Source organism: Triticum dicoccoides, chromosome 4A, assembly GCF_002162155.2.
Source record: "Triticum dicoccoides isolate Atlit2015 ecotype Zavitan chromosome 4A, WEW_v2.0, whole genome shotgun sequence".
Lineage (NCBI taxonomy): Eukaryota > Viridiplantae > Streptophyta > Magnoliopsida > Poales > Poaceae > Triticum > Triticum dicoccoides.
The window spans coordinates 9003364-9075452 of record NC_041386.1 but is presented as its reverse complement, the minus strand read 5'-3'; positions in this window follow the sequence as shown (position 1 = coordinate 9075452).

The window sequence follows — 72089 nt, the reverse complement described above, 5'->3', positions numbered from 1 at the left end:
CATGCTTGCTCTATACAAGCAGCATAACAACTCGAGGCAGCGGAACAACTACTGGCAGCAGAACAACGACAACGATGATGGACTCCAATCCGCAGGGACTCTGGCTGGAACGTTTATCCTAGCTTGCGAACACAGGAACAACACCAAACAAGCAAGCCATCCAGGCACGACCTGCAAACTGGCATGACACGCTAGGTTAGTACATTGAATGTACTTGCAAGCTCACAATAACCAGAAGCATTCAAGACAAACAACAGCATGGCAATTACAGGTAAAGTAGGAATTATCATGAGATCATCAAGATACATGGCATGAACAACATGAACATAATATTGCTAGAACAATATGAGCATGGCATGTACATATAAACATGATGACACTATCATGCAACAAGATAACACTATGTGCACCACTTATTCCGTTCGGGTTACATCGTAACCATCACATGCATCACTTACCCACCTCAGACATTACATGATCATCTCAGGATCAAATCAAACTTGGTATAAAAAATACCATAGTAATCATTAAATGACCATAAGGAGCTTGATATTTACACACGATTCTCGCACAACATCATGAATATCCAACAACTCGGTATCCTCGATACCACGGTGATCTTTCCGGCGATCATAACCATGACCAACACTTGGTCTCAAACGGTGATCTTTCCGGCGATCACAACCATGACCAACACTTGGTCTCAAATGGTGATCTTTCCGGCGATCACAACCAACTTATCTCATCAACGAACTGGGGTTGTTATTAAACACATTATTATTATTATTACTGTTGACTCACAGTGCGACTGACACGAACTGGGCCCTTATCCGCAGGTACGACTATCGATAGATTTAATATACACTCTGCAGAGGTTAGTACACTTTACCCACACCACGGAACCCATGGCCTCGCACTCCCATTCGGGTGGACCAACGGCGTTCCGACAAAACCGTCCTATTGCCATGACACTCTCCCGGCCACTCCGACCAACTTCCCTCTGGGCTAGGTCATGGGTGGCCCCGTGCCTACCAAAGGCACCGATGGCCACCGTCGTGGCAAAACGGTCCCAAACAGGGACAATCCGGATATAACAACAATGAGCACACAAGGTTATGTCTGCTTACTAGGCTAGGGTACCGCATGCCCATAACCTTCCCTCGTTGGAGGCACCGGCGAGAGCCACGGCAATAGACCCAGTTAGGACCTTCCCATAAAGGTAAGCGTGGTTGCACTGGTCAGCTCGATATGGTGGCACCATGACTCAGCCAATAGTTGTTCAAATTCAATTTAATCCGGTTAAACTTGAATGCAATATGATGAGCCATGATAAAATAACATGATGAATTACAATGCATGGGCATGATATCAACATAATCATGAGGGTACAACATAACTATCCACCATATCAACAATGAATCATATCCAACTGAGCATGGCATACTGACTAGCATGAACATCACAAGTACATACTTGTCAGAAACATAGCATGACCACTAGCATCAACAATAAATATCATGCAAGAACATATCAACAATGCCATCATGAAAGCATTTAACCAACTGGATGCAATGGAACATGCATAACAATGGTACTCGGGACAGACGACAATCATGCACCGAAGACCATCACCAACGTCAACATGTACTACTAGCAAGCATAAGCATATGAAAGGAATACTAGAAACTAGCAGGGCATGATAAGGTGCATAACAACATAGCAAGAAAGTAAGCACTAACCAAGAATCATTACCGAACAACGATAACCATATTTGAAACAAGTAAACAGTTAATAAATATTCAAGTTGAAAACCATGGCTACTGCATGACTATCATGCAAGTGGGTTTTGTGGCTTGCCTGGGGATCAAGAATGCTCCGGGGAGCAGTGCGGTGAAGCCGCGGAAAGACTCGCCGGAAAAGGTTCTCTCTCGGAGGGACTGATTTGGGGCAAGGAAAAAATGTCATTTTCACAGTGTCAAACCATAATTAAAATGGTTCCTACAGAATGGGCTCGACAAGACGAAGATGTGGGCATTGGATTCACCTCAATCGGAGTCTCGAGCAAAAAGTTATAGCCCAACGAAGTTCAGGGACCAATCTATAAAAAGATTTCTACAAACAGGCCCCTGGAGGACAAAATAGAAAACGTATTTCAGTGAATGCGCTTTCAGAACTGAGGAAGCGCATTTTAACCTGAAGTAGATGAAAATGCGCTTTCCTAAAAGGAAAACATATTCAAAGGAATACATGTCCACTTACTCCACGTCGGCAGAGTGCGGGGCCGGCCTCTGGGTCGCTGACGAGTGGGGGCCATGTCATCTCTTCTCTCTCCTCCCGCCTCCATCGTCCTCCTCATGACGGCGCGATAGAAAGGCGAGGCCGGGCACAGAACAGAGGGAGGGGACACTACAAAAAAAATACACTTGCGTGATGATACGTATTTGTCACAGTAGGTCGCTTATTTTGTCATGCATGTACATCCATGACAAATTTATGACAGAATCAAGATAGTCATACGTGTGCTGTCGTAGAAGTGTTCCATGACATTACCAAAATTATCATCACGGAAGTGTCCACTTCTATGACGATAAATCGCGCGTCACAGAAGTGCTTTCGTCAAGGGTGACCGACACGTGGCATCCACCGTAACGGAATGCCGTTAAGCTATCGGGTCGGGTTTTGGATCCGATAACCCGTTAACTGCCCCGACCAATGGGAAATTTCCACGTGTAAAATTCTTATTGGCCGAACGAAACACGTGTCAGCTCGTCAGTGGGTCAGATAGGCGCCTATGATACGTCGACACGTGGCATGGCCCAACAGGGGCCCATTCCTATGAAAAGGCCGGCCCGTTTGACTTGGTCAAAAGGTGGCGGGCCGGCCCATGGAAAGCCTGTTAACGGCCTGTTCGCATATAGCCCATTTACAGCCCGGTAACCCAAGGCCTGTTACGCCCTATCCGAATTAGGCCCAGTAGCGTCATCTGGGCCATCCAATATGATTCCAGCCCGTTTTCTCTTTTGGCCCGTGTATGGCCCATGACGTCTTTCGGCCCATATGAGGCCCTATGTAACTCTTGGCCTATTAACGGCCCGTGGTGAAACTGGCCCGTAATGAACAGTGTATCACTTTATACCCATTAACGGCCCGTTATTCCGTTGGGCCGTATCCAGCCCATGTTATCTTTCGGCCTTCTCAGAGCCCATTTATTCTTGGGCTCATTTCTAGCATTCGTTTACTTACGGCCCGTTACTGTTATTTTCTCCTTGTGGGCCAAATTCAGCCCGTGGTTATAGTCGGCCTGTTTCTGGTCCGTTAGTACGTTGGGCCGTTTTCATAGCATCATCAAATACGACCTATTAACGATGGCCCGTTACGGTCGGCCCATGAACGGACGATTCCAACTCTAGCCCGTTTACGGCCATAATGCGGCCTGTTATTGGCCCATGTTTGGCCAATCAATCATATGGCCCGTATAAGGCCCATTGAGGATACTGACCGTAGAAGGCCCATTGTTTCTACGGCACGTAGAAGGCCTACTGTCGGTGTCAAAACTGGCGGATCTCGGGTAGGGGGTCCCGAACTGTGCGTCTAGGCCGGATGGTAACAGGAGGCAAGGGTCACGAAGTTTTACCCAGGTTCGGGCCCTCTTGATGGAGGTAAAACCCTACGTCCTGCTTGATTAATATTGAAGATATGAGTGTTACAAGAGTAGATCTACCACGAGATCAGAGAGGCTAAACCCTAGAAGCTAGCCTACGGTATGATTGTATGTTGTGATTCTTGCCCTACGGACTAAAACCCTTCGGTTTATATAGACACCGGAGAGGGTTAGGGTTACACAAGGTCGGTTACAAAGGAGGAGATATCCATATACGTATTGCCTAGCCTTCCACGCAAAGTAGAGTCCCATCCGGACACGAGACGAAGTCTTCAATCTTGTATCTTCATAGTCTAATAGTCCGGCCAATGGAGATAGTCCAGCTGTCCGGAGACCCCCTAATCCAGGACTCCCATAGTAGCCCCTGAACCAGGCTTCAATGACAATGAGTCCGGCGTGCAGTTGTCTTCGACATTAAAAGGCGGGTTCCTTCTCCGAACACATTACAGAAGAAGTTGAATACGAGGATAGTGTCCGACCCTGCAAAATAAGTCCCACATTTCACCGTAGAGAGAATAATGTTTTTTCGCAGATCTAATTTGCTAGCTTGTTTTGGCAACATGACGTTACGTCATGGCCCGGTGATTATTCGAACCGTTTCTTTTAACCAGCCCCGCACATAACGTGAGGCAGTTTTTCGACACGTCTTGTCAAAGCAGAGATCGTGTCCCCTTATTACGGGATTCTCATCAATACGAGCGTGGGTAACCCAACCGCGCCATCAATTGCGGCGCTTGGGGGATAAGCGAGTTTTACTAGGCAAGTGGGGACGTTTAATTTTGTCCGCCCATATAAAGGGATAAGGATTCACCTTTCTATCCACGCCTTCTTCCTCCTCTGCTCATCCGCTCCTGCATACTCGAGCTGTAGCACCCAAGCCCTCACTTCCATCTCAACCTTCTCCAACCATGTCAGGAGCGGGAGGCAAGTGGATGGTCTTCTCCGTCACGGAGGGAGACATCAAGAAACCGACGAGAGCCGGATACCTGCATGACGATATCGCGCACCGGCTCCCAGATGAGGGACATCTCATCCCCACCCCAGAGCCCCATGAGAGGGTGGTATTCCTCACCCATTTCCTCCGCGGACTGGGATCCCCTCTCCATCCCTTCGTCCAAGGACTCATGTTTTATTACGGCCTGGATTTCCACGATCTGGCCCCGAACTTCATCCTCAACATCTCGGCGTTCATCGTCGAGTGCGAGGCCTTCCTCCGCATCAAGCCCCACTTCGGCTTATGGCTGAAGACCTTCAATGTCAAGCCGAAGGTAGTGAGCGGCTGCCAGGCGGAATGCGGAGGCGCCATGGTGGGCAAGATGCCCAACATCACATGGCTCGAGGGCACCTTCGTGGACACCATAAAGGGGTGGCAATCGGGGTGGTTCTATATCATCGAGCCGCGCGACCCCGCATGGGTAGCGGCCCCCGAGTTTCGATCTGGCATCCCCATGCGGCTCACCTCCTGGAAAGAGAAGGGCCTATCCTGGGGTAATTGAAAAGAGTTGACCGGACTCCAGTCATGTATTCAGAACATGGTGGATAAGAAGCTCAAGCTTGTCAACATAGTCCAGGTTATGCTCGTTCGCCGGATACTCCCGTGCCAACAACGGGAGTTTACCTTGTGGGAGTTCAATCCGGCGCAGCACCGAACTCTGAACAGGCTCTTCGACACGACTCATGAAGATGCCTGGAGGGTGCTGTTCAAGGGCGCCGCGGTCCCTCCCCCCATTACTGAGGATCGCGGATTCAGCGCGAAGCGCCACGCCAGTGCGGTAAGTTGTTTTGCCTTTCACAGGATACTTGTTTTCTATATAGATTGGCTCTGTGCGGGATCTAAACTCCTGTGCCATTAACAGGACTGGCAGAAGATGGCCGGACAGATCGACTGTCCGGCTCCCTTGCCCGAAGGCCCCGTAGACGCTCTTCTGACGAAGATGCTGACTCTGGCCCCTTATAAGGTGCCGGAGAAGACCAAGAAGGCCAAGTGAGCTCAAAAGAGTTCCCGACTCCAGGCGTCATCGGACTCATCGTCCGATGACTCTGCGGCGCACTCTTCCCCCGAAGATGAGGAAGAGGAAGAAGAGGCTCCCCCATCGATAGGGGGAGACAAGAAAAGGAAGGCCGCTCCAACTGGGGAGGCCGAAGGGTCCAAGAAGGGAAGGACGCTCCTTCCGGATAGCTCTACCGCCGCCAACGAAAGTGAAGACGAGTGGTTGCCCAGGGGCAAGCCCCAGGGGAGATCATAAGTGTTCGAATACCAAAGTAACCCATAGGATTCCTTTGTCGCGTTGCTTTCCCTAACGCCGAACTCAATTGTGCAGGCCGCCCCGAGCCAATATCGAGGTATTCTCGGACGGCTCCCTGGGTGCGTCGGACATGGATAGCGATCCAGTCCCGACGGCCACTTCCCCTCATCTAGCCGATGACATTGAGGTGTTGTCTCAAGAGGCACCGGATCAAGAGGGGACAGTCCCGGAGGCGCTGCAAGGCGACCTTCCGGACTTCGTGAGCCAAGGGGACGGGCTCCCCGAGAGCTCCGAGTTCGGCCCTCGGCCGAACACCGCGCCGGACCCTCCAACGGCTCCGAGCTCGGGTAGGCGGTCCCCTTCTAAGGAGGGTGAGACGCCTGTGCCGGTGATCTCTGTCCATCCAGAGCCGCCGGACACTATGTTGGAAGCGCTTCGCAGCGCTTCCATCGAGGAGGAGCACCGCACTATCATGAGTGCGGTGATCCAGAAGGTTCAGTCCGCCAAGAGCGGATTGACTGAAGCATGTACTAGCCTTCTAACAGGCTTCGAGGTAAGTGTTTTAAAATGTAGTAGAAATATTACCGCATAGACAGTAGCCCCTGATGCTGCGTTCGGTGTTCACAAAGAAAAGCCGAACAGAGGATCAAATAACATCGTAGGAGTCTAATATAAGTATGTCAATATGCATATGCAGGCTTCACTGCTGGCGTCCGCCGCACTGACTGCGGAGGTCGCCGTACTGAAGGAGGCCCTCGAGGGGTCCCCAAAAGAGCTCGGCCTTGCTAAGAGGCAGCTCGAGGAGAACAAGGGTAAGTAATACCCCGTCTATAGATGAGAAAAAGGACGCGATTGCTAAATGACAGGATCATTGTATGTTTGCCAGGGGCCACGACCGAGGTGGCGAACCTGAAGCAAGCGCTGTCCCAGGCCGAAGAGAAGGCGGCCCAGGAGCGCACCAAGCGAGAGAGGCACGAGGCTCGGGTGGGCGAGGTGCAGCAAGAGCTCCAGGCTCTCGTGAGAAGCACGAGGTGTTGGAGCTTGACTTGAAGACGCGAGAGTCTGAGCTTGCCGCGGCCCGTGAGAGCGTGAAGAGTGCCAAGGCCGAGGCCCAAAAGGCCTGTCAGGATATCGACGCGATGAAGAAGATAGCGGCGGGTAAGGCTTTCTATATGCAAAGCAAGCATGTAAAAGTAATTTACCGATTACTTACCCGAATCCGGAGCTCTTCAGGAGCATTCATAGATTTGCCCCGCAGTGTGTCCGATGCCACACAATTTTATCAGGCCGAGGATGGAAGCTCGACGGAGATGCTGTTTTGGTCTCAGTATGCTGAGGCCGAACATCCGGTGCCGATGAGTGACCAGCTGAAGCAGATGGCCGAGCTACATAAGGCAGCCGATCAGGCCATGAAGGGCTTCATAGTCCGGTTGTGGCCTGGCGATGCCCTTCCGAACAGCTTCTTTGGCCTGGTGAGGCGGCTTGTGGATGCCTGCCCATAGCTGGAGGTCGTCAAGCGATCCGTCTGCATTGAAGGTGCATGCGGGGCCTTCGCCCGTGTAAAAACGCAGTGGGTCAAGCTAGACATTGTGAAGCTGATCAAGCAGGGGCCGCCGGAGGCCAAGGAGCACCACCACCCCAAGATGTACTACGAGGGTGTTCTACCGGGCGCCCGTCTTATCGCGGATGAGTGTTCGCAAAATGTAATATTTGAATGAGACTTGCTTGTTTTGTCCTATATGTATGAAAACTTGTATAGTTTTCTCTATGCAACGCTTGTGTGAATTTAAAATATTACCTTCTGTTTGGCTGTTTATCCAATCTGAGAGATGGCTAGTCCTCGGCTTATGCCCCCATGCCACGAGTGCCGGGGTGTTTGGGATAAACCTGAGCACTCCTGTTCCCATGTTTGGGTCCTTCGAGGGAGGTGCTCAGCACAACGAACAAGGCAACCGGACTAATAATGCTTTATCACTCTCACTTAGCCGTAGAATTCTATAATTTTAAATTTCGGCGAAGCCCCTGGTATTTGGAAGGCCGAATTCGGGGCGCAATACACGCTTGTAAGCCGGACGGAGCCGGCCCCTCGCCCTAAGTGGCATAAGTCTTTAGGGACTCGAAAAACCTCGCCGGACAGCGACCAGTCTCTCGCCTTATCATGACAGTCAGTTTTAGCTTTCTCTACTGAGGTGCTCGGCCCGGCAGAATCGGGGCACAATCGCAGTAGTTCTCCTAGCGCTACCTTAGCCAATAGAGCGGAATGTAAGGTACCAAAACATAGGAGCCGGGCAAACCCAACATTTGACCAAAGACATGATTCGGAGCTGATGCATATAATGCTATAAGTTCGGGGTGCCGCACTTGTGAAAGTGTCTGGACTTTTCACACCATATTGTGGGTACGTAAGCCCCTGGTGCATTGGCCGTACCAGAGTGTACGGTTGCTAGGCGTCATTAATGAACACATAGATATGTATACATATAACAAAAATGTGATAATAATCATAATGTCATGCATTGTATATTAAAAAATTGCATTAAAGCAGAGTGATACAGATAGTGTAATGAGCAAAAGAGTAGGACTATGTCCCTTCCAAGGGCGAGCTGAGGAATTATGTGAAATCTGTAATCCACCTGGGAATTCCGTAGTCGTCGGCCTCCTTGGTTGCTGTATCATGTGTTCGGCAATAGAGCTGCCGGACAGTGTTTCCAGAGATTGAAGTCCTGAAAGAAAAAGAAAAATAACCAAACGGGAAGCCCCTGGTGTGGTTTAGGCCGCGTTTTGAGACGTGCCGTAGTTGTGCCTCCCCCTCCCCATCTGTGCCCATGGTATTTTTAATGCGTAATGATGTACGTGTGGCACGAACAACATCGTTGGGCTGGGATTGGGGTGGCCGTCGTATTGCTATGCGAGCTCAGATCGCGCCAGGCGGTCTATTTGTCGATTGCCCCGAGCATGCTTGAAGGTGTCCGGGCTTTGAAACGCCGAACTGGTAGATTGCCTTGAGAGGCTGCTTTGCGCTTCTGCTGCGAGGGCCACGGTGTGCTCCTCTGTTCGAAGAGAGCGCTCTGTGTTTCCATTGACTGTAATAACTCCGTGACGTCCTGGCATCTTGAGCTTGAGGTATGCATAATGTGGTACCACATTGAATCTAGCGAATGCGGTTCGTCCGAGCAGTGCGTGATAACCACTGCGGAACAGGACTATATCGAAGATTAACTCTTCGCTTCGGAAGTTATCCGGAGATCCGAAGACCACTTCCAGTGTAATTGAGCCTGCAGTGGGCCTCTACGCCTGGAATGATGTCTTTAAAGGTCGTCTTTGTGGGTTTGATCCTTGAGGGGTCTATACCCATTTTGCGCACTGTGTCCTGATAAAGAAGGTTCAAGCTGCCGCCGCCGTCCATGAGGACTCGAGTGAGGTGAAATCCGTCGATGATTGGGTCTAGGACCAGTGCGGCGAATCCGCCATGACGGATACTAGTGGGGTGGTCCCTGCGATCAAAGGTGATCGGACAGGAGGACCAAGGGTTGAACTTCGGGGCGACTGGCTCCAGTGCATATACATCCCTAAGCGCACGCTTCCGCTCCCTCTTGGGGATGTGGGTTGCGTATATCATGTTCACCGTCCACACTTGCGGGGGAAACCTCTTCTGTCCTCCAGTGTGCGGCTGCCGGGGTTCTTCCTCGTCATCGCTATGTGGCCCCTTGTCCTTGGTTTCGGCGATTAACTTGCCGGCCTGCTTGAACACCCAACAATCCTTGTTGGTGTGATTGGCTGGCTTGTCTGGGGTGCCGTGTATTTGACACGAGCGATCGAGTATACGGTCCAAGCTGGACGGACCCGGCGTACTTTGTTTGAATGGCTTTTTCCGCTGACCGGGTTTAGAGCCTTTGAATCCGGCATTGACTGCCGTATCCTTAGTACTTTCGCTGTTAATGCGGCGCTTATGCTTGTTGCGACATGACCTGCTGTTGCCGTCCTTGATATCTGAGGTGCCATGGTTCTTTGATATATTGTTACTGCGAGCCAACCAGCTGTCTTCTCCCGCACAAAAGCGGGTCATGAGCGTCGTGAGGGCTGCCATAGATTTCGGCTTTTCCTGACCAAGGTGCCGGGCTAGCCACTCGTCTCGGATGTTGTGCTTGAAAGCCGCTAAGGCCTCCACATCCGGACAATTGACGATTTGGTTTTTCTTTGTAAGGAACCGAGTCCAGAATTATCTGGCCGACTCTTCTGGCTACTGAATTATGTGGCTCAAGTCATCGGCGTCTGGTGGTCGCACATAAGTGCCCTGAAAGTTGTCGAGGAATGCGGCTTCCAGATCTTCCCAATAGCTAATGGAGTCTGCTGGCAAGCTATTAAGCCAATGTCGTGCTGGTCCTTTGAGTTTTAGTGGGAGGTACTTGATGGCATGTAAGTCATCACCGTGGGCCATGTGGATGTGGAGGAGGAAGTCCTCAATCCATACCGCGGGATCTGTTGTGTCGTCGTATGATTCAATGTTTACAGGTTTGAAACCTTCTGGGAATTGATGTTCCATTACTTCGTCTGTGAAGCATAAGGGGTGTGCGGCGCCTCTGTATTGGGCTATACGCAGCTCGTATGGGTCCTGCCCGCTGTGTTCAGCCCATGCGGATTTGCTTTTACTGTATCCGGCGTGACATTTACCGTATCGTGGAGTGGTGCGCCCTCGTGATCCGTAGATCGATCTTGAGTACTTTGCTTTGTCCTCCAATATGTCTCGCAGGTCTGGCGTATCTCCCCATGCATTTTTATTTGGATGGCGTTGGGGTGGAGGCTGAGCTTTCGGCAGGAATGCCTCTTATCGCGGCCACGAGGTGGCCGGTCAGCCATATCATACGCTTCTTCCTCCAGTCGGGGTAGTAACCTGCGCCTTGGGTAACTCTTGGAGGGACGCTCGAGTTTATATTCCTCGGCTGCGAGGACTTCAGTCCATTTGTCAGCTAGCAGATCTTGATCAGCTTGAAGCTGCTGCTACTTTTTCTTCAGGCTATTTGCAGTGGCCATAAGCCTGCGCTTGAAGCGCTCTTGTTCGACGGGATCCTCTGGTACGGCGAATTCATCGTCGCCGAGGCTTGCCTCGTCTTCGGAGGGGGGCATGTAATTGTCATCCTCCTCCTCTCTGCCAGCCGCTCTCTCAGGAGAGCTGGCTCCTTCATCCTCCTGATCTAACTCTTGCTGGAGGGGGTTTTCGTTGTCTTCGATGCTATCTGGAGTGTTATTATCTCCTGTGCCGGTATCACCACTTTTGCTTTGGCGGGACTTAGAGTGGCGCCGCTGACGTCGGCACTTGGGTTGCTTCTTGGAGGGGTCATCCTCCGCTATCTCGTCACCATTGCCTTCATTGGGTGTATCCACCATGTATATGTCATACGACGAGGTGGATTTCCAGTGCCTTATAGGTGCTGGTTCATGTTCGTCTCTTACATCGTCATCCATACCGTCGATTTCTTCGGAGTCGAAGTCGAGCATGTCGGTTAAATCATCGACAGTGGCTACAAAGTGGGTGGTGGGTGGGCGTCGAATTTCTTCGTCGTCCGCATCCCAGTCCTGTTGGCCATAATCCGGCTAGGGCTCTCCTGACAAAGAGAGAGACCTTAGTGAATTCAGAATGTCGCCAAAGGGTGAGTGCTGAAAGATATCCGCATCGGTGAATTCCATGATCGGCACCCACTCGGATTCGATTGGCAGGGGCGTGGATGGTTCGGGGTCCGGAAGAGAGTCCGGCACCTTGGAGTCACGGGTTGCGTAGAGGATTATGCTGGTGTTTGGCTCGATCGCCGTTGAGACTGCAGCCCCTGAGGCGGTGTCTAGCCACCCGTCCTCGATTGTCGCAGTTGGCTCCGAGCTAAGGGTTGAAGCTGGTGTGGGCACGGCCTCTAGAGTACCGTCCGGTGGTAGATCTAGGTCATGCCCATCGAGACAGTGCGGCGCGCCCGGCTGTGGCTCGAATCCGTCGAAGATCAAGTCTCCACGGATGTCGGCCGTGTAGTTCAAACTTCCAAATCTGACCTGATGGACAGGGGCGTAGCTTTCAATCTTCTCCAGATGGCCAAGCGAATTAGCCCGCGGTGCAAAGCCGCCAAATACGAAGATCTGTCCAGGGAGAAAAGTCTCACCCTGGACCGCATCGCTACCGATGATAGTAGGAGCCATCAAGCCTAACGGCGACGACACAGAGGAACTCTCAATGAAAGCACCAATGTCGGTGTCAAAACCGGTGGATCTCAGGTAGGGGGTCCCGAACTGTGCGTCTAGGCCGGATGGTAATAGGAGGCAAGGGACACGAAGTTTTACCCAGGTTAGGGCCCTCTTGATGGAGGCAAAACCCTACGCCCTGCTTGATTAATATTGGAGATATGGGTGTTACAAGAGTAGATCTACCATGATATCTGAGAGGCTAAACCCTAGAAGCTAGCCTACGGTATGATTGTATGTTGTGATTCTTGTCCTACAGACTAAAACCCTCCGGTTTATATAGACACCGGAGAGGGTTAGGGCCACAAGGTCGGTTACAAAGGATGAGATATCCATATACGTATTGCCTAGCTTGCCTTCCACGCCAAGTAGAGTCCCATCCAGACACGAGACGAAGTCTTCAATCTTGTATCTTCATAGTTTAACAGTCCGGCCAATGGAGATAGTCCGCCTGTCCTGAGACCCCCTAATCCAGGACTCCCACACCTACTGTTTCTATGGCCCGTAGAAGGCCCACTATTTCTACGGCCCATAGGAGGCCCAGTGTCACTACAGTAAATATTAGCCCATGGTTATTGTGGCCTAGTTTTAAAAAATAGGTTATTGTAGCCACTAGTTAACCGTGGAAAAAGAACTACAATGACTACAAGCAAACAAATAAACAAGACAACAAGGAAATAAATAAGCAAGCAACTAACGCTAGGCTATCACGGCTATTACACATATTACATCCACTGGGCATCAAAGTTCGCCACCAGTGCAAATATAGGGAACAAAGCAGCATATCATATACACTGGCCGTCAAAATTGGCCACCAGTGCAAATAAACGCGGCAGCAAAACAAGAGCATAACTGAAACAACTTCAGAAGAGCTCAAGAAATGTTATCCTGGGTATCCACCATGCTGGCAATAAGCTTAGCAAGCTGATTAACTTTGTCCTGTTTGGCGCTAAAATCCTCCAACGCTTGCTGTTGCACCAGAAAGTATGCATCTGAATGCTCCAGGGACTTCCGCAGTCCTTCCGCTTCTTTTTTTGCAGCACAACTGAATGATGTCTTTCAGCTTGTAGTTCAGACTCAAGAAACCGAACTGATTCAGACAGTGAGTTTGAATAGCTTGTGCAAGCGGTAGTGGCCAGTAACTCCAACACTAAACCAAGACAGGATGTGTCACTATCCTGAACCATATCTACATTACTTCCTTTACTATTGCTTAATAAGGCACTCTTCCCCAATATTCTGTCAGCATTCTAAAAGAAGAAACAAGTAGACACATAACAAGTTTAGCATGTACTAGTATATGAAACTCATTTTGGTGAACCAGTTCATTAGTAAGGTGGACAGGATTAAACTACCAAGTCTTCTATTGCCAAGTACTAGTACATAATAAAAGCATCAAACAAACATATATCTATGTCCTATGGTAGCAATGGAATCTTAAATTAGAACAGTTGTTCTTCAGGTTTAGGCACTTGTTCTACATGAACAGAGTACAGTAAGACGCAAGAATATAATACTTAAAATAGAAAATGAGCTCATAGACCTTACCACATTCTTGGTTCGGGACCAGTGCAGAACAAGGCGTTCCCAGTCATCGTCCAGTAAATGTGTCTCAGGAGAACGTAAGGGAATTTGATAAGTTTCTTTGCCGGTGAAGTACGTTTTCTTCAGGTAATTCCGATACTGCCACCAAGCATTCTTGAAGATAGCAGAGGTATTAGCACAGGTTACCTCATCCTGAGTTTCCAAATCGGTCCTTCTCTATAGAGAAAAATGGGAAAATTTTCTGTATTATAACCATCATGGAGGTAGGATGTATGGGACGAAGGAAAGTAATTGCCATGAATAACATTACTTACACATAACTCCTGGACAAACACCTGCAACTGGCATTTTTCCTTCATCTTCAGTATAATATTTCCAAGATGGGAAGATACACACATACAATTTAACAACATCAAATGCGATAGATGCTAAACTATGACTAGCTGGTTGAGCTTCCTCCACAAGAATAGGCGTACTAACTGGTGGAGTTGGGGTTCGCCGTAATAGTACTGGCCCTTTGGGCACTGGAGTTGCCTTACTAACTGCTCTTGTTTGGGAGCTCTATGGTGGAGATGGTGATGTGTCAACGGGAACTGGGTTACTATCGGCTGGGGTTGGGGTTAGATTGGGTGAAGTTGGTTCTCTGTCCATCACAGTAGGGGTACAATCTGCGAGAGTTTGGGTTATGTGTGGTAGGGCTGGTTCTTGTGCATGTACAACTGGGGTGCTATCTCCACCAAGAGGTAGCACTGTTTTATTTGAAGACCGTGTTTTTAGTCTGCTAGATACTGGCATCACCCGCTCCAATTCAAATGGCTGATAAACAGGACACATAGTTAAATGTACAGACATTGTATGAGAGACAGATGCAATAGATAGTGTGGAAAAAACAGGGCATGAAATAGTTGACATGTATATTGTTTAACTAAAACGGATAGCATGACATAATTTCACATATATGATGTCTATTTAAACTGGATAGCATAGCATAACATAATTCAAAGATATGATGAATAACTAAACAGGATCGCATGACATAATTCACCTACATGTTATCTAAGTAATAAGGATCGCATCATTTAATTCACATATGTGATTTATATGCTAAACAGAGGGCATTCGATATGATGTCTGAACTAAGAACATGGTGTTGAATATTGTGTATATGACGTCTAAACTATGCAATGCAAGACACCATATGCATGATATGAGTAGTATAACCGTGCCAAGTTAGAGCATACACCTCAGTGGGGGAATAGGACTGGTCATCTATCTCTGAATCCATCTCTGAGGAGCTATCGGGACCCAACAAGAGATCTGCTTCGACATGTAGCATTGTTTGCTCTGAAGGCCTTGTTTTCACTCCAGATTTTTCCATCTCCCACCCAAATGGCTGATTCACAGGAAGAGTAGTTTAATGTACAAACATTGTCGACAAATGGAAATGTAATGAAGAAACGGATGGGCAAGATATCATTCAAATATATGATGCCTGGTTAAACTGGATGGCATTGCACATTTCACATATATTATGGCTGGCTAAAAGACATGAGACTGCATAATTCCCATATATGATATAGAAACTAAACGTGTGGTATTACAGAACATGTCTAAACTAAGCAGATGACATATATGATGTCAAAAGTAGGCACTGCAAGGCAACATATGCATGATATGACTAACATCATCATGCCAAGGTAGAGCAAACACCTTGGGGGATAAATAGGAGTGGTCAGCGGCGTCCGAATCCGCCTCAGAACAGATATCTTCCTCTGGATTACAATCTGGAGAGGGGTGGGGAGGGTTTGCCATTGAACCCACCATGGAGCGATGTCTGCATGACATTGTATTGCCGCGCAAAACTCTTCTCTTTTTCTCTACATGTTCAGCATGACTGTGTACAATATCTGACATGCATACGAAAAAAATATGGTGAGATTATGTAAGGAGAGCATGCAGAAATTTAGAGTGATGGTAACAACCAGTGGATCAATGTTTTTCCGTTGAACCAAAATAGCCCTAATGGATCGAGGTGAATGTATAGTAATAAGTGATGCAACAAGTGTACAACCTCTTTGCCGTAGCTATGTCGACCTCAGCATCATTGGGTTGGTCGCTGAAGCAGTTGAGGCAGAGGTGGCTGTCGGAGGTGTGGAGGAAGATCTGAGGAATCTGTAGACGGTGTCCAGGGCACTGCTCTGTTGTGATGGATCATTATGTCGTTGGAGCAGCTTCGGTGAGCCGTAAGACGTCAAGGCTGAAGCAGCACAAGACAGACATTGTCAATCTCAAGTGGGATTCTAATAGCATCTCCAACAGATGATGTAAAATGGATGTAAAATTAACACCACCAAAAACCACCTGATTAAAACAGATGAGGTAAAAACTGTTGACTCTGAACTTAACTGTCGAAACTGAAATTTACTATGGAATCTGAATGCTACTGTCGAAACTGAACGCAATGGTAGCAGAGAGGCACTTGACATGTAGTTTAGGAAGGGCATGCAGTTCATCTTCAACCTGCACCCCCCTGAGCCGCCAGCCACCACCGGCCGAACCGCCGGCCCCAGCGCCACCTCGCCGCCCCGAAACAACTCGCCACCGCTGCCCCGGCCAGCCCTCTAGGCCCCCACCCTGAACCCTAAGATAGATAGTGGGGTACCTCTCCGGCGAGCCCCCGTCCCCGTTGCGGGTGGTTCTTCCTTAACTCCGGCGAGCCCCCCCAACTCCTAAAAATCGACTGACCCAAAAGTCGATTCAGTCGACTGAAGTGTGGCTTAATCGGAGCAGAGCAGCAGCACGAGCGAGGGGGAGAGCAGCAGTAGCAGCAGCTGGGCGAGCGAGGGATCGAGTGAGAGCCGGAGCAGCAGCAGCAGATCCGGCTGGTATGGCCGCTGCCGCTGAAGGGGCCTCGCACTGGGGGAGAGCCGTCGTGGAGATGTCGCCCGCGGCGCCGGCTTCAAGGTAGCCGCTCCATGGGGGTGTGGGATGGAGCACCGTCGGTGCCGGGAGGTTGAGTTAAGGAGAAGGTGTGATGCGATGAGTGTAGAACCTCTTTGGTGGTGCCGAGTAGGCCTCGGCTTCGTCCGAGGAGTCGGTGAGGATGTTGCGGTTCCGGTGGAGTAGGTTAAGGCGGCGCTGTGGGGATGGAGTAGCCGCGATAGACGAGGTGGTCGTTGGAGCAGCTCCTTGGAGGTGGAGGGCGGGGCGGCTGAACCGGCGGGACGGGGAGATGGATGACGGATCCTCATCCGGGGAGGTGGACGAGGGACGTTGAGCTGTTGCGGTGGACGACGTCATCGGGGAAGAGGCTCTGGCTGGGCAGCGGTGACGTGGCGGACGGAGGAGGGTGGGGTTTCATGGTTGGAGCGGAGAGGTTATGGCGGCCTGGGATTTCGAATGGCGAAAAGGGGGCGCTGGGAGGGGGTGAAGCATGACTTAGGAACGCACTTGTCCAAAATGTAGGGTGTGTTACAAAAGTACGCCCCACCGATTTGAACTAGCGGCCCTTTCGGCTCAGGGTTAGAAGGGGGATTTCACGTGTCGGGATTTGGCAGCTGGAGGGAGTTTTCGCGCGCGTTGTAATTTCGGGATAGCAAGGCGCGGGTTGTGAAGGCGCCAGTTTTGGGAGCACGATATCCGAATTTTCGGGATATAACAAGACGCGTGTTGAATTTTAGGGACAAGCCTAATGTGTAGTAATATTGTACTTGTACGGACCAAATCTATTCGCACTTCCCTCAACCAAAAAGAAAACGAAAAAAATAAAACTATTCACACCACACAAAGAGAGAGTCTTGCCCCGTTTTACTATACAAATGCTATTCAAAGCTACTCCCTCCTTCCATCTATATAGGGCCTAATGCGTTTTTCGATGCTAACTTTGACCAAATATTAGAGCAATGATATATGACATGCAACTTATAGAAAGCACACTGTTAAATTCGTCTGTGAAAGGTTCTTTCAATGATATAATTTTCACATTGTGCATGTCATGTACTATTAATCTTGTCAATAGTCAAAGGCGGTCTTAGAAATCTCATTACGCCATATATAGATGGAAGGAGGGAGTATGAATCCATGTTATGTCCGATTAAATTTTTTCGCTTGCTGTATAATGCATGTAACCTACTCATACCAACATTTTAGTGCATTCCAAATGTCTATACTACCGCTGCAATTTGAACTAAATTTGAATTCGTTTCTCTATTTCAATAAGAATCTACAATCATGATTGTTGCCAACTTCAACCATCATAGTTTCCTTGCTATCCGCCAGATATAAATCAGACGGCCTATAATGCAGGATGGCAGGCACACCATCATCAACAACTCCGTTTTTATAAGAGTAGAGATAAAATATATTAAATGTAGTATACCATGTTCATAACCACACCATGTGTATCAAAGTTATATATATTCACACATCCGTCGGTTTGAAACACTATGATAAATTCTTCAAATATCCGAATTCGCTTTTTATAATGAAGTATATATGATCTTTATTCGTATTTTACATGCACACAACCCTCTTATCTTTGTAGCTAGCGCTAACTTTCTCTTGTGCATGCACACGCCCGCATCCCTCTTACCCTCCCTCAGCATTCTCTAGCTCCATCGCGCAAATTCGTCTTTTCACTTTAGGTCGTTCACCCACGGTATGTGTAGGCCCCCCCAGCTCCTTCTTTACGGCACACATCGATCGATATGCCTCTCTAGCCAGGTGTGCCTAGCACAAACACAAGCTTCCCCTCTTCTCTTGTCACCGTCCATGCCTCACTCCCACCACTCTTTTCATCGTTCTCGTACTCGCACACTCCTCCCCCTCCATATAGTATGCCTCTCGTACCACCTCCTACATGCATCCCTCTCTCTCTATCCTTCTCCTTGTGCCTCATTTGCTTCTAACACACACATGCATGTATACCGATCGATCTCCCAACATATACCTAAATTGACTTTAACTACCCCCCATCGATCGACGTACCTCACAAGTTATGTATCTCCTTTCTCTTACAAAGGGCGATTGATATTCCTATGTAGTTATGTCTGCTTACCACAGCCACATCGTCCCCCCTCATCATTCGTGCATGCCTCCTGACCCGTCTCTCACACGCACGTGCATAGACAACAAGCATCCATCTCCTCTCTTATTGATATTGCGGGCGTGCCCTCCATTTGTCTAGCAAGCCTATCCCACCATTTGTTAGAAGCAACTCCACTACCACCCCCTCCAACACTCTAGCTCTATCTCTCTCCCAACCTTATTCATCTCCTGCACATATGCATGGATGCCGATCGATCTCCCTTAATACATGAGGCAGATCGACCTCCTTAATACATGAGGTAGGCCTCTCTCCTCCTCCACACATATACCAGCCATTGTACCTCTATAGTTAATTGGGCCTCCCTCTTCCCCCACTACACACCAATAGTCGAGCGCTGCAGGAAGGTATCCATGCCACAGAGACAAACTGCACATGTCCCATCTCACGTTCCAGTTGGCCAGCCACTCTATATCTTTGACGTGGGCACACACAAATTCGATGGCACTCTTTATCGATCGCGCGCGCGCACACACACACACATCATCCCTCTCTTTGATTCTATGGACACCTCAAGCCGATGATACCTCCACTCTCTTCTCGTGGATCGCCCCCTCTATGTATATATGTTATATCCAGGACTCTATTTCACACACATTGCATATGTTAAATATTTTGATTGACCCCGCCCCCACAAAAAAAACTCTCAAGAACCCACACACTACATCTCTCTAGGTTTGTATCTCTCTCACACAACCCCACGTAGGTGGTGTACGTATACAAGAAGAGAATAGGTGCACCGTGCACGTAGTCACGCTTCGTGCCCAGCCACACCCGCGCGGGTACATGGTGGAGATCATTTCTCCGCAGAAGCTGAATTTGTTTTTGAAACATCAAGTGTCCAGAGACTCGAAAACTTATTTGCCCATTAGTGACTTGTCAGGGCGGTGGATTTTAGTTTGTACGATAATGCTGCATCCACCTAAAGTAACGAAAGTTCTTACGTAAACTTCCTAGTAATTCCCTCTTCGTAGGTGCAGCATTACTCCTAACATTTGTAATATCAGTTTGAAACTTGTAATATTGCCGTGTCCTATTCCTGCGTTTTCGAAATCCTGCGAATCAAATAGGTCCTGAGTTGGTGATGATGTTGTGCCTCCCATCTTTCACCAATAGCCGTCGGATCTAGATCTGACGCATACAAACCAAGCTTCTCCATTTTTGCAAAAAGATGCCCACACTTGTTCCCTATTTACAAACAACTCGTCTCTCACAATCAGCCTCATCTCCTCCCCACCACATCTAGGAGTAGAAGGCTGTGGAAAAATATGGCGCGATGGCCGCTGCCGGAGCCGTCCACCCCCAATCTTGGTGCTCCGTGCAATGCACGGGCATCTACGCACGGGAAATTATGTCGAACAGGGCTAATTGTAAGCAGGCTAGCTCTACAACCATGATGATAGTGACTGTAGACGGTGAGGCAGACTATGGTATGCCGAACACGGCGCCTATACTCAGGTGTCATCTCCGGCGCAGGGTCTTGTCACTTCACTGTGAGGAGCAGCATGTAATAATTTGACCAACGGGTAGTACAGTGCCAGTACTCCTACTACTACATTGGTAGTACTACTACTTGTACTAGTAGCACCACCGTCTGGATTTAGGAGTACTACCACGTCCATCTGGATTTTATTATTTGACTAGCAATATCTAGTAATGCATGTCACCAAAAATGTACTACTCCCTCTGTAAATAAATACATGGTGTTTTATTCCTATCGGCGAGAGAACTTAATGTTTTTTTGCTACTCCTAACTAGAGTACTAATAGGATTACATGCAATGAACTAAACACTTCATGTCATGTTTGGTAGTCTCAAGTCACTGAAAGCATGCACGGCCCACATCTCTCATTGGTTGATATGTCACGAAATAAGAAACAAGGAGGGAGTTAATGCATCGTGCCTAAGTATTTTGGGATTATTTGGTTTTCGTAAGGTGACTTACACAACATTTTTGTTTACATGCATTAACATTTTATTAGTTAAATCAAAGGTCAAAACTTGGCGCAAAATGCAAAGGGGGCCAATAAACCAGTAAACATCAAACTTCTCTCGTTTGGCCCCAACTAGAGGTCCGGTGAGATGACTATACTGCACCGGCACGGAGGGGGACGCAGCTTCATTGACTTATGGCAACTGCCTTTGGGTGAATGACACATGGCCCCGGGGGGTGGCTGGCCCACCTATCATACAACCAAAGGTAGGTGCAGTAGAGAGCCGAGGAGTAGTACGAAATCCTATGCACCTACACACGCTAACCAAGGGCTGAGTGATCACTCGAATCGCAAGATCAGTTGACTAGAAGCTATGCTAGACCCATGGAGGCGATGAGCGCGAGCATCAGCCGGCTGTGCCAGATGGTCCACGACGCCGACCTATGACCCGGCACCGAGGAACGTCTCTAGGTAGTATTGCTTGAGGCCGCCAGGGCGAGGGGCCGCTTGGACGATAGCTTCGTCTCCTTGTTCAACAAGGTCCTCATCGGTTTCCTCAACAAGTTCACCATCATCAAGAAGCTTGCGAACGACTTTGACGTAAGCCTCCAGCCGACGCGCCCAGGCTCTGCGATGCCCACCACCCTCGATGGCCACTATGGTAACAACCTCTTCGACGCACTGGTGGCCTTGCGACTGCCCGCTGTCGCGCTGGAGAATGTCCACCTCGAGGTCGCGCTCGCCGCGCAGCGCCTGGCGCAGCAAGACACCGTCGACATAATTACCCACGTCTATGCGCAAATCGTCCACAAGGACTACTACATGCAAGAGGAGGACGATAGGATGCTGGCCTTCCTGGAGTGCAGGGAAACCTTGGACGGCACTGTTCAGAAGCACGTTGAGCTCGCCGCCAATGCTGCTGCTCCTCACACGTCGGTTGGTGACCCGGCGCACTAGGGCATGAGGATGTCGTTGAACGTTGATGGATCCGTATGTATTTTTATCTTTTCGTCAAATCCATATAGTAGTATATGATACTACAGTAATTATCTTACCTTTCGCATCAACTTCATAATTTTCGTACGTACTCCATGCATGAACGGCGCCAGAACCAAACTTCTCATTACTCTAGGCAAAATCGTTATTTTCTATTTATCGGTCGTGCCATGGAGCAGAACCAAATTTTACAAGTTACGAGTTCAAAAGGAAAAGCCTGCCGTGTTCGCGTCGCACCCCCACACGGTTGGTCCGGCACGCCGCTCAAGCGGGAATGCGTGCGGTGTTGCATTTTCACTTACAAGTGGGACCGCAGTTGAGCAAACTGACTATCGTCAAACCCCCACCCCGCCCACTGCGCGATGACTGAGAAAACAGGAGGGAGAAGAGATGGTTGTAGCATGGACTCCAAGAAAATTGGTGTCGGATGGGACTCGTGTGGGTGGCGTGTGCCGTACTGCTAGACGTGAATGCTAGTTATGGCCCATGCCATCCCACTATATCGAGCCTATATCGAGGTACGTAGAACAAATTTCCTGCAGTCCGTGCTCAGCCCTCCTCTATCTCTCTTCTCAGCTAGCCAGCGGACGCGTGGAGCCCATCGTCTGTTTGCTCACATGCGGCCCCACATGTCAGTGAAAACGCAAGAGGACCCACTGAACCTGCACATCTTTCACCTCGACGTGCTGGTGATGAAAAACAAATCCAATAAAGATCTTTGGTGGCCGCTTTTGGAGTTACTCAAGAGTAGTAAGATTCTATTTACAGTTTAACCCAAGATGCACATCTCGTGGCTTCAACTACCACTCTATTTTCTTTCATGGCACGACCTGGATGCTAGATGTCCCACGTGTCGGCAAAAGGAGGAAGAACCCGACCAAGTCTTCGGTTCTGCTCTCGGATTAGACTAGTTGTGCTAACTTCAAAATTTTATTGTGTACTCCCTCCGTTCCAAAATACTTGACTTCCATTTGTCCAAAAATTGATGTACCTATATACTAAGACATGTCTAGATACATATATATTTTGACAAATAGAAGTCATGTATTATGCAACGGAGGGAGTAGAATGGATGCAAGTTTTTGTATTAGGAAGAAGAGTACATCCATATATTGATAGAGCGCAATTTAGTAGATGTTCTATCACTTTTAGCTAGCACAGACGCAAGATCGAGCCTCCACAGATCAACAATGAATGCATCAAGAAGGCACTAATCCAACTTACAGGAGTAGTAAAATGTATTCTTGTGGTTCTTGTTTTCTTTGGTCTTGCTTTTCTAGTCAAAATTATCGTTGGAGTTCGTGCAAAATGGAGGTGCGGTTGGGGTCGTGCGTTGGAGTTGGCCTTACAAGTGGGACCGTAGTTAAGGAAACCGACTATCGGCAAACCCCCACCTCGCCCGCCGTGCGATGGCTGAAGTTAGAGAAACGACGAGGTTGAAGAGATTGCTCTAGCACGGACTCCCAGAAATAATATGGTGTCAGATGGATGTCGTGGTGGTGGCGTGTGCCGTACTCCTGGACGTGAATGCTTGTTCTGGCCCATGCCACCCTACTACTCCTACTACTTACTCCTACTGTATAGTACTAGTATCGAGGATTCGAGGTGCTGGTTACGTACATCGAACACATTAACATATGGCTACAGTAAAAACACCCGCCCGACGCGCGAAGCATGTGAAGCTAGTACAAATAGTGTACTACTATTGTTAATTGGCCTCATCCGATAACCTATTGCAATGAACGTACAATTATGTATTCGGAAAATATTTTTTTGCCTCGTCGCACCACTCACTCAGAGAAGCGACTCGAAAGCCCTTCATAAATTTAGTAAGTTTATCACAGGCATATCATTTTATTACATACAACAGGTCATCAACCCACATCGACAACGAGGATACATTATAAATACTAAAGTTTTCACCACACAACAAATAACAAGCCATGAAATGAACTTCAACTCAACCATTCCGCGGCGTTGGAAACGCTTGCTTTCAACCACAAGTGATTCTCTGGGACGGGCCATCCGTTGTCGATCTGGAGACCAATGCAGGACCGATCATCCAGGCTGAAGCGGCCTACTATATCAGTACCAGGGTAGGGAACCACCCAAATGTCCGAGGTATAGACATAGTTGCTTCTCATCAATGTGTCAACAGCAGTTGGATCGCCTTTCACCATCATCGGATAGTTTTGTCCAAGGAAGAGCGAGTTTTCTCCAAGACTATCAATTCTGTGCTAGGGAGAAGGAGTTGGCGCTAGCACACTAGTATCCATCCCGAATACCATGCAATGGGTGTTGGAATTGGTCCGGAGAGTGCGACCATGGGAGACACCTGCTTCCTTAGCAGTAACATCATCAGTGGGCTGTATACACACAAGAAGAGGTGATTCATCGGAATTAGTTGCCAGGCGCCACAGAGTATATGGGCGCTGCTCGTGATCATCACCATCGGCATCTCCCCCTTGGTTATAATTTTTTTCAAGTATAGGTGATGGGATGTTCACAGGACCTTGGAAACACAAGAAGAAGGTTAATTAGTAAAGGGAAACTTGCTAACCCGCATGCATGTGGATGAAACAACTATAATTACGGTGGAAGACAAACATACCGAAACTACTAGGATGCCATGCAAAAACAGTGCCACGAGTGGTGGCAGCAAACACAAGGCTCTCGTATTGAATTGCATCACAGTACTCATCCGTGTACAGAAACTGATTTTTGAGCAATATCCATCGAGTCGAACCACGAAGGATGGCAACAAGCTTGTTGAAGATAGCAACAACTTGATAGTTGTTGTAATTCCAAGAGCGGTTGGGAACTCGACAAATTGCTATCTTCCGTAGAAGACAGTCACCATGATCGTATTTGAACATGCGTACATTACCGGTGTGCTCAACCTCTGGGCAGTGTGCTGAGATTTTTGGAAGTGGAACCCGGTGACGAGTGTACACATTCACAAGTTCCACTCGCAGTTGGACCCAATGTAAACAACCCAATCTCCATTTGCGCCCGCCCCCTTGCCCTCAAGCGATGGCATCTTAACATCATACGTATCATTATCAAGCGGCATCAACTGGCACAGGGCGAGGCCTCCGTCATGCCGGCACCAGTCACCAGGGTCATGGAGAAGAAGATAGGGGAGATCAAGCCGCTCCTTGACTCTTGGGTTCTTTGTAATGATGTTATTAGTTGAGTCAAGAATGGGCTTGAACAAACCTGCCATGCTAGCCGAGGTGATGACGTCACACCGATCAATGAGTTCCTCCACCACGTCATCTTTCAGATCGGGGCAAGAATAACGGGGTCGTTTCAGGCCTGTTCCCTCCATGGAGAAGACGATCAAACAATGGCAGAAGAAAGGGTGAAGGGCTGAAGGAAAATGGAGGAGGGAGAGGAAGAGCATGCGACAACAGTTCCAAATCGAGAGGGAAAGGCGAAGAGTCGGTGGACGGTTGCGAGTTTGCCACGGTTCACGAAGAGGCTCCCCGGCCTACACGTCTGTTCGGAAATACTCCTACTACTCGTCGTCGTCTCATTGATATGTTGGAACGGGACCACATGTCAACAAAACATGGTGTGTAATTTCCCGTGCAAAATGCGATCTGGCCGCGTTGGCCTGAGGTGCCACATTAGTTATCGACCTTTATTTTTTTAGTGGCGTGCCGATCAGTTTTGAAGCACGACTAACTGGTATTGTACATGGAGAGGATGACAGCAGGGACCTGCCAAGGTCATGCCAGTACGCAAGCAAGTGCCTCCTTATTTCAAGCTAATAAAAAAAATGGCTCCTCCTAGTGGATTTCTAACATCTGGGTCCCATGCCATTGTCAACATAGTCAATAAACGAGAGAATTGCACAACGAGCGGCTGACACCAGGGACCCAGCAGCTCGCCCAGTTATTTTTGTTTTGGGTTAATTTGATAAATGCCACTCCAAATCTGGTGTATCCGAGAAATGCCACTGCAATTTCCAAACTTTGAAAAATGCCATTTCATGCCATTTCTAGTGGCATTTTTCGAAGTCTGGAGTGGCATTTTTCAAAGTTTGCAAACTGCAGTGGCGTTTTTCAAAGTTTGCAAAAATTGCAGTGGCATTTTTCAAAGTTTGGAAATTGCAGTGGCATTTTTATGAATCGCCATAATTGGAGTGGCATTTATCTAATTTGTTTTTGAGACGGAAGCAGGGTGTCAACTGGGCTGTGCGTGACACTCTAGCCTGTCTAGACAGCCTTTTCTTTTATGTTTACCACAGACCAGCCCAGTAGTTATTTTTCTTTCTAAAAATGGCTAGCCTAGTTCTTTTGTGATTTGTCAAGTAAGTCACTTTATCAGGCCTATTGGGCTGCAAATCTTTCAAGACGAGGAGAGCTTCATTGGGCTGGCCGAGAAAATGGCCTATCAGTAATGAGAAATGGGTTGTACATTTTTAAAACACATCAAACCGGCAATTATTTCCAAATATCTTTTTTTTTCATTTCGAGATTTTAAATTGCATTGATTTTTAGCATGGACAATTTATTGGATTTTATATTGATATACATTTATTTTTAAAATCAGTCTGAATGTGACTCGAAATTTCGGGATTAAAAACAGTTCAGACCACACCGACATATGCAAAATTTCGTATAAAGTTTTTACCGTGGCCACAATATGGGCTGTAATGCTAACATAAAGAATATGGGCTCCAAAAAAACCCGTAAGAATTAGCAAATGGGCTGTAAATTATTTGAAATAATGGTAGATGGGTTGTATGCTGTTTTCCATAGATTTGAAGCTTTTCACAGATGGCCTATATACTATTGGATGTCCATCCAACGGCCGTCGTGCTTCTTCAATCTCTGCTCTTCCTGCTCCAGCCGCTCAAACAAGCACCGACGGGACTGCCTGCTCCCTCCTCCCCGCGGCCGGCTGTGCTGCCACGCAGGCCTCACCACCCCACCGTACTCCCATCGCTGGCCTAGCCATCCCTCTACTCACCCACACTTGCTGTTATTCTCCGGCGACGGCAGACGAACCAGTAAACCCTCGTACAGTCGTACTCCCCTCCGCGTGGGAAACAAAAACAACGGCCGAGTCTTCCCTGCCTCTGTGTCGTTCCCTTCCTAGACCTCGCCGTCGTCCACCTCCCTGGTGCTCTCGGCGTGGCGTGGTCAGCGTGGTCAACGACCGACGTGCATCTGAAGTGGACTGTACGTGGAGAGGCTGACAGCTGGGTCCACGGCCGCACGCAAGGAAATGCCTCCTTATTACACGCAAAATAATGATTTCCTCCACCTGACACCTGGGACCCACCGAAACGGCCTCTGTATTTCACGAAAAAAACGTTACCACCGCTGACAGCTCGGACCCACTAGCTATATCTTCGCACGCAAGGAAGTGCCTCCTTATTACGCACAAAAAAATGAATACTCCCCCTGCTAGTTGGGACCCAGTATAGTGGGCCTACTAAGTTGACAGGGATGAAGGGCTTTGTCAACTTAGTCAATATGCACGATTCTAGCTCGACTGACCGTACGATGTCCATCCAACGGCCGTAGTGCTTCTTCAACCTCTGGTCTTCTTGCTCCAGCCGCCCAAAGCAGCGCCGATCGTGCCGCCTGCTCCTGCCTCCTGTGGCCGGCTCTGCTGCCGCGGAGGCCTCACCGCCCCCATACTACTCCTACCGCTGGCCAGGCCATCCCTCCACTCCACTCACTCACACCCCCTGTTATTCTGCGGCGACGGCAGCGCAGCCGAACCAATGAACCCTCGTACTCCTCTCCGCGTGGGCATCCACTGTCGCGTCTTCCCCGGCTCCGCGTCGTCCCCTTCCTAGGCCTCGTCGTCGTCCACCGCCGTGGTGCTGTCAGCACGGCGTGGTCAATGTGGTCAATGCCCAAATTCCATTGGAAGAATATTGTACGTGGAGAGGCTGACAGCTGGGTCCATGGCAGCCACAAGGAAGTGCCTCCTTATTATGCGGAAAATAATTATTCCTCCACCAGACAGCAGGGACCCACCGGACGCCCACCAGTATATCGCGAAAAAAAATGATTGCCCCTGACTGCTGGGACCCACCCGACGGGCCACCGTATTTCGCGAAAAAAACGTTCCCCCTGCTGTCAGCTCGGACCCACCGGAAGTGCCTCCTTATTACGCACAAAAAATGAATACCCCCTGCTAGCTGGGACCCACCTTGGTGGGAGGCTGACTTGTGGGCCTACTAAGTTGACGGGGATGGAGGGCTTTGTCAACTTAGTCAATATGCACAATTCTAGCTCCAGTGATCGTAGATGTCCATCCAACGGCCGTAGTGCTTCTTCAACCTCTGGTCTTCTTGCTCCAGCCGCCCAAACCAGCACCGGTCGTGCCTCGTGCTCCTGCCTCCCGTGGCCGGCTGCGATGTGGCGGAGGCCTCACCACCCCCTACTACTCCCACTGCTGGCGAAGCCATCCCTCTACTCACGCACACCCCCTGTTATTCTGCGGCGATGGCAGCCTCACACCGCAGCGAACCAGTGAAACCTCGTACTCCTCTACGCGTGGGCATCCACTGCCGCGTCTTCCCCGGCTCCGCTTCGTCCCCTTCCTAGGCCTCACCGTCGTCCATCGCCCTGGTGCTCTCGGCGCGACGTGGTCAACGTGGTCAAGGAACGACTTCCATCGGACGTGGACTGTACGTGGAAAGGCTAACAGCTGGGTCCACGGCCGCAGCAAGGAAGTGCCACCTTATTACGTGCAAAATAATTATTCCTCCACATGACAGCGGGGACCCACCGGACGGGCCACCGTATTTTGCAAAAAAAATGTTTGCCCCTGACTGCTGGGACCCACGAGCTACATCTTCGCACGCGAGGAAGTGCCTGACAGTCGGGACCCACCTGGTCGAAGCGTACGTAGCGTTGTCATTCTGGTCGCGAATGTGTACGTACATATATACTAGTGGATGTAGAGGCGTGCACGTGTCGTAGTAGAGGCATGCACGTAGCATGTACACGTACGTACAGCGGCCAGGGTGCAAGAAATAAAATACGGCCACGTATGTGTACATATGGGCTGGGTCTCGAACGCCTACTCGCGCATACGTACGGCTAGGGCTCGTGTACATGGCTGGGTCGGAACAGAGAAACGTCGCCGTCGTCGTGTTCATGGGGAGGCAACGGAATGCGTCGTGTTCATGGGGAGGCAACGGAATGCGTCGTGTTCATCGGGAGGGCTTGGACGGAACATGCGATGGAAACGAGGCCTAGCGTACCGCAGAACGGAGGAAACGGCCTTGTGTTCGACCGGCCACATTCTAAACGGGATCCTGTTGATCGGGAGAGGTCTGGCGTACCGCAAAACGGAGGAAACGGACCTCCTACAGTCGAAACGGGGGTCCTATTCATCGGGAGGGGTGTGGTGTACCGTAAAACGGAGGGAACGGACTTGTGTTGGAGCGCTACGGTCGAAATGGGGGTCCTGTTCATTGGGAGGGGTGTGGCGTAATGCAAAACGGGACTCCACGAGATACTGTTCATCTCCACCATCGACCCCCTCCAGCCTCCATGAGCTACTGTTCATCCACCGTCGACCTCCTCCAACCTCCACCTGCGACGGTTCATCCACGGGCTCCTGTTCATCCAGCCTCCACCGCGCGCTACTCCACCGGCTACTGTTCAACCAGCCCTCTCCACGGGCTACTGTTCATCCTGCCCTCCACCTTCTACTGTTCATCCAGCCCTCCATGGGGTGGTCCTGTTCATCCAGCCCTCCACGGGGTCCTGTTCATCCACCCCCACCGAGAACTGTTCATCCACCCCCCCACAACGCTCACTGTTCATCTAGAGGTAGCATCAATCGGCTTTAGTTAGCAGCAGTAGTGAAGGAATCGCTCGATCGGGTTCAATTAACAGCCATCGATCGATCGCTCGGGTTCAGTAACGCGTAGCCTGCAGTGCAATCACTCGGGTTCAGTTAGAGCCCAACGCCTCGCTCGGGTTCAGTTAGAGCTAACGCCTCGCACACACACGTGTATGTGTACGAGAGAAGCGCGCATCGCTTGGCCCCCGACCTCCCACCGTAACCGGGAACTTCCCGAAATTTTCCTCCCCCTCGCTTCTACCATGGTTTTTTCCGTCATGGACGGCCCAAAGAATGTCATGCAGCTGCGTCTCCGGCCCGCCCAGGATGAAAAGCCCATTTTCTGTCATGATTTTTTGTCATAGAAGTAGGAGCCCACCACATCTATGATGATACCGGGTTTTGTCACAATTATCGTCATAGAAGTGTCATATGTATGACAGAAAAAAAAATCGTTCGGCCCAAAATGTCATGGATGTGTCTTTTTTTGTAGTGGGACGCCGGCACCGGCGCCCGTTCCGGTGGCTCGGTCCACCTTAGGCGGAGCTCCGACCACTGAGATGAACGGCACGGAGTGGTGCACCCGACTGGAGGAGTCACGCTCGCCGGAGAGCACTGGACGGAATGGGATGTTGAACATGGCGGATGACAGGTTCGGCCACCAATGGGTTCGGCGCTGAGGTTGCTCCGGTAGCGAGGTAAGTGGATGGGGGAACTCGCCGGAGCTAAGTGAGTTGAAGGGTGGTGTTAGGAGAGAGGGAGGGGCTCGACGTTGCCTAAATTTAGGCGAAGACCAGAGGTGGCCATGGTGGTGATGAGCGGCAAGAAGAGCTTCTGGAACTTGGGCTAGAGGTGGGGAGAGCCTAGAGGAGTGCGGTGTAACACCCCGGATGTGATTTACCCAATATGTACTCCAACTCTTGCCGTTTCCGGCCTTAAGTCATTTTATTTTCTCGGGTTCGGGTCTTTGTCTCCGTGTGTTGTTATCGTTGTCATGCATCTCATATCATGTCATCATGTGCATTGCATTTGCATACATGTTCATCTCATGCTTCCGAGCATTCTCCCCGTTGTACGTTTTGCATTCCGGCGCTTCGTTCTCCTCCGGTGGTCATTTCTACCTTTCTTTCGTGTGTGGGGATTAAACATTTCCGGATAGGACCGAGACTTGCCAAGCGGCCTTGGTTTACTACCGGTAGACCGCCTGTCAAGTTTCGTATCATTTGGACTTCGTTTGATACTCCAACGGTTAACCGAGGGACCGAAAAGGCCTCGTGTGTGTTGCAGCCCAACACCCCTCCATTTTGGCCCAAAACCCTCTCCATCATCTAGAGGGTTCGATCACGATCGCGTGGCCGAAAACCGCACCTCATTTGGACACTCCAAGCTCCCTCTATGCCTATATATAGACCCCCTCCCGGAATTCGCGGATCCCCTTCGTCCAAACCCTAGATCCACCCTCTCCTAGCGTGCCGGACAAAACTACAGCCGCCGGACACGTCCGCTTTCTCCTTCGCTGCCAACCGGGAGCCGACACGTGGCAACCGGCGCCCGCCGCCGCCGCGGCCCGCGGAAGCCCGCGGCCGGCCCTCTCCACTGCACCACCGGGCCGCGCCCCGCGCCGATCCTCCGCCGCGCGCCGCCCGGGTGCCGCCGCACCTTCCTCGCCGGAGCAGCGTGCCGCCCGCGCCCGGCCACCTCCACCGCGCTCCCCTCGTCGCCCCGCGCCGCCCGGCCAGATCCGGCGTCCCCTCGGCAAGTCCGGCGCCGTCCTTGCAACTCTGGCGAACATCGTCAACTCCGGCGAACAGGGTTCCTGGCGAACCTCGAACCGCGTGCAAACCCGATCTAGATCTGAGATCCGTTTCGGGTTGACTTTCTCCCGAAACCCTAGCTCATTTGCATATCCGCATAACTCCGCATCCGTAGCTCCGTTTTTGGCATATAGCATATCAAAATGTTCATCTGAGAGAGTACATCATTTCATCTCATTGCATCATTTTCATTTGGGTTCATCTTGATGACCAAAATGCTGTTAGAAGAGGGCTACTTGTGATAGTTGTCAGATCTGCTGCTCCATTTAGTTACTTGTCATTTTTTCCATGATTAATGTGTGCATGATATGCCCATGAGCTCTACATATGTTTTGTTAAGGGTTTTGCCATCTTTCAAGAGGTGCAACCCATGTATTTTTGTGATGTGTGTGGTGACTAGCACGAGCTTGCAAAGTGAGGCTCTTGGTAATGCTGATTTCAGGGACTTAACATTTCCACTAAGTCCTTGATCTGTTTATTTCATATGGCCATATGTTCATGTTGTTTCCAAGTGATCCGTGCCTCTTTTGAGGATGATCAGTAAGGATGTTTTGTTAATATTGTAGTGCTCTATCCATCCATGTCTTTGTTTGCAATTATGGAGCACCCTAGCTTGAATCAATCGAGCTCTACTTTTGCTACTTCGTGAATCTGGGCAGATTGTCTACTTGTTAGCGATTTTGCCGAGGATGTTGTAGTTGATCCGTGCATGCTATGCTATTGTTCTTGCCATGTCTAGCTTGAATTTTGTGTATTCTTGATGGGTGTATGCTTAGATTATCATGACTTGCTCTGTGGTGAGTGCATCGAGCTCGTAAACATGCCTACTTGATATCTGTTTCAGCATGCTCCAGTTTTCTCTAAGTCTGTGATCTGATTATGTTTTTGCCATGTTCACATGCTTGCAATTGTATTTTCTGATCCCTTTTGACTCAAGGTCACTAAGGGACTTTTGTTAATCTTTTTGAGTAGCTCCATGCCATGCTTTACTTTGCCATTTTCAGGTCCTCTAGCATATAGTTTTGTTGCTCCGAAGAGTGCTATCTGATCTGAAATTCCAGACAAGTGTTAATTTCACTAAGTCTGAGATCTGTTTACCATATGCATTTTTGCCATGCTTGTTTGAACCTGTTAATGGATGAATTGATCGTAGCTCAGTGCTAGACTTTTGTTAAACATCATGAATGCATCCCTGCCATGTATTTTTATGCCATTTTTGGGTGCTGTAGCATGTTCATCTTGTTGCATTTAGATGGCTACTTGCTGTAAATCGTAGAACGTGGCCATATTTGAATCGCTTGCCATTTCCAAACCGTAACTCCGATTCCGGCGTTCTTTATATAGTTTTCAAGCGATTTCATCTCATCTTTCCAGTGGCACACTTGGATCTCCAAGTTGAGGCCAGGTTCGTGCATCCCTTGTCAAATCTTGCATATGCATCCCGCATCGCATCCCGCATAGCATACCATCCTTGCATCATATTGTTTGATCCTTACACGTGGTTGATTGTGTTCCGTTTGCTTGTTTGTCTTGTTTGGGTAGAGCCGGGAGACGAGTTCGCTAACGAGGAGCCCGTTGAGTTTGCTTTCGAGGATCCAGTCAACTCTGACAACTTTGCAGGCAAGATGATCATACCCTCGAAATCACTACTATCTTTGCTTTGCTAGATGCTTGCTCTTTTTCTATGCCAATGCTACGATGCCTACCACTTGCTTTCAAGCCTCCCAAATTGCCATGTCAAACCTCTAACCCACCATGTCCTAGCAAACCGTTGTTTGGCTATGTTACCGCTTTGCTCAGCCCCTCTTATAGCGTTGCTAGTTGCAGGTGAAGATTGGAGGCCGTTCCTTGTTGGAACATTATTTACTTGTTGGATATCATTATATTATCTTGTTATCTTAATGCATCTATATACTTGGTAAAGGGTGGAAGGCTCGGCCTCTCGCCTAGTGTTTTGTTCCACTCTTGCCGCCCTAGTTTCCGTCATATCGGTGTTATGTTCCCGGATTTTGCGTTCCTTACGCGGTTGGGTTATAATGGGAACCCCTTGATAGTTCGCCTTGATTAAAGCTTTTCCAGCAATGCCCAACCTTGGTTTTACCATTTGCCACCTAGCCTCTTTTCCCTTGGGTTTACGGAGCCCGAGGGTCATCTTATTTTAGCCCCCCCCAGGCCAGTGCTCCTTTGAGTGTTGGTCCAACTGAGCGATGTCCGAGGCTACCAGGGGCAACTCTGGGCTGGCCTACCCGACGTCTTGCTCATCCGGTGTGCCCTAAGAACGAGATATGTGCAGCTCCTATCGGGATTTGTCGGCACATCTGGGTGGTGTTGCTGGTCTTGTTTTAACCTGTCGAAGTGTCTTGAAGAACCGAGATACCGAGTCTGATCGGAACGTCTCGGGAGGAGGTCTATTCCTTTGTTGACCATGAGAGCTTGTCATGGGCTAAGTTGGGACTCCCCTGCAGGGATTTGAACTTTCGAAAGCCGTGCCCGTGGTTATGGGCAGATGGGAATTTGTTAATGTCCGGTTGTAGATAACTTGAACCTTATCTTAATTAAAATGAATCAACTGAGTGTGTTACCGTGATGGCCTCTTCTCGGCGGAGTCCGGGAAGTGGACACGGTGTTGGAGTAATGTTTGCGCAGGTTGCCCTCTAGTTTCTCGCTCGCGCTTTGCCTCCTCTTCTCGCTCTCTTTTGCAAATAGGATATCCTCCATATATGCTAGTCGCTTGCTGCAGCTCCACATATTTTACCTTGCCTTACCTATAAGCTTAAATAGTCTTGATCGCGAGGGTGCGAGATTGCTGAGTCCTTGTGGCTCACAGATTACTATTACACCAGATGCAGGGCCTGATGATTCCGCTCCAGGTGACGCACTTGAGCTCAAGTGGGAGTTCGACGAGGACTCTCAACGATACTATGTTTCTTTTCCTGATGATCAGTAGTGGTGCCCAGTTGGGGTTGATCGGGACCGTGTCGCATGTTGGGTTATCTTTTATTTTGGCGCCGTAGTCAGGCCATGAGTGTTTGGATGATGTAATGTTATTTATGTACTTGATTGACGTGGCGAGTGTAAGCCAACTATGTTATCTCCCCTTTTATTAATTATATTACATGGGATGTTGTGAAGATTGCCTAACTTGCGACATATGCCTTCAATGCGATTATGCCTCTAAGTTGTGCCTCGACACGTGGGAGATATAGTCGCATCGAGGGTGTTACAAGTTGGTAATCAGAGCCTTCCCCGACCTTAGGAGCCCCATTGCTTGATCGTTTTTAGCGGCCGAGTTGTGTCTAGAAAAATGTTTTGAGTCATTTAGGAGTTATATATCGGAGAGTTTAGGAATTCTTTTTACTTCCCAGTCTCCTCATCGCTCTGGTAAGGCATCCTGACGTAGAGTTTTGACTCTTCTCTTCTCAAATTTCACTAAAAAAATTTAGGATCATGCGGGTATCTTGTAATCGTTCCGATGGTTTTATGACGAGAACATTGTCTTGGTGCCTCCTGTCAGGGGTTTTGTGGAAGTGTCCCGGGGAGTTGAGCTCTATCGTCATAATTTTATCATTGTAGTTGTGGAATACCTGAGTTTAGTACGCCGACATCGAAAATCTCTTTTATGCAGTTCGTTGGTGGGATAACCTCGACGCCACCCAGTACTGGGGCGGGAGTTCGGGAGTATCGCCATAACTTGTATAACGGATGCTTTTCGAAGGTCGAGGTAGATGGTTTCCGAAGTTTTTCTCGGTTATGTGTTGAAGGATGGATACAGCTGGATGTAGGATTTGCTAGATTTGGGTGAGATATTATGCTTTCCCTGTATCCCCAACTCCTGATTGCATAACCGGAAAGGTTCGGGAGTTTCATAGGTGGGAATTCTTGTAGCTCTAGTTCTTCTTCCATGGATATTTGGTTTGAGATTGGGATTTCTTACCGATTATTTGTTCTTGATCCGTACCTTGTTGATTTATTTCTCTACCTAAATTCTAAGTGGCTTCTCAATTTATGGATATGTGACCATTTCAAGACGAATGCATTTGTTCATTTTGTTCGGATGTGAAGACTATATGTTGCAATTTTCATTCCGTTGGATTCAGCTTCATTTTATCTGTCTATGTGCTAACGGTGGTCAACCTCTTTAGGATGGCTCCCGCTAAGAGCACCAGTCAGAACCAGAATCAGGATCCGCCACCACCTCCACCTCCTCCGGAGGCATGGCAAGCTGTGATGGCCGCAACCAATGCAAACACACAGTTGATCATGCAAATTCTTCAAGAGCACAATCAAGGCAACCAAGGGAACCAAGGCAACAATCAGAATCACTTTGCTACACTCAACCAGTTCCTTGCTAACGGGCCAAAGACTTTCAGCAATTGTGTTGAGGCTACTGATGCTGACGATTGGCTCGTGGATCTGTGCAAGCATTTCGAGTGCAGTAACGTCAGGCCTGAGGACTTCGTCAAGTTCGCTTCCTTCCAACTCAAAGATCAAGCTGAAGAATGGTTTCAGCAGTACAAGGATTCCAGAGGTGGACGTACGATTACCTGGGATGAATTCCGTCAAGATTTCAGAGCTCACCATATCCCTCAGAGCATGGTTGAAAGCAAGCGTGAGGAATTCCGCAACCTGAAGCAAGGCTCTTTGTCTGTCTATGATTACAACAAGTTGTTCCAGAAGCTCGCCCGCTTTGCCAAGCAGGACGTCCCTGATGAGAAGAGCATGATATACCAGTTCAGGGGTGGTCTCAGAGAGGAAATTCAGCTAGCTCTTGTTCTCTTTGAGCCCTTGAGGTACGATGAGTTCTACAACATGGCATTGAAGCAAGAGGCCGCTCAACTGAGATGTGATGTTCCCACCCACCCAACCTTGGCTTTCAGAACAAGACTTCGTCTCAAGCTCCAAGATCGAGTGCTCCGTATCACGGTCCGCTTTCAGAGGTCACGTGCAACAAGTGCCAATAGAAGGGTCACTATGCCAACAAGTGTCTCAACCAGAGGCGTCTTCCTCCTCCTCCTCCTGTCAGATCGGCAAGTACAGCTATGGTCAAGCATAACACCAAGTCCGCCAAGGTCAACTTGCTGAATGCAGCTCAGGCAGAGGACTCGCCAGATGTGATCATGGGTAACCTTCCTGTTAATGACATTCCCACAAGAGTTCTTTTTGACACTGGTGCTTCTTTACCATTTTTATCGAAGCCTTTTGCATCCATGCATGATGTGCATACTATTGATTTGCCTAAGCCGATAGCGGTTTCTTCTCCGGGTTTGTTCATGAACACTAAAATGATGGCTCCAGACGTTACTATCACCTTGGGCGACTACAAGTTCCTTTCTTCTCCTATGGTTCTTGGTAACTCGGATATTGATCTTATTCTCGGAATGGATTGGCTTACTAAGCACAAGGCGCATCTTGACTGTGCAGCCAGGAAGATTCAATTGACTCATTCGTCTGAGGATGTAATTGTCTTTGCCACTCGTGATGATACCATCCGTCTGTTTTCTCTCAATGAGAAGGGTGAACTGGATGCTATCTCGCAAATTCCAGTCGTTTGCGAATATCAAGACGTCTTTCCAGAAGAGCTTCCAGGAATGCCTCCGCACCGGCCAGTTGAATTTGTTATTGATCTTGAGCCCGGCACGGAACCTGTGTGCAAGCATCCTTACAAGCTCGGACCTGAAGATTTGAAGGAGCTGAAGAAGCAACTTGATATTCAAGAGAGAATGGGTCTCATCCAGCCTAGTTCTTCTCCGTGGGGTTGTGGTGTTCTTTTTGTGAAGAAGAAGGATGGAACGGACCGACTTTGTGTTGATTACCGTCCATTGAACAAGAAGACCATCAAGAACAAATACCAACTTCCCAACATCAATGAGCTGTTCGAACAACTCAAAGGTGCCCAAGTATTCTCCAAGCTTGATCTCCGTATGTGTTATCATCAGATTCGAATCCGTGAGCAAGATATTCCCAAGACGGCTTTCAGGACAAGCTATGGGTCATATGAATACACTGTCATGTCTTTTGGCCTCGTCAACGCTCCTCCAACGTTCTCTCGCATGATGAACTTCATCTTCAATGCCTACACCAATGACTTCGTTTTGGTCTATCTCGACGACATTCTGGTTTTCTCGAAGAACAAGGAAGATCATGCCAAGCACTTGCGTTTGGTACTCGATAAGCTCAGGGAACACAAGTTCTACGCCAAGTTCTCCAAGTGCGAATTTTGGCTCGATGAGGTTCTTTATCTTGGTCACATCATCTCTGCCAAGGGCATTGCCGTGAATCCTGAGAAGGTATCTGCAATTGTGAATTGGGAACCTCCTCAGAACGTGAAGCAACTCCGTAGCTTCCTCGGTCTCGCAAGCTACTGCCGAAGATTCATTGAAAACTTTTCTAAGATCGCGAAGCCTCTCTCAAATATTCTCCAGAAGCACGTCAAGTATGTTTGGTCTCTGGAGTGTGACATTGCTTTCAACACTTTGAAAGAGAAATTGATCACTGCTCCAGTTCTGACTCCGCCTGATGAATCCAAGCCGTACGAGGTCTTTTGTGATGCCTCTCTCCAAGGTCTTGGCGCAGTGTTGATGCAAGAGAAGAAAGTTGTTGCTTATACCTCTCGCCAGTTGAAGCCCAATGAGAAGAACTACCCCACTCATGATCTCGAGTTGGCAACAGTTGTGCATGCTCTTTTGACTTGGAGACATCTCTTATTGGGAAGAAAAGTGGACATCTTCACTGATCACAAGAGTCTCAAGTACATCTAAACTCAGCCTAATCTCAACCTCAGGCAAACTCGATGGGTCGAAATGATTCAAGAGTATAATCCGAGTATCGAGTACACTCTAGGCAAGGCCAATGTGATTGCTGACGCATTGAGCTGGAAAGCTTATTGCAATAGTCTGATTCTCAAGCCTTATCAACCCAAGCTTTGTGAAGCTTTCCGCAAACTTAATCTGCAGGTTGTTCCTCAAGGTTTCCTCGCCAACCTTCAAGTCTCTCCTACCATGGAAGACCAGATTCGCCAAGCTCAGCTTCTTGATGCTATGGTGAAAAAGGTGAAGATTGGGATTGCCAAGAGTCAACCCAAGTACAAGTGCTACCGCCTTGATGACAAGGACACTCTCTTCTTCGAGGATCGTATTGTTGTACCCAAAGGTGACCTTCGTAAAGTGATCATGAACGAGGCTCACAATTCTCTCCTCTCCATCCACCCTGGGAGCACGAAGATGTATCAGGACCTCAAGCAGGCTTATTGGTGGACTCGAATGAAGCGTGAGATCGCTCAATTCATGAATGAGTGTGATGTCTGCAGAAGAGTGAAGGCAGAACACCAAAGACCAGCTGGTCTCCTCCAACCTCTTGCCATTCCAGAATGGAAGTTTGAACACATTGAGATGGACTTCGTGACTGGGTTTCCAAAGTCCAAGCGTGGCAATGATGCTATATTCGTTGTCATCGACAAACTCACCAAAGTGGCTCACTTTCTGCCTATCAAAGAGTCTATCACTGCAGCTCAATTGGCGGAACTCTATACCTCTTGAATTGTCTCTCTGCACGGTATTCCACAAGTGATCTCTTCAGTCCGTGGCAGTATCTTTACCTCCAAGTTTTGGGATTCTTTTCAGAAGGCCATGGGCACCAACATCCATTTCAGCACAGTTTTCCATCCTCAAACTAGCGGTCAAGTCGAGCGTGTCAACCAGATTCTTGAAGATATGCTCAGGGCTTGTGTGATCTCCTTCGGCATGAAGTGGGAGGATTGTCTTCCTTATGCTGAATTCTCCTACAACAACAGTTTTCAAGAAAGTTCGGGCAAGGCCCCATTTGCAATTCTGTATGGCAGGAAGTGCCGTACCCCTCTCAACTGGTCTGAAACCGGTGAACGTCAGCTTTTGGGAAATGACTTAATCACAGAGGCAGAGGAGATGTGCAAAGTCATTCGAGATAACCTCAAAGCAGCCCAATCCCACCAGAAGAGCTACTATGACAGTAAGCACCGTGATTTGGCTTTCGAGATCGGAGATCATGTTTACCTCCGCGTCTCTCCTATGAAAGGTACTCGTCGCTTCGGTATCAAAGGGAAGCTTGCCCCCAGATACATGGGACCTTTCAAGATTGTCAGCAAGAGAGGCGATCTCGCCTATCAACTTGAGCTTCCTTCAAACTTTGCAAATGTTCATGACGTGTTCCATGTCTCTCAGCTCCGAAAGTGCTTCAAGACTCCTGACCGCACCGTCAACTTCGAGGACATTGAGCTCTAAGAAGATCTCTCTTATCGTGAGCACCCAGTTGCTATTCTTGAAGAGACTGAACGCAAGACTCGCAACAAGTCAATCAAATTCCTCAAAGTCAAGTAGTCACACCATTCCGACCGTGAAACTACCTGGGAACGCGAGGATCACCTCCGTTCTGAGTACCCAGTGTTCTTTTAGTCCTAGATCTCGGGACGAGATCCTTTCGTAGTGGTGGAGTGTTGTAACACCCCGGATGTGATTTACCCAATATGTACTCCAACTCTTACCGTTTCTGGCCTTAAGTTATTTTATTTTCTCGGGTTCGGGTCTTTGTCTCCGTGTGTTGTTATCGTTGTCATGCATCTCATATCATGTCATCATGTGCATTGCATTTGCATACGTGTTCATCTCATGCATCCGAGCATTCTCCCTGTTGTCCGTTTTGCATTCCGGCGCTTCGTTCTCCTCCGGTGGTCATTTCTACCTTTCTTTCGTGTGTGGGGATTAAACATTTCCGGATTGGACCGAGACTTGCCAAGCGGCCTTGGTTTACTACCGGTAGACCACCTGTCAAGTTTCGTATCATTTGGACTTCGTTTGATACTCCAACGGTTAACCGAGGGACCGAAAAGGCCTGTGTGTGTTGCAGCCCAACACCCATCCATTTTGGCCCAAAACCCTCTCCATCATCTAGAGGGTTCGATCACGATCGCGTGGCCGAAAACCGCACCTCATTTGGACACTCCTAGCTCCCTCTATGCCTATATATAGACCCCCCTCCTGGAATTCGCGGATCCCCTTCGTCCAAACCCTAGATCCACCCTCTCCTAGGGTGCCGGACAAAATTACAGCCGTCGGACACGTCCGCTTTCTCCTCCGCTGCCAACCGGGAGCCGACACGTGGCAAACGGCGCCCGCCGCCGCTGCGGCCCGCGGAAGTCCGCGGCCGGCCCTCTCCACTGCGCCACCGGGCCGCGCCACGCGCCGATCCTCCGCCCGCGCGCCGCCTTTCTTCCCCCACGCCGGCGCCGAACACCACCGCCACCGGCTGCTCCGCTGTGCGCCGCCCGAGTGCCGCCGCACCTTCCTCGCCGGAGCAGCGCGCCGCACGCGCCCGGCCACCTCCACCGCGCTCCCCTTGTCGCCCCGCGCCGCCCGGCCAGATCCGGCGTCCCCTCGGCAAGTCCGGCGCCGTCCTCGCAACTCCGGCGAACATCGTCAACTCCGGCGAACAGGGTTCTCGGCGAACCTCGAACCGCATGCAAACCCGATCTAGATCTGAGATCCATTTCGGGTTGACTTTCTCCCGAAACCCTAGCTCATTTGCTCCTGTTCATCATGCTATAACTCCACATCCGTAGCTCCGTTTTTGGCATATAGCATATCCAAATGTTCATCTCAGAGAGTACATCATTTCATCTCATTGCATCATTTTCATTTGAGTTCATCTTGATGACCAAAATGCTGTTAGAAGAGGGCTACTTGTGATAGTTGTCAGATCTGCTGCTCCATTTAGTTATTTGTCATTTTTACCATGATTAATGTGTGCATGATATGCCCATGAGCTCTACATATGTTTTGTTAAGGGTTTTGCCATCTTTCCATAGGTGCAACCCATGTATTTTTGTGATGTGTGTGGTGACTAGCACGAGCTTGCAAAGTGAGGCTCTTGGTAATGCTGATTTCAGGGACTTAACATTTCCACTAAGTCCTTGATCTGTTTATTTCATATGGCCATATGTTCATGTTGTTTCCTAGTGATCCGTGCCTCTTTTGAGGATGATCAGTAAGGATGTTTTGTTAATATTGTAGTGCTCTATCCATCCATGTCTTTGTTTGCAATTATGGAGAACCCTAGCTTGAGTCAATCGAGCTCTACTTTTGCTACTTCGTGAATCTAGGCAGATTGTCTACTTGTTAGCGATTTTGCCGAGGATGTTGTAGTTGATCCGTGCATGCTATGCTATTGTTCTTGCCATGTCTAGCTTGAATTTTGTGTATTCTTGATGGGTGTATGCTTAATTATCATGACTTGCTCTGTGGTGAGTGCATCGAGCTCATAAACATGCCTACTTGATATCTGTTTCAGCATGCTCCAGTTTTCTCTAAGTCTGTGATCTGATTATGTTTTTGCCATGTTCACATGCTTGCAATTGTATTTTATGATCCCTTTTGGCTCAAGGTCACTAAGGAACTTTTGTTAAGCTTTTTGAGTAGCTCCATGCCATGATTTACTTTGCCATGTTCAGGTCCTGTAGCATATAGTTTTGTTGCTCCGAAGAGTGCTATCTGATCTGAAATTATAGACAAGTTTTAATTTCACTAAGTCTGAGATCTGTTTACCATATGCATTTTTTCCATGCTTGTTTGAACCTGTTAATGGATGAATTGGTCGTAGCTCAGTGCTAGACTTTTGTTAAACATCATGAATGCATCCCTGCCATGTATTTTTATGCCATGTTTGGGTGCTGTAGCATGTTCATCTTGTTGCATTTAGATGGCTACTTGCTGTAAATCGCAGAACGTGGCCATATTTGAATCGCTTGCCATTTCCAAACCGTAACTCCGATTCCGGTGTTCTTTATATCGATTTCAAGCGATTTCATCTCATCTTTCCAGTGGCACACTTGGATCTCCAAGTTTAGGCCAGGTTCATGCATCCCTTGTCAAATCTTGCATATGCATCCCGCATTGCATCCCGCATAGCATACCATCCTTGCATCATATTGTTTGATCCTTGCACGTGGTTGATTGTGTTCCGTTTGCTTGTTTGTCTTGTTTGGGTAGAGCCGGGAGACAAGTTCGCTAACGAGGAGCCCGTTGAGTTTGCTTTCGAGGATCCAGCCAACTCTGACAACTTTGTAGGCAAGATGATCATACCCTCGAAATCACTACTATCTTTGCTTTGCTAGATGCTCGCTCTTTTGCTATGCCAATGCTACGATGCCTACCACTTGCTTTCAAGCCTCCAAATTGCCATGTCAAACCTCTAACCCACCATGTCCTAGCAAACTGTTGTTTGGCTGTGTTACCGCTTTGCTCAGCCCCTCTTATAGCGTTGCTAGTTGCAGGTGAAGATTGGACGCCGTTCCTTGTTGGAACATTATTTACTTGTTGGGATATCATTATATTATCTTGTTATCTTAATGCATCTATATACTTGGTAAAGGGTGGAAGGCTCGGCCTCTCGCCTAGTGTTTTGTTCCACTCTTGCCGCCCTAGTTTCCGTCATATCGGTGTTATGTTCCCGGATTTTGCGTTCCTTACGCGGTTGGATTATAATAGGAACCCCTTGATAGTTCGCCTTGATTAAAGCTTTTCCAGCAATGCCCAACCTTGGTTTTACCATTTGCCACCTAGCCTCTTTTCCCTTGGGTTTCCGGAGCGCGAGGGTCATCTTATTTTAGCCCCCCCCCCAGGCCAGTGCTCCTTTGAGTGTTGGTCCAACTGAGCGATGTCCAGGGCTACCAGGGGCAACTCTGGGCTGGCCTACCCGACGTCTTGCTCATCCGGTGTGCCCTGAGAACGAGATATGTGCAGCTCCTATCAGGATTTGTCGGCACATCTGGGTGGTGTTGCTGGTCTTGTTTTAACCTGTCGAAGTGTCTTGAAGAACCGAGATACCGAGTCTGATCGGAACGTCTCGGGAGGAGGTCTATTCCTTCGTTGACCGTGAGAGCTTGTCATGGGCTAAGTTGGGACTCCCCTGCAGGGATTTGAACTTTCGAAAGCCGTGCCCACGGTTATGGGCAGATGGGAATTTGTTAATGTCCGGTTGTAGATAACTTGAACCTTATCTTAATTAAAATGAATCAACTGAGTGTGTTACCGTGATGGCCTCTTCTCGGCGGAGTCCGGGAAGTGGACACGGTGTTGGAGTAATGTTTGCGCAGGTTGCCCTCTAGTTTCTCGCTCGTGCTTTGCCTCCTCTTCTCGCTCTCTTTTGCGAACAGGATAGCCTCCATATATGCTAGTCGCTTGCTGCAGCTCCACATATTTTACCTTGCCTTACCTATAAGCTTAAATAGTCTTGATCGCGAGGGTGCGAGATTGCTGAGTCCTTGTGGCTCACAGATTACTATTACACCAGATGCAGGGCCTGATGATTTCGCTCCAGGTGACGCACTTGAGCTCAAGTGGGAGTTCGACGAGGACTCTCAACGATACTATGTTTCTTTTCCTGATGATCAGTAGTGGTGCCCAGTTGGGGTTAATCGGGACCGTGTCGCATGTTGGGTTATCTTTTATTTTGGCGCCATAGTCGGGCCATGAGTGTTTGGATGATGTAATGTTATTTATGTACTTGATTGACGTGGCGAGTGTAAGCCAACTATGTTATCTCCCCTTTTATTAATTATATTACATGGGATGTTGTGAAGATTGCCTAACTTGCGACATATGCCTTCAGTGCGATTATGCCTCTAAGTCGTCCCTCGACACGTGGGAGATATAGTCGCATCGAGGGCGTTACACGCGGTGAGGAGGCTGATGAGCTCGGAGTGGCTCGAGGGAGGCATATATATAGCTGGGGCGATGAGGGGAGGCCGCGGACACATGGCCGTGGCTCGGGTGCCGCCGCTCGCGTCCGGCCATGCTCTGGAGATGGCGGAGATCACGGGAGGGCGGGGGATCACGACAAGGGAGGTGCGGACAAGCTACAGAGGCGCACAGGGAAGGAGGGGTCGAGGGGCACAGAGGATAAGCGGTCGAACGCCATTAAAGCCTTGTCGGTTACAGCTCGCTCGTGCGCACGCGGGAAGAGCGCCGACAGAGAAGCGGACGGAGGGGGAAAAGGCTCCAGGAGGACGCCGACGACGCGGGGAACATGATAGACAGGCTCGTGCTCGCTGAGGCACCGAGCAGAGAAGGGGCCCAAGGAAGAAGACGTTTTGGGCGCGGCCACTGTGTGACAAAGCGGTGGCCACCGCGTGCACTGTTGCACACAGTGCGACACTGTCGCCCAAATGGTGTCTGGGGTTTAGTCCTTCCTAGGTAGGTTGCAACTGAGGAGGTAGCTCGGTTAAAGACGTTGTCGTTAAATGGTAAGTGAGCTCTGAAGTTTACTACAGTAAACTTGATCACGAAACGGTGATCAACTGAGGTGAGATTAGAGGCAAACGAGTTGTCTAGTAGATTTAGGTTAGGAAGGACTATTGTCCTGGTAATTATGGAGGGGTTTGGCTCAAGGACTATTACAGTTGCTTAACAACTGCATAAATTGATCCAAAAACAAGACCAGTAAGAAGCACTCACATAGAGTGATGGATTGAGCTGAAAATGAACATGGCAGGATTATTTGGTCATATGAGAGTGCCATAAAAATTTCATGCCATTTGGCCAAGCCAAAATGGTACTTCCTTCATACAGCACTTCTTTGGACAAAAACTTAGGAAAATTCCCGAGGAAATATGGCTAGATGAAATGATCCCATATTTTTTGGTATAGGTTATATAGGTAGGAGGAGTCCCTAAAAAAGTTTCAGCAATAATGGAGCAAGATAAAATATACTTGCTTCACTAACTGAAAATTTGGACAAAATCAAAGATTTGGTCATGTGCTCACATAGATGATTGGATAGGGCTGCAAATATTAGGAGGGCATTTATATGAGGTCATTAAGGAGTGTGCAAAATTTCAACTTATTTGGATAAACCTAGCTAGCACTTCCTTCACAAAGGCTTCCCTTAGACAGGAACTTTGAAACATCACTGAGGAATATTGGCTAGGCAAATAAAGTTGACTTTTGGCACAAGTCAATTATATGGACATGAAAAGATGTCCACAAAGTTTGCGGTCAATTGGAAAAAGATAAATAGCACTTGCTTCACAATGTGCTATTTAGGACAGAATAGGGAATGAATTATTTGAGCATGATGGAGAACATGGACAATGAAATATTTTGCCATATTTGAGGAAGATATGACCCAAACAATTTATGAGAATTGTTTGGGAATTTTAGGAGTGATAGAAATATAGGTTGCTTCACAACTTAGGGCAAATTGGGCTATTCCTTTAATAGAAAAAGGAATATTCCCAATAAAAAGAATATTGGGGTTGGTCCAAGATGGAAATGGAAAGGTCTTGGGGTGGAGATGGGGATGACAAGCCACTCTGGAAAGAAATAAGAGGTCATCTTCTTCAGTTTCCAGACCACACAGCCACGGAAAAAGAAAACTCAAGCAAAAACCTAGGGAAATCAAAAGAAAAAGAAAGGGCCAAAAATCAGGCTGTGACAGCAATTCGGTTAATTATCCCAGAACGATGTACTGAGAAACCTATCTTCCACCAGGGCTAGATATAGAAGGCGGAGCGAATTAGGTGTTCGGCTCCACTTCCCGAAGACTCAGCTGATCCTGTGTTAATGAGGATGCTGGCCCCGGCGAGGGAGGACAAGAAGAGGAGTAAGAGGGCTGAAGGTGGCCTCCGCTCTAAAGGTGTACTGGACGCTACGTCTGGGGAGACTGAAGCTCCCTCTTCCGAAGACGAAGACAAAGGGGAAGAAGAAGAAAGGGATATCCCTTCCCCCCACGGGAAGAAAGGGACTGCCCCCCGAAGACTTGGAGGCGGAGGCACCCAAGAGAGGGAAGATATCCCTGTCAGATGGTTCGGGTTCGGAGGACGATGTTGATGCAGAGCTCCTTTCTAGGGGCAAGCCCTTTGCCGAATCATAAGTGAACAAGGATGCTCTAGACATATCACGTTATTTTTGGTTTTGCAATGGTAAGATTTAAACCATATGTTCGCAGTCCAGCCCGCTATCTACCTCCACAGTCCTCCTCATTGGGGGACTTGCCTTTGGAGATGATGGAAAGCGAGACGCCTCCACAAGCTTTACCGCCCCTAAGGGCGGACGACTTCGAGGTGTCGTCCCGGAGGATCTCCCCTGACCATCCAGCAGCGTGGGGGACAGAGGAGACAACACCTGAAGGTGATATTTCGACCATCAAGGGTCCAGGGGAGGCGGCCCCTGCGGGGACCAACAATGAGGGCCCCTAACTATCTGGTTTACAGCCGGAGATGACTCTAGGGTTGAGTAAGCATACCCTTTTGAAGGGAGTCCGCACACCCGCAGCAGCCTCCGGGAATCCGAAGGTGCCGGATACACTGATGGGCACATTGCAAAGTGTGTCCATCGCAGAGGAACATCGTAACTTAATGAGTACGGTAGTTGAGAGGATTCTGTCCGCAAGAAGCGGATTGAACGAAGCCTAAACGGCCCTGCCGAGAGGCTTCGATGTATGCAATGTAATAACCGCTCTTTTCATGCAAAAATGCGCATGTGTATAGATAGTAGCCCCTGAGACTCTGGTCGGCGTCCACAAGGAGGTGATCAGAGGATAAAAAAATATATGCTCAGGAAGTAACATGATTAATTTGAAAACATGTTGTTATGTCAAAGGCGACTGCCCAAGCTACGGAAGCTGCAGATTTAAAGCAGAAACTTGAATTAGTTGATGAAGACATTTCCCATATTACCAAACGGCTCGACGAGGCACAAGGTATGTTTTGGGACCGCCCGCTTACGCATGTATAACAGTATGAGCACGAAGCTGAAAACTATACACTATGAATTGCATAACTATAGATGGTGCTACCGTGGTTGAGACCCTTCATGCCGAGAAGGCGGCTGCTGATTAAAAGGCCGAACAGGCCACTCGGTGCCAGTGCGAGGAGAGAATATCTGTCATGGAGCGAGAGCTAGGGGATGCCACTATCAAATTCAAATCACTCGAGGAGGATAACAAAGCCAAGGCCGCCGAAGTCGACAAGGTCTTACAAGAGGCAAGAGAAGCACGGTCCGAGTCTAGAGCGGCTCGGGAGGAGATTCGGCAAGCTGGGGAGATAGCGACCGGTAAGCCCTTTCTTTTACAGACTAAATTCGGTGACCCGAAGTATGCTTTGCTTAATCAATTGTGGAGTTCTCCAGATGCGTTCTTGGACCTGCCGAAGAGTATCTCTGACGCGACACAGTTCTTCTAAGCGTGGGAAGGACGTTCTGCGGAGAAGCTTTTCTAGTCTCAATTCAATGTGCCATGGCGTCAGGCGTTGCTGAACGAACATAAGGCACAGTGGGCCGAGCTCCACAAGATGTCCAAATCTACCATGAAGGACGTCGTGGTCCGGCTATGGCCGGTTGAACCCATTCCGAACAGCTATTTCGGTTTCGTGCATCGACTTGTCGATGCAGTGCCGCGTATCGACGCCGTGAAGCGATCGGCGTGCATAGAAGGTGCTCGGATGGCCTTCGCCCGCGTCCAGATGTACTGGGCAAAGATGAAGGCCACCGATGTTGTGGCTAAGGGCCCGCCCGACAGCAAGGACCACCGCACGCTGATACGTCTCCAACGTATCTATAATTTTTGATTGCTCCATGCTATTATATTATCTATTTTGGATGTTAATGGGCTTATTTTTACACTTTTATATTATTTTTGGGACTAACCAATTAACCGGAGGCCCAGCCCAAATTATTGTTTTTTTGCCTATTTTAGAGTTTTGCCGAAAAGGAATATCAAACGGAGTCCAAACAGAATGAAACCTTCAAGAATGTGATTTTCCTAATGAACGTGATCCAGGAGACTTGGAGTGGGCGTCAAGAAACAACCGAGGAGGCCATGAGGCAGGAGGGCGCGCCTACCCCCTGGGCATGCCCTCCAGCCTCGTGGGCCACTCATTGCTCCACCGACGTACTTCTTCCTCCTATATATATCCACATTCCCCCAAACATCTAGGAGCACCACGAAAACCTAATTCCAATGCCGCAACCTTCTGTACCCAAGAGATCCCATCTTGGGGCCTTTTCTGGAGCTTCGCCGGAGGGGGCATTGATCACGGAGGGCCTCTACATCAACTCCATGGCCTCTCCGATGATGTGTGAGTAGTTTACTTCAGACCTTCGGGTCCATAGCTAGTAGCTAGATGGCTTCTTCTCTCTCTTTGGATCTCAATACAAAGTTCTCCTTGATTCTCTTGGAGATCTATTCGATGTAATCTTCTTTTGCGGTGTGTTTGTCAAGATCCGATGAATTGTGGGTTTATGATCAAGTTTATCTATGAACAATATTTGAATCTTCTATGAATTCTTTTATGTATGATTGGTTTATCTTTGCAAGTCTCTTCGAATTATCAGTTTGGTTTGGCCTACTAGATTGATCTTTCTTGCAATGGGAGAAGTGCTTAGCTTTGGGTTCAATCTTGCGGTGCTCGATCCGAGTGATAGAAAGGGAAATGACATGTATTGTATTGTTGCCATCGAGGATAAAAAGATGGGGTTTATATCATATTGCATGAGTTTATCCCTCTACATCATGTCATCTTGCTTAAGGCGTTACTCTGTTATTATGAACTTAATACTCTAGATGCATGCTGGATAGCGGTCGATGTGTGGAGTAATAGTAGTAGATGCAGAATCGTTTCGGACTACTTGTCTCGAACGTGATACCTATATACATGATCATGCCTAGATATTCTCATAATTATTCACTTTTCTATCAATTGCTTGACAGTAATTTGTTCACCCACCATAATACTTATGCTATCTTGAGAGAAGCCACTAGGGAAACCTATGGCCTCCGGGTCTATTTTCCATCATATTTATCTTCCGTCTACTAGCTATTTCTGGCACCGTTTACTTTGCTTTATTTACTTTCAATCTATATCATATAAAAATATCAAAAATATTTATCTTATTATTATCATCTCTATCAGATCTCACTCTTGCAAGTGGCCGTGAAGGGATTGACAACCCCTTTATCGCGTTGGTTGCGAGGTTCTTATTTGTTTGTCTAGGTACGAGGTGACTTGCGCGCGGTCTCCTACTGGATTGATACCTTGGTTCTCAAAAACTGAGGGAAATACTTATGCTGCTCTACTACATCACCCTTTCCTCTTCAAGGGAAAACCAATGCAGTGCTCAAGAGGTAGCAAGAAGGATTTCTGGCGCCGTTGCCGGGGAGATCTACGCCAAGTCAAGACATACCAAGTACCCATCACAACTCTTATCCTCCGCATTACATTATTTGCCATTTGCCTCTCGTTTTCCTATCCTCCACTTCACCCGTTCCATTTTATTCGCCCTTTTTTCCTTTCGCCCTCTCTATCGGTTCGCTTTTTTTGCTTTATTTCTTATTTGCTTGTGTGTTGGATTGCTTGCTTGTCGCGATGGCTCAAGATAATACTAAATTGTGTGACTTTTTCCAATACCAACAATAATGATTTTATTAGAACTCTGATTGCTCCTCTTATCGATGCTAAATCTTGTGAAATTAATACTGCTTTGCTGAATCTAGTCATGAAAGATCCGTTTTCCGGCCTTCTGCTACCTCTTGAGCACTGCGTTGGTTTTCCCTTGAAGAGGAAAGGGTGATGCAGTAAAGTAGCGTAAGTATTTCCCTCAGTTTTTGAGAACCAAGGTATCAATCCAGTAGGAGATCACGCTCGAGTCCCACGCACCTACACAAACAAATAAGAACCTCGCAACCAACGTGATAAAGGGGTTGTCAATCCCTTCACGGTCACTTACGAGAGTGAGATCTGATAGATATGATAAGATAATATTTTTGGTATTTTTATGATAAAGAGTAATAAAGATGCAAAGTAAAATAAACGGCAATAGAAATATCTAAGTGTTGGAAGATTAATATGATGGAAGATAGACCCGGGGGCCATAGGTTTCACTAGTGGTTTCTCTCAAGAGCATAAGTATTACGGTGGGTAAACGAATTACTGTCGAGCAATTGATAGAATTGAGCATAGTTATGAGAATATCTTGGTATGATCATGTATATAGGCATCACGTCCGCGACAAGTAGACCGGAACGATTCTGCATCTACTACTATTACACCACACATCGACTGCTATCCAGCATGCATCTAGAGTATTAAGTTCATAAGAAGAGAGTAATGCTTTAAATAAGATGACATGATGTAGAGGGATAAACTCATGCAATATGATATAAACCCCATCTTTTTATCCTCGATGGCAACAATACAATACGTGCCTTTCTACCCCTGCTGTCACTGGGAAAGCACACCGCAAGATTGAACGCAAAGCTAAGCACTTCTCCCATTGCTAGAAAGATTAATCTAGTAGGCCAAACCAAACTGATAAGTCGAAGAGACTTGCAAAGATAAACCAATCATACATAAAAGAATTCAGAGGAGATTCAAATATTGTTCATAGATAAACTTGATCATAAACCCACAATTCATCGGATCTCGACAAACACACTGCTAAAGAAGATTACATCGAATAGATCTCCAAGAAGACCGAGGATAACTTTGTATTCAGATCCAAAGAGAGAGAAGAAGCCATATAACTAATAACTATGGACCCTAAGGTTTGAAGTAAACTACTCACACATCACCGGAGAGGCCAAGGAGTTGATGTAGAGGCCCTCCGTGATCAATACCCCCTCCGGCGGAGCTCCGTAAAAGGCCCCAAGATGGGATCTCTCGGGTACAGAAGGTTGCGGCGGTGGAATTAGGTTTTCGTGGTGCTCCTGGATGTTTCGAGGGTACGTGGATATATATAGGAGGAAGAAGTACGTCGGTGGAGCAACGAGGGGCCCACGAGGATGGAGGGCGCGCCCCCTTCCTCGTGGCCTCCTTGATTGTTTCTTGACGCCCACTCCAAGTCTCCTGGATCATGTTTGTTGAGAAAATCACGTTCCCGAAGGTTTCATTTCGTTTGGACTCCGTTTGATATTCCTTTTCGGCGAAACTCTAAAATAGGCAAAAAAAACAGCAATTTGGGTTGGGCCTCCAGTTAGTGGGTTAGTCCCAATATGATATAAAAGTGTAAAATAAAGCCCATTAACATCCAAAATAGATAATATAGTAGCATGGAGCAATCAAAAATTATAGAAACATTAGAGAGGTATCAAGCATCCCCAAGCTTAATTCCTGCTCGTCCTCGAGTAGGTAAAGGATAAAAGAAGAATTTTTGATGTGGAATGCTTTCTAACATATTTCTCAATGTATTTTTTCTTTATTGTGGCGTGAATGTTCAGATCCTAAAGATTCAAGATAAAAGTTTAATATTGACATAAAAATAATAATACTTCAAGCATACTAACTAAGCAATTTATGTCTTCTCAAAATAACATGGCCAAAGAAAATTATCCCTACAAAATCATATAGTCTGGATATGCTCTATCTTCACCACACAAATATTTAAATCATGCACAACCCCGATGACAAGCCAAGCAATTTTTTCATACTTTTGATGTTCTCAAACTTTTTCAATCTTCACGCAATATATGAGCGTGAGCCATGGATACAACACTATATGTGGAATAGAATGTTGGTTGTGGAGAAGACAAAAAGGAGAAGACAGTCTCACACCAATTAGGCGTATCAACGGGCTATGGAGATGCCCATCAATAGATATCGATGTGAGTGAGTAGGGATTGCCATGCAATGGATGCACTAGAGCTATAAGTATATGAAAGCTCAACAAAAGAAACTAAGTGGGTGTGCATCCAACTCGCTTGCTCATGAAGACCTAGGGCATTTTGAGGAAGCCCATCATTGGAATATACAAGCCAAGTTCTATAATGAAAAATTCCCACTAGTATATGAAAGTGATATCATAGGAGACTCTCTATCATGAAGATCATGGTGCTACTTTGAAGCACAAGTGTGGTAAAAGGATAGTAGCATTGTCCCTTCTCTCTTTTTCTCTCATTTTCATTTTTTTATTTGGGCCTTTTTTATGGCCTCTTTTTTCGTCCGGAGTCTCATCCCGACTTGTGGGGGAATCATAGTCTCCATCATCCTTTCCTCACTTGGGACAATGCTCTAGTAATGATGATGATCACACTTTAATTTACTTACAACTCAAGAATTACAACTCAATACTTAGAACAAAATATGACTCTATGTGAATGCCTCCGGCGGTGTACCGGTATGTGCATGTATGAATAATTATGAACGGTGGCCTTGCCACAAATACGATGTCAACTACATGATCATGCAAGCAATATGACAATGATGAAGCGTGTCATAATAACGGACGGTGGAAAGTTGCATGGCGATATATCTCAGAATGGCTATGGAAATGCCATAATAGGTAGGTATGGTGGCTGTTTTGAGGAAGGTATATGGTGGGTTTAAGGTATCGGCGAAAGTTGCGCGATACTAGAGAGGCTAGCAATGGTGGAAGGATGAGAGTGCATATAACCCATGGACTCAACATTAGTCATAAAGAACTCACATACTTATTGCAAAAATCTATTAGTTATCGAGACAAAGTATTGCGCGCATGCTCCTAGGGGGATAGATTGGTAGGAAAAGACCACCGCTCGTCCCTGACCGCCACTCATAAGGAAGACAATCAATAAATAAATCATGCTCCAACTTCATCACATAACGGTTCACCATACGTGCATGCTACGGGAATCACAAACTTTAACACAAGTATTTCTCAAATTCACAACTACTCAACTAGCATGACTCTAATATCACAATCTCCATATCTCAAAACAATTATCAAGTATCAAACTTCTCATAGTATTTAATGCACTTCTATGAATTTTTTTATATTATTCCTAAAAGAAAATTTCCAAGTTGTTCTAAAGGACTCTCAAAATAATATAAGTGAATCATGAGAGAACAATAGTTTCTATAAAACAAATCCACCACCGTGCTCTAAAAGATATAAGTGAAGAACTAGAGCAAAAACTATATAGCTCAAAAGATATAAGTGAAGCACATAGAGTATTCTAATAAATTTCAAAATCATGTGAGTCTCTCTCAAAAGGTGTGTACAGCAAGGATGATTGTGGTAAACTAAAAATCAAAGAATCAAATCATACAAGACGCTCCAAGCAAAACACATATCATGTGGTGAATAAAAATATAGCTCTAAGTAAAGTTACCGATGGACAAAGACGAAAGAGGGGATGCCTTCTGGGTCATCCCCAAGCTTAGGCTTTTTGGTGTCCTTGAATTTGACCTTGGGGTGCCATGGGCATCCCCAAGCTTAGGCTCTTGCCACTCCTTGTTCCATAATCCATCAAATCTTTACCCAAAACTTGCAAAGTTCACAACACAAAACTTAAATAGAAAATCTCGTGAGCTCCGTTAGCAAAAGAAAACAAAACACCACTTCAAGGTACTGTAATGAACTCATTCTTTATTTATATTGGTGTTAAACATACTGTATTCCAACTTCTCTATTGTTTATAAACTCTTTTACTAGTCATAGATTCATCAAAATAAGCAAACAACACACGAAAAACAGAATCTATCAAAAACAGAACAGTCTGTAGTAATCTGTAGGTTTCGACCACTTCTGGAACCCCAAAAATTCTAAAATAAATTTCTGGACGTGAGGAATTTATCTATTAATCATATGCAAAAAAATTAACTAACTTTCCAAATAAAAATGGCAGCAATTCTCGTGAGCGCTAAAGTTTCTGTTTTTTACAGCAAGAACAAAAAGACTTTCCCCAAGTCTTCCGAATGATTCTACTTGGCACAAACACTAAATAAACACAAAAAACACAACCAAAACAGAGTCTAGATAAATTATTTATTGGAGAACAGCAAGTAAAAAATATTGGGTTGTCTCCCAACAAGCGCTTTTCTTTAAAGCCTTTTAGCTAGGCATAAGATTTCAACGATGCTCACATGAAAGACAAGAATTGAAGCAAAAAAGATAGCATCATAAAACACGTGAAAAACACATCTAATTCTAACATACTTCCTATGCATAGTCATCTTATAGGCAAACAAATTGTCAAGGCAAGCAAAAACTAGCATATGGAAGGAAGCGGAAAGAAACAATAGCAATCTCAACATAACAAGAGGTAATTTAGTAACATGAAAATTTCTATAACCATACTTTCGTCTCTCATAATAATTACATGTAGGATCATAAGCAAATTCAACAATATAGCTATCACAAAACATATTCTTAACACGATCCACATGTATGCAAAGTTGACACTCTTCCAAAATAGTGGGATTAATATTAACTAAAGTCATGACCTCTCCAAACCCACTCTTATCAAAAACTTCATAAGATTGAACATTCTCCAAATATGTGGGATCTAAGGTTGACATTCTTCCAAACCCACTTTCAATATTATTGCAAACATTATAATCAATCTCATATTCATCATGGGGCTTAAATAAATTTTCAAGATCAAAAGAAGAATCACCCCAATCATGATCATTGCAACAAGTAGTAGACATAGCAAAACTAACATCCCCAAGCTTAGGGTTTTGCATTTTATAAGCACAATTGATATTATAGAATTTATACTATCATCATTGCAATTATGATTTTTATTCAAAGATCTATCATGAATCACTTCATAAGGTACTTTATCGCAATTTTCCGATTCATGAATTTCAAGCAAAACTTCATAAAGATAATCTAGTGCACAAAACTCACTAGCAATTGGTTCATCATAATTGGATCTCTTAAAAAGATTAGCAAGCGGATGAGGATCCATAGATGTTAGGTTCTTTGTTTAGCAATAAATAAACAACTATTCCAAGCAAACAAGAAAATGAGCCAAGTACGACATCAAAGCAAACAAAAAGACGAACAGAAGAAGGGTAAGGGTGAAGTGGGGGAGAGGAAAACGAGAGGCAAACGGCAAATAATGTAATGCGAGGGATAAGAGTTTGTGATGGGTACTTGGTATGTCTTGACTTGTGCGTAGACTCCCCGGCAACGTGGCCAGAAATGGCTCGTTGTCGGGAGTCAAATCTTGACTTGACTTGGCGCGAATCTCCCCGGCAATGGCGCCAGAAATCCTTCTTGCTACCTCTTGAGCACTAAGTTGGTTTTCCCTTGAAGAGGAAAGGGTGATGCAGTAAAGTAGCGTAAGTATTTCCCTCAGTTTTTGAGAACCAAGGTATCAATCCAGTAGGAGATCACGCTCGAGTCCCACGCACCTACACAAGCAAATAAGAACCTCGCAACCAACGTGATAAAGGGGTTGTCAATCCCTTCACGGTCACTTATGAGAGTGAGATCTGATAGATATGATAAGATAATATTTTTGGTATTTTTATGATAAAGAGTAATAAAGATGCAAAGTAAAATAAACGGCAATAGAAATATCTAAGTGTTGGAAGATTAATATGATGGAAGATAGACCCGGGGGCCATAGGTTTCACTAGTGGTTTCTCTCAAGAGCATAAGTATTACGGTGGGTAAACGAATTACTGTCGAGCAGTTGATAGAATTGAGCATAGTTATGAGAATATCTTGGTATGATCATGTATATAGGCATCACGTCCGCGATAAGTAGACCGGAACGATTCTGCATCTACTACTATTACTCCACACATCGACTGCTATCCAGCATGCATCTAGAGTATTAAGTTCATAAGAAGAGAGTAATGCTTTAAGTAAGATGACATGATGTAGAGGGATAAACTCATGCAATATGATATAAACCCCATCTTTTTATGCTCGATGGCAATAATACAATATGTGCCTTGCTGCCCCTGCTGTCACTGGGAAATGACACTTCAAGATTGAACCCAAAGCTAAGAGCTTCTCCCATTGCAAGAAAGATCAATCTAGTAGGCCAAACCAAACTGATAATTCGAAGAGACTTGCAAAGATAAACCAATCATACATAAAAGAATTCAGAGGAGATTCAAATATTGTTCATAGATAAACTTGATCATAAACCCACAATTCATCGGATCTCGACAAACACACCACAAAAGAAGATTACATCGAATAGATCTCCAAGAAGATCAAGGAGAACTCTGTATGGAGATCCAAAGAGAGAGAAGAAGCCATCTAGATAATAACTATGGACCCGAAGGTCAGAAGTAAACTACTCACACATCACCGGAGAGGCCATGGAGTAGATGTAGAGGCCCTCCGTGATCAATGCCCCCTCCGGCGGAGCTCCGTAAAAGGCCCCAAGATGGGATCTCTCGGGTACAGAAGGTTGCGGCGGTGGAATTAGGTTTTCGTGGTGCTCCTAGATGTTTGGGGGTACGTGGATATATAGGAGGAAGAAGTACGTCGGTGGAGCAACGAAGGGCCCACGAGGGTGGAGGGCGCGCCCAGGGGGTAGGCGCGCCCCCTGCCTCGCGGCCTCCTCGATTGTTTCTTGACGCCCACTCCAAGTCTCCTGGATCACGTTTGTAGAGAAAATCACGTTCCCGAAGGTTTCATTCCGTTTGGACTCTGTTTAATATTCCTTTTCGGCGAAACTCTAAAATTGGCAAAAAAAACAGCAATTTGGGCTGGTATAACATCCCAAATTTTTAATTTGGAATTTATACATTAGAGCATCATTGCATATCATATTTTATTGCATTTTTGGCTTGATCCTAGAAATTCTACACAACTCAAGGACCTACGGAGAGAGTTGGGGATTTCATTATTTTCATATTCGAGTTTTCTCGAATTTTGGAAAGAGGGTCGTTTGATTTTAATTATTTTCTCTTTGATTATTTCCTTTATAAAAAAAGAGAGAGAGGATAAAATGACTTCCTCAAAATGAGAAATATCGAAGATTTAATATTAAAATCAAATAAGATTTTTATTCGGAGTTTTATCGCTATTTTATTTGAATTAGGAAAAATATGAGTTTTTCAATATTGCATTTTAGGCCCAAATAAATGTTCACCTTGTCCGGCTTATCTTTGGAGGACGGGGAAAATTTATTTCGGGACTTTTGGAGTCCATTTAGTATTTCTTTTCTTTCTTTTTCTGCATGTCGGAATTATATATAAAGAAATGAACCGACTCCGGGCCGTACCTGAGCGGGACTCCGCCCGGGGGGCCTTTATAAGCCGCCGCCCCCGAGTCGCCGAAAGCCCACCCGCGCCCTAACCCTAACCCTAGCCGCCGCCGTCGCCGCACCGCCCGCCGCCGTCGCACCGGAAAGCCCACCCGCGCCCTAACCCTAACCCTAGCCGTCACCGCCCCACCGCCCGCCGCTGCCGCACCACCTGCCGCCGCCGCGCCGCCACGTGCCGTCGCCGGAGCCGCACTGCCTCGCCGGACCCCGCCGGACCCGAGGTAGCCGCCTCGGTTTTTGTGAGAAAACCGTTCGGTTTTATTCGAAACCCTAGATCCGTTTTTTAGATCCGGTTCGATTTATTTTTTCGGTTTAGTTATTTAACGAACGCCCGTTTTTATGTTCATTTTAACGAACAGTTTTCACCGTTTAGCCGCAGACAGCGAACGTTCGTTCGTTAGCCTGTTCGTCAATTTTTCTTTTTCTCGGATTTCCCGCGATTATTTCCGATCGCGATTTCTGATCCTATTTCGTTTTAGTATAACTCTTCGCTCGTTTATCGGAGTCGAGCGATTCAAGCGCCTAGAGTTTCGTCTCGAAACCCTCTTGCCATTTAACCAACTTGAACAAGATTTTGATACAGTAAATTTTGACTCTAGTCCAGATTAGTAATCGGATCTTGTTTCTTTCGCAGTTTGAGTTTCGTTGCTCCGTTTGATTTGATTCTTTCTGCAAACCGGAGTTCTTAAGTTGAACTTTCTGGTTATATCTCTTATTTGAGTTTTACCCATGCCCTTGTTAGATTGCTTATTGTATGCTTGTTTGATTGCGATAGAGTACCCGGAGTGCGAAGCGTGCTACATCGAGTCTCTAGGTTTTGCGGATCATCAGCAAGGCAAGTAACACGTTGATCATATCCCTTTATCACCCAGTTTTTATGCATTAGTTTCAACCCTCAAACATTGCATGGTTAGGACTTGATAACATGTGGGATTGGGAAGTAGATGAGGTAGTACCTATTCACTTGTTTATTATCAAACCCTTGGGAGTTACTTCTACATTGCTTATATTGCTATGCTATGCTCGTAGACGTGGATTGGGTTTGAGTGAATCTATGACAGATGTGAGATTATTAATTAATGGTTCAACTTAAGGTGGCAACTTTAATACACATCTGGGTAGACTGCTTGTCCGGAACCTGGAGAATCCAGTGTTGTCCTAGGATATCCCGGAGTACCCATGTGATAATCCTAAGGTCCGCCACCCAGGCTCAAAGGGAACTAATATATTTCATGCTAGAAACTTCCGTGTGCGGCCACAAGCTATTATGGGCTCTAGCATAGCTGAGTAAGTTGCGTGAAGCTCTTGAAGAGGTAGACTAGCAGATGTAGTGGGTTGTAGGTGGCATAGTCTATACGAAGTAGAGAGTTAATGCTTCTGAAAGACTGTGTCTCGGTCATCAGTTTCTCAAACACCATGTAGTGCAAGAAATCCAACGGAGGAGATCGAGTCTTGTGGGGAAAAGTGTGCAAACCTCTGCAGAGTGGACAAACTAATCATGGTTATCCATGTCCCCGGTTATGGACATCTTGAGTATCTAGTACTTGGATTATCATATGTATCTCATCACTCTAAATTAATATTGTTGGGTTGATAATTACTTTTAATTGGATTGAGTTGGAGGAACATTCTCAATGATGTTTCAACTACCATGATAGTTAAACAAAATCTATTCCTTTGTTGTAGGGAAAAATTGGCTTTTTGCAAAACTTTAACCGTAGAGCTTTCCACCAGCCAAATATGCATATAGTGATAGCATTATTCTGTTCTTTCTCTACCGTGTTATATTGCCAGCATATTCCATGCGCTGACCCGTTTTCGGGCTGCAATGTATTTTGTTGCAGACTTTTCAGACGAGGAGTAAGGTTCGTTAGGTCGTTGCCGTACAACTCACCTATGATGTTGGAGATGATGGACTCACTTTATCTTCCAAGCCTTCTGTTGTTATTGTATTAGATGGCCTTAAGCCATATTTATTGTAATAAGTTCTCTATTGAGACATTCGATGTAATAAGTGTGTGATTGCTACTCTGTTATAAATCCTTCGAGTACTGTGTGTGTCAGCATTACCGATCCAGGGATGACACTGAAGCACAGAGACTTGACCGTTTGAGGTCGGGTCGCTACAGCTGGGTCTCCGGTTAGTAGGTTAGTCCCAAAAATGATATAAAAGTGTAAAATAAAGCCCAACATCCAAAATAGATAATATAATAGCAGGGAGATTGCTCGATGCTATTATATTATCTATTTTGGATGTTAATGGGCTTATTTTTACACTTTTATATTATTTTTGGGACTAACCTATTAACTGGAGGCCCATCCCAAATTGTTGTTTTTTTGCCTATTTTAGAGTTTCGCCGAAAAGGAATATCAAACGGAGTCCAAACAGAATGAAACCTTCGGGAACGTGATTTTCTCAACGAACATGATCCAGGAGACTTGGAGTGGGCGTCAAGAAACAACCGAGGAGGCCACGAGGCAGGGGGCGCCCCCTCCACCCTCGTGGGCCCCTCGTTGCTCCACCGACGTACTTCTTCCTCCTATATATATCCACGTACCCCCCAAACATCCAGGAGTACCACAAAAACCTAATTCCAACACCGCAACCTTCTGTACCCAAGAGATCCCATCTTGGGGCCTTTTCCGGAGCTCCGCCGGAGGGGGCATTGATCACGGAGGGCCTCTACATCAACTCCATGGCCTCTCCAATGATGTGTGAGTAGTTTACTTCAGACCTTTGGGTCCATAGCTAGTAGCTAGATGGCTTCTTCTCTCTCTTTGGATCTCAATACAAAGTTCTCCACGATTCTCTTGGAGATCTATTCGATGTAATCTTCTTTTGCGGTGTGTTTGTCGAGATCCGATGAATTGTGGGTTTATGGTCAAGTTTATCTATGAACAATATTTGAATCTTCTCTAAATTCTTTTATGTATGATTGGTTTATCTTTGCAAATCTCTTCGAATTATCAGTTTGGTTTGGCCTACTAGATTGATCTTTGTTGCAATGGGAGAAGTGCTTAGCTTTGGGTTCAATCTTGCGGTGCTCGATCCCAGTGACAGAAAAGGAAATGACACGTATTGTATTGTTGCCATCAAGGATAAAAAGATGGGGTTTATATCATATTGCATGAGTTTATCCCTCTACATCATGTCATCTTGCTTAAGGCGTTACTCTGTTGTTATGAACTTAATACTTTAGATGCATGCTGGATAGCGGTCGATGTGTGGAGTAATAGTAGTAGATGCAGAATCATTTCGGTCTACTTGTCTCAGACATGATGCCTATATACAGGATCATGCCTAGATATTCTCATAATTATTCGCTTTTCTATCAATTGCTCAATAGTAATTTGTTCACCCACCGTAATACTTATGCTATCTTGAGAGAAGCCACTAGTGAAACCTATGGCCCTCGGGTCTATTTTCCATCATATTTATGTTCTGTCTACTAGCTATTTCTGGCACCGTTTACTTTGCTTTATTTACTTTCAATCTATATCATATAAAAATACCAAAAATATTTATCTTATTATTATCATCTCTATCAGATCTCACTCTTGCAAGTGGCCGTGAAGGGATTGACAACCCCTTTATCGCGTTAGTTGCGAGGTTCTTGTTTGTTTGTGTAGGTACGAGGTGACTTGCGCATGGTCTCCTACTGGATTGATACCTTGGTTCTCAAAAACTGAGGGAAATACTTACGCTACTCTATTGCATCACCCTTTCCTCTTCAAGGAAAAACCAATGCAGTGCTCAAGAGGTAGCACATGCCGGAGCATTATTTGTAGGACATCCTAGAGGGCGCCCGCTTGATAGAGGGTCAGTGCTCGAAGGATATTATGTTCGAATAGATGAACCGGAATTGTGAGAGCAATATTATGATACATTAAGGCTGTGTTATATTCATACCTTTGCCTGAAAGTTGTTTCCTCCTGTGTGGCCATTTTTTTATAATCTGGAAGTTTTCCAGTCGTCGGCTTCAGCCCCCTCGCATATAATACGGGGGTGTTCAGATTAGCACCTGATCACTCTTGACCCAACGGTGTGGTCCGTAACGCAGGTGTCAGTGCGGCGAACTAGGCAATCGGACTATAGGGCTTTAACACTTTCACTTAGCCGTAGGAGTTTTACGGTGGGTCTAGATGTAGCCCCTGGTATGTATGTGGTGATCTGAATACAGTTGCGTTATGTAGGTGACTGAAAAAACTAAAGAATGGTCCTTCATGTAGTACGAAAGGAATCGCAAAAGATTCTAATTAGTCTCTGAGTGGTTGACCAGCTCTCGCCGCATCATGACAGTCAGTTTTTTGCTTTCTCTACTGAGGTGTTTAACCAGGTGAACCGGAAACACAATCACAGTAGTTATCCCTTTACTACCCTAGCCGATAAGACGGAACATAAGGTAGTAAGCCTAGGACTCGGCCAACCCAACTATTGACTAAAGACATGATTCAGACCAGATGCATATAATGCCAAACTCCCGACGCCGAAGTATGATGTAGAGTTGTTTGGACTTTTTTGGCAACCCATATGTTTCCGTATCGAGCCCCTGGCGATTTGTGCCGAGATGTGTGTGTGAAACAACCGAAAAGTGCATTTCTATGAGGAAAAGCAAATACTGAAGACAAATTATGTTCACTAGAATTTGATTGATACGTCGAACGCAGTCTTACAGATTATAACACCACTACCCAGGGCATTTTACATGCCAGGGGTCGAAGGCTGAGATTGACCTCCTGTCGCATGTCTGCGCTGCCGTTGTCTCAGCGAAAAGTATTCCTTAAAAGGAGTGATCTTTGGTTATTTGTACAAAACCAGGCTCAGAAAGAGTCCTGGTAGGTTCGTAAGATGAACCGTTTTTGAGTCACCTGTGGCAAATATAAGATATAGTTAGAAAAGAAAGAAAGGTTGTAGGAGGGCGAACCATATTGTAGGCCTGTCCGCATTGTGCCTCCGCTGATGACCAAGGTACTTTAAGTGCATAATTATGAATGCGCGATACAAACTTCACGGGTATATATGGCGAACGACGGAGGCGGAACTGCTAATCCAGCTTTAAAATTGGCCGGTCATGTGTAATGGGGGTCGTTGGCTTAATGGCCGATGAGATATGTGGCTTGAAGGGGCCGCTTGGTACTTCGGCTGTGATGGCCGTGGTCTGCTCTTGGTGTGGAGGGAGCGGTTCATGTTTCCGTTAATCGTGATGACACCGCGTGGACCAGAGGCATCTTAAGTTTTAGATAGGCGTAGTGTGGGACCGCATTGAAACGAGCAAAAGTGGTACGCCCGAGCAGTGCATGGAAGCCACTGTAGAACGGGACAATGTTGAAGATCAAGTCTTCGCTTCGAAAGTTGTTTGGCAAGCCGAAGATGACTTCCAGTGTGATTGAACCCGTGCAGTGAGCTTCGACGCTGGGTATTACTCCTTTGAGGGTAGTTGTGGTGGGCTTGATCCTTGAGGGGTCAATGCCCATCTTGCGGACAGTGTCGTGATAAAGTAAATTGAGGCTACTGCTGCCGTCCATAAGGACCCGCATGAGAAGGAATCTGTCGATAATTGGATGAGGACCAGAGCTACCGAACCTCCATGATGGATATTGGTCGGGTGGTCCTTGCGATCAAAAGTGATCGGGCAGGCCGCCCATGGGTTAAATTTTGGGGCAACCGGCTTTATGGCGTAGACGTCTCGTAGTGCGTGCTTGTGCTCCCTTGTAGGGATATGCGTCACATGTAGCATATTTACTGTTTTGACTTCGGAGGGAAATTGCTTCTGTCCCCCGGTGTTTGGTTGCCGAGTCTCTTCGTCTTCGCTGTCACTGGGTGGCCCCTTCTGTCGGTGTTTTGGGAACGGGGGTCCCCAGACTTGCCTGCCTGCGGCCTGCGGCGTGGCTCAAGTGGGGGCCCAGCACGGCCCATCTTCATCAGCTCAAGCTCAAGACCCTCGCGAGGGGCCAAGCCTCGCGGGGCGGACGACCGGAAGCTTCCTCAGAGGCAGCCTCATCAGGTAGGCTCGCGAGGAGGCTGAGAGATCAAGGCAGGGGTACCTCGCGAGGAGCCCGTGACGCAAGCCATGACAATCGAGATCAGGCGGGCGCCAGGCGAGCGCCGGCCTGCGCAGTGTCCTTGTTTCCCCTTTGGTGCAAAGGGGGCAAGCACAGGCCAAGGCATCAGGCAAAGGTTACCATTCCGGTGCAACGAGACCAAGACCAGCAGGGCGGCAGGACGGAGGTCACCGTGGAGCCCAAGATGGCATCATCACCAGTGCTTTTGGCAGCCGAAGACCACCTTTGGTCAGGATAATGTGTACTAGATGTTCCCCTTCAAAATGGCCAATTGTTGGCGCCCTTCCCGCTCATTATTTGGGGAGAGGCCCAGGGCCTCTATAAATAGAGCTAGCCACCACAGAGTAAAAAAGGGATCGAGAGATCTGGTAGAACCCTAGCGAAGAAATATCTAGACAAGGAGAGAAAACATCTAGAGATCAGAGAGAGAGAGAGAGGCGACCGAACTCGCCCAAGCAGTTCATCGCACCAGCTCAAGAACACCTCTCGCGAGGCTGTTCTTCCTTTGTACTGTTCATCATCAGTCTCTGAGGCAATCCACCACACCACACACTGGAGTAGGGTATTACACCACAACGGTGGCCCGAACCAGTATAAATATCGTGTCCCTTGTGTTGTTCGTTGTTTCCATCTTAGATCACGCGAGGAGATTGGACGTAGATCGGTAGGGGAGAGATCTCCACGTGCACCCCAGTGTTCGAACCTTAAGGGTCTGACGGAACCCGAAATCCGACATTTGGCGCGCCAGGTAGGGGTGCGCCGGAATCTTTCTTCCGCTGTTCGCGTGTGATCTTCCGTCGTGTCCATGGCTAACGCTCGTCGGGCTCGCGCCAAGCACCGGGCTGCTCTCGCCACCCGCGTCGCCCAGATGGTGCCCGTTGGCGGACGCCCTCGTCGCTCCCCGTCACCTGCCACCAATGCCGCCACCGGCCCAGCGGGGAACGAGAAGCAGGCCTCGTCCCAGCATCCTTCAGTGCGGCGGGAGGGCCGCACCGCCACATCGTCGCTGACTCCAGCCGCTTCATCGTCCCATGCCCGTCGCGCCCCCACGGACGCGCACGCCGCGCTACTCCTAGCAAGAGAGCTCTTGCACTACCGCCCCGTCGACGACCTCTACGAAGACTGGCTCGCCCGCATCACCGAGCTCATCAGTGTCGTAGGGGGCTCCCCCTTGCCGTCCCTCTTGCTACATCGCCCACCATTCCGTGCAGGAGGCGGGGATCAGGAGGTGCCTCCACCACCTCCTCCCCAAGGAGGCGCCCTGGCTCCAAGGCGCGCAGCCCCAGGGCGAGACCCTCCGTGTCCGGCGCCTGCGCAGCAAGAAAGGAGCTGCCAAGAGATCCCTCGTCCCCAAGAAGGTGCTCGCGCGCTCCCAGTGCCGGCGCGCGAAGATCGCGTCCCTGCACCTCCATGCCAAGACCCCGCGTTGCTCCAAGCGGCGGCGCGCGGTAATCCCTAGGAGCAAGCCCAGTACCAGCAAAAGGCACCGGTGGCCATAGCAGGCTGCCGTGCCCTCACCCCCGAGCTACGCAACATCGCATGGCCAGGCAAGTTCAAGCCTGACCTGCCCCCTCGCTACGATGGCACGGCGGACCCAGCGGAGTTCCTGTAGCTCTAGAGCTATGCATCGAAGCCGCCAACAGAGATGAAAGGGTCATGGCGAACTGGTTCCCCATGGCGCTCAAGGACGGGGCCCGCACCTGGCTCCTGAACATGGCTCCTGGCACAATCTCCTCCTGGGATGAGATGTGCACTCGCTTCATCGCCAACTTCCAGGGCACTCGCGACCGGCCCCCGGCCGTGAGCGATCTGCGCCGCATCAAGCAGCAGCAAGGGGAAACCGTGTAGAAATACATCCAGCGCTTCAACAACGCTCGCCTCAAGATCCCCAAGGTGACTGAAGAAGCCATCATCTCGGCCTTCTCCGATGGCGTACGCGACATCAAGATGAAGGAGGAGCTAGCAATCCATGAAGAATGTGCACATCCCTAGAGCTGTTCAACTTGGCGACCAAGTGCGCCAGGGCTGAGGAAGGGCGCCTTTCCCTCCTCGAACTCCCGGCTGCCGACCCAGAAGAGAAGAAGCCCAAGGCCAAGGACGTGAAGCGCAAGGGGGCTTCCGTGCTTGCAGCGGAGCCAGACACCAAGCGAGGTAGGGATCAGCCTGAGTCATCCAAAGGCAGCTGGTACTGCGTGTACCACGACATCCACACCCACAACACCAACAAATGTCAAGAGCTCAGGGCCGTGAGAGATGGACGTGTCGGCCGTCGCCCCGAGCGCAACAATAGGGGCTATGGCCGAGGAGGAGGAAGAGGTGGTGGACGATGGGAAGACCGTGGCCCTCGCCAAGGGTGGCGTGACCGATCGTTGGCAGGACCAGCCTCGCGAGGGAGGCTGGAGAGATCGGCCTCGTGAGGATCACCCGCACGGCAACGCAGGCCTTCCTCCTCTGCCGCCACCACCAAGGAGGAATGAAGACCAAGATCAAGACGAGGGGGCTGGGGGCTTCCAGGAGCCGCGTGCAATCGCTTGCATCTTGGGTGGAGCGCAGGCCCCAGCCTCACAGCGCATCTTCAAGCAGTTTGCTCACGAGGTGAATGCAGTCCTCCCCAAGCTTGAGGCCACGCGCCCTCTCAGGTGGTTTGCGTGCGCTATCACGTTCAGCTTAGCGGATCAGCTCAAGTGTGCGACAACGGCCGGAGTCCTCCCGATGCTTTACTCCCCAGTCATCAGCAACGTGCAGGTTACCAGGACCCTCATTGACGGCGGAGCAGGACTCAACGTCCTGTCCGTCGAGACGTTCGACAATCTCCAAGTGCCGTACGATCAGCTTCAGCCGACCAAGCCCTTCTCAGGAGTCACTGATGGTTCCACTATTCCAATAGGACAGGTTCTCCTTCCTGTCACCTTCGGGCAGCGCAATAACTACCGCACCGAGCTCATCGACTTCGACGTCGCCCACATCCGTCTACCATACAACGCCATCCTCGGGTACCCAGCCCTGGCCAAGTTCATGGCAGTGGCTCATCATGGATACAATGTCCTCAAGATGCCAGGAAGCGGTGGAGTCATCACCAAACCCTGTGAAGAAAGGGACGCCGTGTGTTCACTTGAGCGCGCGTTCCAAGCCGCAGCAATCGAAGACCCGGACCACAGGAACGGAAGACTTCCCGAGGCGACCCTTAAGAAGAAGAAGGTTTCGCCTGGCCCAAGCCATAAGGAGGCAGGCGCCTCCGAAGGTGTTGCGTCAGGATCTGCGCCCAACCATGGAGCGCCACCCTCTCTCGCATAGGAAGGCGCGCCTGACGCCCTCCTCAGGCAGGGCTCGGGGGCTCTTTCTTGGAGAGCCACCGACCTTGCCGAGCTTGCGAGGGAGGCGCTTAGGCACTGATGAAGCTATGTACCTAGGGTAGGGTCATGGACCTGTCCGAACTAACCTACCCAAGGACATCTCCAGAAGAAATCATCTTTCGATCGACTTGAAGGTGTCTCACTCGACAGACTTGAAGATACTTGACCAAGAAGCAATCACTCGACCAAGACCAAGCCACTCGACGGTCAGGTGACCTAAAGGCGCTCTGCATGCTAACGGTCGGTTATTAAGTAGCTTTTATGGTCATCATAGCACTTTATTACTAGCGTTACCAGTAACGCCCTGCCTTAATGTACATTGAACCCTTTGTATCGTGGGCTGGCTGGGGTCTGGGCGCACTCTATATAAGCCGCCCCCCTCCTCTGAGACAAGGGTTCGCACGCCTGTAATTCACACACGCATAGTCCAGTCAACCGCCTCTGGGCTCCGAGATGTAGGGCTATTACTTCCTCCGAGAAGGGCCTGAACTCGTAAATCTTGCGTTCCTACAACTCCTCTATAGCTAAGATCTTGCCTCTCCATACTTACCCCCCTACATCACTGTCAGACTTAGAACCACGACAGTTAGCGCCCACCATGGGCCCGGTGTTTTAGCGTTTTGTTGGAGGAGTTGCGATCTTTTCCGACCCGAATCATCATGGTTTTCGGCAGAGTTTTGGTGGAGGGCCGCGAGATCCGTCTCGGCGCGCTCATGTTCATCGCCGACGACTCCGCGTGGCTTCAGGAGGCTCCGCTCGACGTGGACGCACTCCCTGTCCGCGGGGCAATGCACTTTAGCGCGTGCGTCTGCGGCATTCTCCTGCGGCAACCGTCGACCCCCTACCGGTCGGCTCCTGTGTTGTCCTCCCTCCCAGTTTCCCGCCGGCGCAAGCGCTCTGGTCGGTCGAGACTCCAGCGGTGGGTGAGACACGCGGTGGCATGCCAGTCGGCCACCCCTCAGGTCGCGGCGATCGAGCCCGACGAATCCCTCTACGGCTTGTTCGACCTGTCGACCGGCTCCGCAGAGACCGCATCCGAGTGCGACAGCAGCGATCCGGCGGCGGAGGTTCTGATGGTCGATGGACCTCCCACTCCTCCCGGTTTTCCCTGCACCGACGGAGGCGCGGGTGGAGGCGACCCGTCGTGTCCTCATGAGGAATATCTTCCCGAGCCTCTCATGTTGCTGCAGAGAGAAGAACTTTGCCGCCGGAACATGGATGCATTGCACACTCCTATCATTGGAGAAACCCCCGAGGCTTGTGCCTTGGAGGACGCGCGCCTGGCAAACTTGGCTGAGCGCACTCGACTGGAGAACCTCCAGCGAGCACTCGATGAGCGTGCGCGACAACGGGTTCCCGAATCCAGTCGACGTCAGCTCTTCCCGCCCCCGCAGGTATATCGAACTCCGATTCAGAATTTAGCAGCTGCAGCCCGCATAGCAGAGTCGATTCAGCCTTCCCAGTCGGAGGCTGGCAGAGGCTTGCTGCAGATTAGAGCGTTGCTCCGGGCAGCAGGAGACCAGAATTCCATTGTTTCTAAGTCGCGGAACAGGATTCACAGTGATCCGTTGTCGCAGACACAGTCCAGTCGGCTCATAGCCCAAGATCGCCCCCGAGGCGTGAGGGACGTGGGGACCGGCGTAATCAGCATGGTAACCGTGAGCAATATGATCACCGATTCGATCGTGATGATCGACGTCGAGTGCCCACCCCTCCCCCGAGGAGCGGGTCGTATGCGCCTCGACAACAGGATGATAGGCGCCCTCGTAGTGTTGGGTGAAGGATTCCAGTCGACTCTAGGGAGCCAAGCTTCGATGCGAGATCCATTCTCGTTCAAGGTTTGGTTGACAGGAATAGAGCTCACCGGGAAGGACACGACAGAGATGCTCCTACCAGCAGCAGAGCACGTGTTTCGGGGCCAGAGTGCTTTATTAGAGCCATCAGGGCCGCTGTGATTCCTCCCAACTTCAGGTTGGCGACTAGAGTCAGCAAGTTCACTGGCGAGCCCAAGCTTGATACTTGGCTTGAAGACTACCGAGTGGCCGTCCAGATTGGCGGTGGCAATGATGAGGTGGCCATGAAGCACCTGCCTCTCATGTTGGAGGGCTCGGCCAGAGCGTGGCTGAACCAGTTAGCACCCTGCAACATTTACACTTGGGAAGATCTCGCCCGAGTGTTTGTCACCACATTCGAAGTAACATGCAAATGACCAGCAGGGTTGACGGAACTGCGGTCCTGCGTGCAGAAGCTGAATGAAACCTTGAGGGATTACATCCAGAGATGGATCACGTTGCACCACACCGTAGAGAATGTGCCTGACCACCAAGCAGTTTGTGCCTTCAAAGAAGGCATCAAGTACAGAGAACTGAATCTGAAATTTGGTCGAACCGGAGATATGTCTCTGAACCGAATGATGGAGATTGCCACCAAGTACGCTAATGGAGAAGATGAGGATAAACTCCGGAGTGGCAAGCCGAAGTCAGTCGCCCAAGAAACCGGAGGAAATTCCAATCGGAAACAGAAGCGGAAAGCCGAGCCAGCTGCTCCTGGGGAAGCCTTGGCTGTGACTCAAGGAAAGTTTAAGGGGAAACCCAAAGGACCTTGGAACCCCAAGAAAGTTAAAGACCAAGACGGAAATGATGTGTTGGATTTGTCGTGCCTCGTCCACATTAAGAAAGATGAAGAGGGTAATTTTATTTACCCAAAACATACCAATCGACAGTGTCGACTCTTGATCCAGCAGTTCCAGGGCAAGCAGCCCAAAGATAAAGAGAAGGAGTTAGACAAAGTTGAGGAAAAGGAAGATAGCGACGATGGATACCCCCAAGTCAATTCCACCCTGATGATTTTTGCTGATGTTGAGAGCAAAAGTCAACTGAAAGTCATCAACCGAGAGGTGAATATGGTTGCTCCGGCGACACCAAGTTATTTGAAATGGTCTCAGACTACCATCACGTTCGACCAGTCCGATCACCCAACGCATATTGCCACCCCTGGGAGGCAAGCTCTGGTGGTCGACCCAGTGGTTGAAGGCACTCGACTGACCAAAGTCTTGATGGATGGTGGCAGTGGTTTGAACATATTGTATGCTGAGATGTTGAAAGGGATGGGCATTCCGATGTCCAGACTCAGTGCCAGCAACATGAGTTTCCATGGAGTCATTCCTGGGAAGAAGGCTGAATCACTCGGCCAGATTGCTCTTGATGTGGTTTTCGGTGATTCCAAGAATTACCGCAAAGAAAAGTTGACATTTGAAGTTGTAGACTTCCAGAGTGCCTACCACGCTATTTTGGGCAGGCCGGCTTATGCACGCTTCATGGCCCGACCATGTTATGTGTATCTCAAATTGAAGATGCCTGGCCCCAAAGGTGTGGTCACTATTACGGGCAATCGGAAGAAAGTGGAAGAATGTTTTTAGAAAGGTTCAAAGATCGCCGATGCTCAGATGGCAGTGGTGGAGTTGCAGGAATACCCGAAGACTACAGACCCGAGTGACTTGTTGCGAGCCAAGAAGCCCGCTACAGAATCAGCTTTTCAGTCGACTGGCGATACGAAGACAGCTCACATCCACCCGACCGACCCCAGCGCTGCTCCAACTCATATCTCGACAACACTCGACTCCAAATAGGAGGAAGCCCTCATCCAGTTCCTCCGTTAGAACTGGGACATTTTTGCATGGAAGCCTTCTGACATGCCGGGTGTTCCCAAGGAGCTGGCTGAGCACCGCCTAAGAGTCGACTCAAAAGTAAAACCTGTCAAGGAACATCCCCGACGATCCGCTGTCCAGAAGAGAAAGGCCAGTGGCAAGGAGGTGGCTCGGCTCTTAGCAGCGGAGTTCATCCGAGAAATCTACCACTCCGAGTGGCTCGCCAACGTTGTTATGGTCCCCAAGAAGGACAAGTCACTTCGCGTGTGCATTGACTTTAAACATATCAATCGGGCCTGCCCGAAAGATCATTTTCCTCTCCCCCGTATCGATCAGATAGTCGACTCGACTTTGGGATGTGAGCGACTATCTTTTTTAGACGCCTATTCCGATTACCATCAGATCCGTCTGTATGGACCCGACGAGATCAAAACAGCCTTCATCACTCCATTCGGGTGCTTCTGTTATGTTACCATGTCGTTCGGCCTCAAGAATTCCGGAGCCACATTCATGAGGATGATTCAGAAGTGTTTGCTCACCCAAATCAGTCGGAATGTGGAGGCGTACATGGATGATATTGTGGTCAAGTCACGGAAGGGTTCCGACCTGCTGACTGACCTTGCAGAAACCTTTGCCAACCTCAGGAGGTATGATATCAAGCTTAATCCATCAAAGTGCACATTCGGAGTTCTTGGCGGAAAATTACTCGGTTTTCTCGTTTCCGAACGGGGAATCGACGCCAATCCAGAAAAAGTCGGCACTATACTCCGAATGAAAAGTCCTGTGCGAGTGCACGACGTCCAGAAGCTTACTGGTTGCTTGACCGCTTTAAGTCGATTCATATCTCGTCTCGGTGAAAAGGCATTGCCCCTTTATCGATTGATGATGAAGTTTGACAAGTTCGAGTGGACTCCTGAAGCTGATGCAGCGTTTGCAGAGCTCAAAGCTCTGCTCTCCACCCAGCCGGTGCTTGCTGCCCCAATCAGTAAGGAGCCTTTGTTGCTTTACATTGCAGCCACGGGACAAGTCGTCAATACGGTACTTACGGTCAAGCGGGAAGAAGAAGGAAAGGCCTTCAAAATTCAGTGCCCAGTATATTATATTTCTGAAGTTTTGACCCCGTCGAAGCAAAGATATCCTCATTATCTGAAGCTTGTATACGGGATTTATGTGACCACAAAGAAAGCTGCTCATTACTTCTCTGATCATTCCATTACAGTCGTCAGCGACGCTCCATTATCAGAGATCCTGCATAACAGGGATGCAACCGGTCGAGTGGCAAAATGGGTGATTGAACTCCTTCCTCTAGATATCAAGTTTGAGGCAAAGAAAGCTATTAAGTTCCAGGCAATGGCAGATTTCGTCGCCGAGTGGATTGAACAGCAGCTGCCAACTCAGATTCACTTGGAGCATTGGACCATGTTCTTCGATGGTTCCAAGATGCTGAATGGTTCCAGTGCCGGAGTAGCGTTGGTCTCCCCCAGAGGAGATAAACTCAGTTATGTTCTTCAAATCCACTTTGATTCCTCCAACAACAAGGCAGAATATGAAGCACTTTTGTATGGATTGCGCATGGCCATTTCACTCGGCGTCCGTCGCCTCATGGTCTATGGCGACTCAGATTTGGTGGTTAATCAGGTGATGAAGGAATGGGACGTCAGAAGT